The sequence below is a fragment of the Muscardinus avellanarius genome, assembly GCF_963383645.1.
Source record: "Muscardinus avellanarius genome assembly, chromosome: 4".
Lineage (NCBI taxonomy): Eukaryota > Metazoa > Chordata > Mammalia > Rodentia > Gliridae > Muscardinus > Muscardinus avellanarius.
Genome location: NC_137789.1, coordinates 143235093 through 143307181, shown reverse-complemented (window position 1 = coordinate 143307181; position 72089 = coordinate 143235093).

Below are 72089 nucleotides of genomic sequence, written 5' to 3'. Positions count from 1 at the left end.
TAAGACTAAAGTATTAACAATCCCAGCTGGTTCTTGTACCCCCTGACAGCTGCAAAGAAGTAAATGTTTGTATCCACCAAAAATTCAAATATTGAAATCAGAAACCCCAACACCTTGGGAGTAGAATAGGGCCTTTAGGAGGTAATTAGTCCATAAAGGGGGAGCCCTCATGAATGGGATTAGTGCTCCCATGAAAGGCACTCTTTCTTTTATGAGAAGTTCTCATTGGGCAACTCAGAAAAGTGTTCCCCTACCCTACATAGTGGCATACACCTGTAATCCCAGGACTTGGAAGCCTCAGACAGCATAGATTTGTAAATTAGTGAGACCCTCAGAAACTTAGTGATATCCTGTTTCAAAATAAAAGATAAAATAGGGCTGAGGAATGTAGTTCAGAGATATAATATCCCCCAGGCTCCCCAGTACTAAAAAGTGAACAAAAATTTTAAAAATAAGATAAAGGCGAGCACTTCCCCAGAACCTGACTGTGCTAGCAGCTTGATCTCAACTCCTGGTCTCCAGAACTGTGACAAATGAATTCTATTATTTATAAGCCATCCTCTAGTCTATGGTACTTCATTATAGTAGCCTATACTGACTAGGACAGCAGCATCCCAGTCTCCCTAGAAAAATTAAATTGAACTTAACTTAATTAGATAAATAATGCAATGATAATAGCTGGATTTATTGGATGCTAACCATGTTACACCATCAAAAACTTGGTCCATATTTCCTTATTTAATTCTCACTACAATGGTAGGAAGTATTGTTATCTCCATTTGACAGATGACAAAACTGAAGGTCAGAGGAGCTAAGCAATTTGTCCAGTGTTGTATAGATGGTAGAAGGCAAGGTTAGGATTCAAACCCAAGTTTTTCTAATTCCACAGCTGAGACCCTTAATGACTACATTTGTTCTCTGTTTTGGTTAGCATTCTCAGTGCTATAATCCAAAAACCCTGACCACACAACAGGGAAGGAAGATTTATTTGCTCACAGTTCTGGAAATTTTAGAGGTTCAGTCCCTGTCATACTGAGTTACATCTAACTCAGGCGTGGTGGCAGGAAGCAAAGAGTGGGAGAGGGCAAGTGCTTGGCTCTCACATCACAGAGGCCAGAGCAAAAGAGAGAGCAAGAGAGGGAATTCAAAGATACAAGCACAGTCTCTAAGGCCACATCACCAGTGACTCACCTCCTCCAGCCCACTCCACCTGCCTAGGTTACCGCCCAGTAAATCCATTACAATGGACACATCCACTGATGATATTATAGCCCTCATGATTTAATTACATCAATACAGGAGCTCTTTCAGTGGACAGGCTAAATCTAAAACCTAACATTCTCCAATCACCTTTCATCCCTTTTCATCCATCAGGAAGTATCTTTGAAAAAATTGCTCGAGGGAAATATCAACCCTCATGACTATTTTCTCCTGGTCATGAAGGACTTTTCTGAGAGGAGGGCTTCCAGAAGCCCACACCAAAAGGTGACTTTAGCATCAGCATCAACCCCACCTCAAAAAAGCTTCTTGTGACCCCAGTCCAGAACAAGCAAAGTCTCTCTTTCCTTCCAGCATGAGGAGGGTGTTCCACGATCCAGGCGAAGACCTCATCCTTAGAAATGTTTATTGTTTATGAGTTGAACCAAAGAAACGCTTTGGGAAGGTAATGTGGTTAGAGAATTAAATTACAGAATACTGAAAAGGTCAAGTTCTTAGGAAGAGGTTTGCTAAGTTAATTGGATAATGACATCCTACATAAAACAAAAAGAGGCTAAAGATGAAAAGGTGGTGTGATAGGCTGGGCAACAAGCTGCACAAACGATCGTCTCCTCTTCTGATTAGTAAAGATCGCCGAGTTCACCTTTCATTTCTAAAGCATAAGATTTCAAGGGTTATTTTTTTAATATACTTTTATTGGTGCATTATAATTATACAACATAATGAAGTTCACTGTGGTCGGTTTTAAAGCCTATAGTCTCAAAGACCAGCAACCTCTCTTGATCCCATTTTACCAAAAAAGGCAACCCCAGGGGACAGAAGGGCTGCAGTTGACGTGCAGAGAGCCCTTCTGAGATCAAGTTTGATTTATGCATTATCATAAGAAGTTAATTCAAAATGGTAATGAGAATGTAGGTTCTGCCATACTGCAGACACAGATATTTTGGGAGCCTCTCCAGGTGCAGACACAAGAATCATTGTTGAGAAGAGCTGAAGGAACCTTCACGTGCATGCTGTGTGTACAGCATACGGTGTCATCCAAAACCTGATCTTCTACGAGCTGCTGCATGCTGGGAGCTCAGACTCCTTTTCATCATCAGATGAAGAGTGAATTGTGGTTCAAGGAAGTTGCCAGCCTATTCAGCCCAGAGCTGGCTGAGAACAGGGTGGAGAGAGAGTGCTGCTGTGCCTGTGTTCATAATTAATTTAAAACTCATAGATCTTTGTTCCAATACTTTCATCCATTCTCCGTAAGAGGCAAACAAAGGGAGAAGTCATTGGCATATACTGAGCTGGTGTCCTGGAGGGCACATGACAGAAATTCAACTCAAACTAGATTAGGAAGGAAGGGACAAGATTCACTTGCTAGAGGAGGCTTCATGGGGCTGCCTCTGGGGCTCTGATCCCTTTGAGAGGCCCCAGCTCTTGTTTTTGCTTCTGTCCAGAAGTCAGTTCCAGTCTCCTCTCCCTCCACAAGGCTAGGACAATGGCCACCAATGGGTGTTGTTTCCCAATTTTTCCAGCTTCAGGAATGTGGTAGATATCTCTAGCTAGTACTGCAGTCATTCTCAACGTGTGACCTTTGCCCTGTGATTTTGATGCTCCATCAGGAGGTGGAATATATTCCCCTGTTTTAAATCTGGGCTGAGCTGGGCATGGTGGCACATGCTTGTAATCCCAGTACTTGGGAGACTGAGACAGGAGGATCTGGGGTTACAGCCAGACTCAGCTACTAAATGAGGCCCTATGTAACTTAGTGAGACCCTGTTTCAAAATAAAGAATAAAAATTAGGACTGGGGTGTAGCTTGGAGGTAGAATGCCCCTGGGTTCCATCCCCAGCACAGCTGAGAGAATAAATACATAAAATAAACCTGGGATGGACCTCTGTCTGGCTTTAGTTAGAATATAAGTAATGTCTGATGTCCAACACTCAGCATAAGAAGACTTGACCTTCCATTTTTGCTCTCCAGAATGTTCCCGCTGCCATGACAGGATGACTTACCTAGAGAGAGAGGACCAGACAACAGCCCACATAGGGTCCCTAACACGTCAGTGCAGCCATCCTAGATGCTCCATCCTCACCTGAGCCGCCAGCTGACTGCAGCGACCTGAGAGGACACAGTGGAGACCAGCACACAACCACCAGGTGACCCACAGAATTGCAACAATCCTGGCAGGGCTGCATTGCATCACTACGTTGTGGGATGGTTTGTTAGGCAGCAATAGGTAACTGCTACAGGTGAAATGCCTGTCTTTAGACCAATCACTGGGCCCAAGGAGACAGGATTATCCTCCAGGATGTCAGGTCCCCTGAGCCATGTGCAGAGTAAGTGACAAGTTAAAACGATGCCCCACCACCCAAGAAGGTTGAAGCTGTTTCCAAAGCATGGAAGCAGGTCTGCAAGGACAAAGAATTCCTGTGATCGTGCTGCAGGACTTTACAGCTGGTAAATGTCTTGGCTGAATTTTCCCAGTGCTCCAGTGTTATAAAGTCAAGGATTACTCTGCTCAGAGAGGTTTTGAGTCTTTCCCAAGGTCACAGGGGTATTCTGTGTTCAAGCCAAAGCTCAATCCAACATTTCCAACTCCACATCCACAGCTCTTCCTCTTACAGAAGGAGATAGGTACTCCGTTTAATGGCAGTCTTTCTGTCCCAGGCAGATCCTGGTGGCAGATCCAGCCTTGTAGCCAATGGGGGAGTGCGAGGCCAGCAATATGCCCCCCTCCAGCTGGCAGTAATGGATGGGATCCATCGGCCTAATGTAGTAATAGATCTATCACCTTGGGCCATGCCAAGGAGCAGGCGAGTGCAGGAAGGCAGGATAATAAATCTCAAAAATGGGGAGCTCCATTCGATTAAGGTACAAGACTGCTGCTGCATTTAAAAGAAAAACGGTCTCAATTTAGACTGAGAAAAAGCCCCTTAGGAAGAGCCACAAAGAGGAATCCCTGTTGTCCTAAACCCCCCTCCCCAGGTCCCACACACAACCAGGGCAGAGCAGACGTCCATGGGCCGTCTCTCACTGCAAGAGCCTTCCATTGTTTTTCTCCCTCTGTGAACACTAGGCTTTGAGAGTTGGAACTTTCAAATATACTACAATTACTAATTAACAATTTACTTCCTAGGTTTTTATGCATAAAAGATATCCCTGACTTCAAATCGAACAATCTAATCAGCATGGGATAAAGTGTTACCACACCGAGCGGGTATAATTTCAGTCAAAAGCAAAGAAACATTTTAGCTTGCATATATAGCCACAGTTAGATTTCAGAAACGATTTCTGTTAAGCTTCTTTTAAATGTTGAAGAGAGTTGAAGGACTCTGACTAATACCTTCTAGGATTTGTAAGGAGCTAAGCTATTACAGAGAAAAGAATAAAGTAGTACAAAGAAAAGTAGTCAACACATTTGGGTTAAAAATTTGGGGGGGGCCAAAAATTGTAAGTATTCAAAGAATTATTTATATAGACATACATATACATATGTAGATTTATATACAAATTTAAGAGTTCTAGTTAATACTTCCTTGATGATATAAACTTTGTAAGAAAAGATTATAAATTCATAATATTTAATAATAAAACTTTATTAAAATTGATACCATTTACTTCCCAAGATTATTTGAACCCACTTATAATAAAATAGTTCTGCAAAATTAAATAGAAAACAAGCCAGGCGTGGTGGCACACGCTTGTAATCCCAGCATTTGGGAGGCTGAGAAAGGAGGATCTCAGTTCATGACCAGCCTCAGCTACTTACTTAGTGAGGCCCTCTTCAATTCAGTGAGAACCTGTTTCAAAATAAGGAATAAAAAATAGGGCTGGCGGTATAGCTCAGAGGTAGAATGCCCCTGGGTTTCATCCCATTACTGCAAAAAAAAAATTAGAAAACTAAAATTAAAAGCATTAAATACACATTTTTATAGCATAATAAAGGAAGGGAGAAATAAATTAATCCAGACCATGACTAAAACAATTGCTTTCATCAAACAAGAAATTAATCTTTGAGTTTCCTAGAAGCCAAGGCAAAAAGGTAAGAATGGTAAATATATTTCTCAGGAATAGAACCTATTATCAAATTAGAAAAAAAAAAAGAAAAAACTCTACCGGGAGATTTGTTGTGTATTTTAATAGCGGGGTGTTTCTAAGGCAGCCTCCTCCATACACTGTGCGGTAAAGAGAGTCAGGCCTGTGTGCCATGCTGCAAGCTGCACAAAACATCAAGAATGTTCCCGACACACAACTGTACAACCTGGGGCCCAGTTTTCACAGCACACCTGTGTGAAACTGGGTTTCCATGCATGCCCAAATCCACGGGCATTCAGAATGCAACTTACCCGGGGCACCTCTATCAAATGCATGCTTTGTTAAGCTTCTTCCATTTACAAGATGGTGGTTGTGATGGTACACACCTATAATTCCAGTACTTGGGAAGCTGAGACAGGAGAATCATAGGTTTGAGGCCAGCCTCAGCAACTTAGCAATGCCTTCAGCACTTAGTGAGACCCTGTTTTAAAATAAAAATGTGAGCCGGGTGTGGTGGCGCACAATTTATAATCCCCACACTTGGGAGGCAGAGACAAGAGGATCGCGCAGGTTCGAAGCCAGCCACGTCTGCTGGCTTAGGAGACCCTGTTTCCAAATGAAAATGTAAAAATAGGTCTGGGAGTGTAGCCCAGAGGTAAAAGGGCTTCCAGGAGCCCCAGTACCACCAAAAATTAAATTAAATTAAATTAAATTTTAAAAAATGTGAAATAGGGCCAGGGGTTTAGCTCTCAAGTAGAACACCCCGGCTTCCATCTATTGCTCCATACATGTGCATGCACGTGCACACACACACACACACAGAAATGGTGGTATCAGTGACTGCTTAGAAAAAATATATTCTTACTAATAAAATAAAAAGTTCCTAACTCATTCAACTTCATTATTTCTTTACCCACTTGCAAAACCAAAAAGTCTAGGAAGCACTGATCCAGATACGTCTACTGTCCTTTCCAGATATAACATGATGTGGGTGGTGTTCTATTTGTGATCTGGATTTTTATTCGATGAGTTCTCTCAAGCTTCCACTTCACTTAGGAAAAGTTTCCAAGGACTTCCTTTCTTAACCAAAGCAGTCAGGCCCAAAAGGTCTGCCATTGGCAAAACATTTGTTCTTGACTTCCTAAGTTGAAGAATCAAGTCCCCTGCGACCTCAGAATGCCCAGGCCACCTCGCTCTATCCCTTCACTCGCCAGCTTTGCCACAAAGAAACAGCTTAGGAGAAGAACAAAAACTCTTTCCAACTCAGTCAGAGGATTTGAGACGCCATAAAAGTGTTGAAGTCTGAGTTCTGCCGGTTACAAAACCCGTCTCTGCTGGGAGGAGTGTCTCACCCATGTCTGTCCAGCTGAGAGTAGCATCAGACCCCACCTCATAAAAGTACGAGAAGGATTTTTAAACAAGCAATTGTGACCCAAGCACTCAAGAGGAACAGTTGGCTCGTAGTAAACACTCAAATGTTCTGCAGAAGCCAATTAACTTCAGAGGCTGCGCTGAGTCAAGCTGCAAATGTCCATGACTAATGAAGCCATCGGTTCTATACTGCAAAGGAACCACGATGCGGGCATTTTCCATTGTCTCCTTGCAGGCTGACTGCCACCATTGGTCACAGCTCTACATCCGCTCAACAGGCACAAAAGCCGGATCCAGCAGTATCTGGTGAAGGTCAACTTCAAAGACTCTGCAGGAATGAGGAGCCCTGACAGTTCTTAGCAAGCTGTTCTTTCTCCAGCCCTAAAGGGCAGGCATTCATTTCTTCCTTCCTTTCAATCACCAACCCAAGCCACAAATACAGAGTGAGTACTTACCAAGCTCCATGTTATGGTTAGATGGACTATGTCCCCTGCAGAGTTGATGCATTAAGATGTGAGGATTGCAATTTCATCAGTGTGTGAATCCATCATGATGGCCTTACTGGGTGGTCACGTAAGCTGATGGCGTGCAGCTACAGAAGGTGGATCCCTGGGACTGTAGCCTTGGGAACTGTGCTTTGGCCTTTGATATCCCTTGCTTGCTCTTTCTTGCTTTTGGCCCCCATGACACGAGCGCAAAGCTCTAGCTCTCTCTTTCTCTTTTTCCCACCACCAGGGCTCTGAGCGCCACAGATGTACCCAGCTTGACATGTTCTGAAACTTCAAGATCTTCAAAAAATCTATGAGCAAATAAATGTTTCCTCTAAATTGTGTGGTCGGTTGTCTTGGATTATAGAAGCGAGAATGTTGACTGAGACACTCCAGGAGAAGTGTTAAGTGCTGGGGAAATAGAGAACTAGACACGGCCACTGGCCAGCCTAAGAGAACCCCTCGCAGAGTGGGCAAGAGGCATCGTCAAGGCCAAGTCCCATAGTGAGTCAAGGCTGCCACAGTTTATCCCAGCCCTGGCCAACACATATTGGAGGAAAAAGACAATTTTAGAAGAAAAGTTCACATTCTGTCCTTTAAAGAAACTTCGACATGATTTCCTTTCTCAATTTTGCCTCTTGGCATCCCCAAAAGTGATGCACTGCTGATAGAAAAGACTTTTTCTCCTGGGGAACATTAATAATGGGGTAACAGGGGGCTGGCTCTGCTGGACAGTATTTATTGCTGCTGTAACTCTGTCCATGTGCAAACTTTTAGGGTTTTATTTATTCCCACTCTGGTTGCCCTAAGAGGACAGGGTCATTTTCCACCCTGATTTTTTTCTGTCAGGCATGTTTTTATTTGCAGATATAAGGCAAAGTGTGGAAATGGTTTTGTAATGGTGGGTGTACACAGCTCGTCAAACTTGGAAAGGGATCAAGGAAAGAAGGATGCTGAGTGACCATGAAAAGCAGAAATTACAGCAGCAAGATGACCACTGGCCAGGACAACAGGAACAGGACAGCCTGGTGGGATGGCCATTAAAGGGCATCCATTCCTCTGTTCTCAAGCCAGATCTGGGCAACACGAGCTGATCGCTTCTCCCCACTCCATTTTCAATCCTAGCAGTGTCTAACTGGACTACCGTGGTGACAAGCCTTGTTCCCATTCCTGCGCCACCTCCGTGGTCCTTGTGAGCCTCACTGTGGAGATGGCAGTGTTACCATTGCTATCATAGCAGCTATAGACAGCCACCAAGCAGCATGACGAAGAACTCATAGTTAGCCCAAGGACCCATCCGGCTTCTCTAAAGTTTCTGAACAAAGACAGCCTGCCACTTTCAGGGTCTTTTAGAAACAAAAAGGGCTAAGCCATGTCTATCTGGTTTTTGATTTGGGGTTTTTTGTTGTTGTTGTTCTTTTGGTTGTTATTGTTCATTTTGTTTTTGGCTCCTGGAGCGGTGTTACAAAGTGAAAGAATGCTGTGCCAAAATTACAAAATTATAGATGATTTTTTTTGTTGTACCAGGGATGGAACCCAGGGGCATTCTACTTCCGAGCTATACTCCCAGCCCTACTTTTTATTCTTTATTTTGAAATAGGGCCTCACTGAGTTGCAAAGGGCCTCACGAAGTAGCTGAGGCTGTCCAGGAACTATGATCCTCCTGTCTCAGCCTCTCAAATGCTGGGATTATAAGCATGCACCCAGCTTATAGCTGATTTTTAAATGTTTCCTATTTACAAACTGTCATCCAATAAAGGGACACAGTTTAATAGTAGATGATGATTTTTTTTCTTTCCATTCTGTGAAAAGAGGTCAGGGACTATGTGTGTAAATGTAGCAAAAAAAAAAAAAAAAATCCATGTCTAACCCAAAGCCCCAGTGAATGTGAGCCCCTTCTCACACCATCCCAAGACTCCTTGCACCATGTCTGCCCAGCAAAGGGAAGAGACCTGCTCAGAGAAAAGAAGAGGAGAAGCACCTGGAGCTGGGTCCTCAGATCTTCCGAGTCCCCTGTTATATCTTGGCTCTGCACTGCTAGCTCTGTTGGTTATGTGTCCATCTCCCCAGCCAGATGTCTTGACATTTTGTTTTGTTTTGTTTTGTGGTAATGGAGATTGAACCCAGAGGCATTCTACCACAGAGCTACCCCGCACCCCAGCCATCTTTTCTTTTTCTTTTTTTAATTTTGAAACAATCTCTCACGAAGTTGCTAAAGGTCTTACTAAATTGCTGAGGCTGGCCTCAAACCTACAATAATCCTGTCTCAGCATCCCAAGTACTGGAAGTAGGGTGCCCAGCATGGTTTGACTTCTTGATGCCCCTGGAGCCTGGTCCAGAGGAGATCTGAGAGAAACCATGGTGGTGGGAGGGGGTAGTTTGTGTTTCCTGAGGGTGAACTACTCCAGGGATCAAAGTAGAAAGTCAGGAGCTGCTATAACCAGTGTGGAGTAGAACAGAAAATAACATCAAATCTCCCTTGACTTGACAAATCCCACTCCCTGTTATGGGGGTGATTCTATTGCCCAAGGGGTCTCTAGGAAGACAGCTTGGAGCTGTTTTCCAGAAGTACATTTCAATTAGGGGTCTGACTTCCCCTGTACAGGATGTGAGCAGAGAGCAGGGAGTAAGGTCAGAGTGTGGGCCGAAAGGAGAGCGCCAAATGAGCCGCAGAAGGGCTGGGCAGCCCAGGTTCACAGGCAGGGGAACGGGGAACCATGCAGAGAGGAAAGAGGACAGGGGGCGGCCCCTTGGGCCAGAAGTCCATTCAGATCTCTGAGGGGCAGAGCGTGTGAACCACCCTCTAGACTGCCTGAGTCACACATTCCTGGGGAAATCCTCCCACCTGCCCTGTTCTTTCCCAACACTCATCCCTTTCTCTCTCTCTCGCCCACTTTCTTTTTCTGGCTCCTCCCCTCTCTCTGCCAACTGCCCCTAACTATCCAGGGAAGCTGGGACTGGTGAGGACAGAGCAGGCTGGTCTGCTCAGTGAAGGAATCCTGCCCAGCAGTCTCTATCCCCCAGAGGCCACCCCATCTGGCCCTGGGGCATGATGACCGGAGGACCAACAGGGCCAGCACGGGAGGGAGGGGACAGGGGAAGATCTCCATTGCCATCACCCTAGGCCACTTTCCTGGTCACACCCTGGCTCTAGGAAGAGAGCTTCCCAAGGAAAGTCTCCTCAACCTGCACCTATCCTCACCTTTCCTCACCCTCATCTAGCTTTCCTCCCTCTGGCTCCCCCAGAGAGAACCAGGCCCAAACATCCCTCCCTTAGCACTGTGGCACAGGCAAGGGACTCTCGACCCCACTCCAGCTGCAAAACCCTCAACAAGGAAAGAAGAGAAACCAGAGAACCCGGCTAGGACTGAAGGCGGCAGAGTCCGATCTTACAGGTAAACAATAGCAGCTGTCACCTTCAAATGCATTCATTCATTTAGGGAATAGTGGAGTTTCTACTAAGTGCTAGGTACTAGACAGGCATGTAGCCAAAGTCTTTGAAGCAGTAAAGGATGGAGTGAGGCCTCACCGTTGCCCTGAGGAGTTAAGAAATGTGAACGTGGTTCATAAGTCCTATGCCGTCTCTTCTCCTCTGACATCACTTGATCTTTGCAACACATCTGTAAAAAGGGTATTGTGACGGATAAGAGAATAAACCAAGATTAGGGAAACTTTTTTAATTTCTATCATGTAATAGTTTAACCCTCAAACTACTTCTTTTCTTTGCTAAGGCAGAGCCTAGTACAATAGTTGGCAGACCAAAGCTTCTCTGCTAAATACTGGCCAAGTCAATTGAATTAAACCAACTTCACCACACATGCCTGTCAACTCCAGGGTCTGCTTAAAGACATACTATCTCATCAAACCACTCAGGAACTGATATCTGCTCTGAAAGCCAGAAAAAATACATTTCTCCACTAGGCTTCCTAGAATTGTCAGCAATAAGGAAAATCTTAGCACACCCAATTCAGGAATGGGTTTTTATCAAGCCTTGAGTCCTCAGATGCCACACTCTATCTGCCGAGGGGACCAAAAGAGGATGGTTTCCTATTTGAGAACCACAGACTGTCAATAGTTGCTGATAATCAAAGTCATTACACTCAAATAGGACACTGAAGCCACAGTAAAAATAATAATAATAAATAAAATTTTAAATAAAGACCTACAAGGGGAAGGGTCAAACAAACAAATGCCCCAGATTCCTTATAAGGAAGATCTTGGCTAACTGTCCTGATAAAGTTCTTTCTGTTCTAGAACAAGGCCTTTGTCCACACCACTTAATGCCCCAGAAAATCTTAGTCTTCGGATGATAAACAGTCCCTCTCACCCATCAGCAAAGGGTTTCCTGCTGAGCCCACCATTCACCCACCGCCTACTCCCCAGAGCCACATGGAATCTGGAGTAAAAAGCAGCATTCGGCCTCTCCTGGTCTTTGCCTGAAATAGGGAGACTGGCTACTTTCCTGCCATGCTCTGCAGGGCTGGGTCTCTTTGCCCACACCTGGGCCTCCATCTGGGATGATTCCAATAGTCAGAAGCATCTGGAATGGCTGGAGCTACGACAGTGGGAGCAGGCACTTCCTTCCATGATGGCGTTGTCATTCACAGGGTTGGGACGTGGGCTGGGAGGGGGCAGGACCGGCTCAGCTGGGACTGTGGACCAGATCACTGCTGTGTGACCTTGCAAATGTGGCCAGCCATCTCAGGGTAATTGGAACTTTATCAGAAGCCAAGGGCTCCAAGAGCAAGTGTCTTCAGCATGAGAAGGAAAAGGGTGAGTATGTATGGCCTGGCCCCGAATGCCATTACTTCTGCTGTACTCTGTCAAAGATCTCCAGAGTCCATCCAGAGTCAGGAGAGGACAAAGACATTACCTCTGGGCAGAAAAAGTAACATATAATGTGCAGCCATTTTTAAGCCATTGCGGTCTTTGCTCTGACCACAAGTCATTCACCTTCTTCTGAGCTGAGATAACTCAGCCCCTTCCCTGGATCCCCAAAGAGTTTGTCCTGCTACATCAGGCTCAAAGTCCTGAATGTCATTTCCTAAGTCAGGGCCAGATGCAAATGAGACTCTTTGAGTTCAGTGCCTTTTCTATAGAGTCTTTTCATCTGAAATATCCCTGACTAGGATGCATGAGGTCTAGCACTGCAAAGATATAAAAAGATTCATTATCTGTATTCCCCTACACCCAACAGAAACACACACACACACACACACACACACACACACACACACACACACAAATGCACATACATACACATGTATAACTCCTAATGGAGAAACAGGCAAAAAGCACATTGAGTGTAGACACACAGAAGTTCCCTGTCTGGCAATCTTGAAAACCCTCTAGCCAAAATGGCCAGCTCCCTATTTAGAGCTCCATCCTGTTCATTGGGAGTGATCTCCCAGGACACGTGGCCCTGCCTGCAAGTCATATTCATTCCCTTCAAAGCAGCCCATGTCCTACTTACCTCCTGAGCACAGAACTTTGGGAGCCAAAGCCTTCTTTTCATTTTGTTATTTTTTCAGTCCTGTTAGTCTGACCTGGTATAAATCCTTTAAAAACTTTGTGGGTCTCTTGGGAACAATTTGAAATCTACTCCATTAGATAGAACCTAGACCCACAATCATCCTCAGGATAAACCACTCTCTTCTAAATCTTTCTGAGGTTCAAAGCAAGGCACACCCTTGGTGTCATCAGAATACTTCTGCCTATTTCGAGTGTCTGAGAGGCATCCTCTCAAGCCTTCTGAGGTCTTACCCCAAAATGAGGGAGGGAGTGGGTTACCGTCAGACCATTGTCTTTCCATTACCCATTTTTCTGACAGCAGCCTGAGTAAGTTTCCCACTTGGGCTCTTTGTTAGTTGGAACATTTTGCTATGTGAAAGACCCTCCAGGGCCCTTTGTTTCACATTCCATTTAAAAATTGAGCAGTTCATTGTTTAATACATCTGTCTCCACCCACGTCTAATCAGAACATGATAAAGAAGCCAAGCAGCCACTTCAACACTAGCTGAAATTCTCCTCAGTTGTACCACTGGTTCCATTAAGCACATTCTCGATTTCCATATTGCCACAGGTCACCGCACTGGCCACCTTCCCAGTGCCGCAAAGCAAAACTCCATTTTTCTTCAGCTTCCAATACATTGTACTGATTTTTCTTCAAGTGCTCACAAGTCTCTGCAAGGCCTTTCCAGCACCCAGAGTCAATAGGATTTGCTTTGGGTTTTTGTTATGGTGACAGTCCACTTCCAGGTACCAAATTATATTCTGATTACTGTTCCGTACAAACCACCCAAAGCTTAGTGTTGTAACACTAACATGTTTAGGCTCATGGCTGGTGTGGGTCAGAAATTAGGAAATAACTCCAAGGTGGCTCCCTCTGCCTTCTAAAAAACCTACTTGTGTCTTAAGTAGTGGTACACATGGTAATGTGGTACTTGGGTGGCTGAGACAGGAAGATTGAAGGTTCAAAACCAGCCTCAGCAATTTAGTGAGACCCTGTTCCAAATTAAAAATAAAGAGGTCTGGGGTATAGCCTGGAGATAGAATGCCCCTGGGTTCAATCCCCAGTATCAAGAAGAAGAAAAGGAAGAAGAAGAGGAAAAGAAGGAGGAAGAAGAGGAAAAGAGAAAGAGGAGGAGGGGGCCTACTTGCAGTCTCTCCAGCATGACAGTCTCAGAGCTGTTGGACCTTTTCATGGCAGCCCAGAACTACAAGAAGTAGAGTCCCCAGCAGCCTAGAGCCATTTATGACCTAGCGTTGGAATTCCCATCGCTGCTTTTCCAGTATATTCTCTTGTCAAAGCAGGCACAAGCATGCCCAGGCTGAAAAGAAGGAGCGTCAACCCCAATTCTCAGTGAGAGCCATGTTGGAGAATGTGCAGCCATGCACATCCAACCACATTTATTGCCAATTGTGTAGCCAGCAACAAAGAGAAGGAATCCAAAATTAAAAGGCTCCTTGAATAGTTTATGAAAACTGAAAAGTCCATTAACATCCATCTGAAGAGATATATAACCCAATCCAGGGAATCTAAAGGGTAAAATAAATCTTCATTCTGTAGAAGCAGAAATGAAAAAAAAGAAGCCATAAGGGAAAAAATCAGAAAGGGAAGATAGATTTAAAAAGAAATAAGACTACCTCTTGGCCAAAGAAGTGCCACCGACAGAGAAAGAAGAGAGAGCCAGGAAGAGAGGGCGGCCAGGAAGGGGAGGGAGAAACATACCACGATGTGTTCTCCTTGAGTCTGCGTTTTCTTAAACAGAGCAAGGTCACCAGGAAAAGTTTATTTGGCTTATTTGTTTATGTGTAAGGCTGTATGTGAGGGAGATTTTATCCAGTAATAATAGAAGAACAAATAAGGAAATATTTGCTAAGACTTAAGTGATTAACTGAGAGAAACTAGAACCTGCTTATCAGGAAGAAAGGGAGGTACAGGGAGCTGGGGCATGCTCTGAGATTAGGAACTACACTGGGAAATGGGGGATCTGGCTCCCACTGCACCCTGATATGGATGAGAACACCAGGGCCCAGAAATAAGAAGTGAATTGCTAAAGTAATCCCAAATTTCTCAAGGACCCATGAAACACCAGTATTTCACAGTACATAGTACTTCCCCCAATAGTGTTCTACATCACACAAGAATAAATCAATATATGATCATTTCTATATTAACAAGCTTTTCCCCATAAATATTTATTAAGCCATGGGTATGTTTTACCACTTTACTAATCTTGCATATTAGACTGAATACATCACGAAATAATGTATTTTATGATTTCCCAAAGAACATCATGAATTCTTAAAGGATTCACTGCTGAATCAAGCTTAAGAATAATCTCAGCTGCATGCATTGACACCCACCTGTAATCCCAATACTTGGGAGGCTGAGAAAAGAAAGTCACAGGTTCGAGGCCAGCCTCAGGAACTTAGAGAGATGAAATCTTTTCAAACTTAGAGAGACCCTGTTCCAAAATAAAAAATACGAAGGGCTGGGGATATATCCAGGAGGTGAAATGTCCCTGGCTTCAATCACCAGTAACACACACACACACACACACACACACACACACACACACACACAGAGTAATCTCAGCACTGACTTTCTGTATTTGGGAGTAGGATGTGTTCTCATTCTTTTACTTCTTCAGAATTGTGTGTGACCTGCCACAACCCCTCACAAACTGGTCCTGGTGTGGGAATAATACATGGAGCAGAGACTCAACGTGCAGGCCAGGGAAGAGCCTGCCAGATGGCTCAGGGAACACACTAGATACTTGAAAAATTTTGCAATGATATGAAATTTCAGATATTTCTTCACCTCTCCCCCTTTATGTTGGCTTATCCAGGTTTTCTCATTTTTCTGCAACAAACATTTATTTTCTCTTTGTTGTTCACAGATAGAGAGAAGCACACCTGATCGATGGCTCTTTTCCTGCAGTCCCTCTTTTAAACATTTGTGCAGCCCCAGAGGGACAGCAGCAGGACAAGCATGAGCAGTAGGCCACCTGGGTGAGCAGTGAGGGCTCCGAAAGGCTCGGAAGCTGGGCAAGAGGACAAAGCTCCCCAGATGAGCCAGCTGGAGAGCTTCCCTTTTCTATTTTCTGATTCTGGTTTTCTCTAAGCACCTGGCTGCCTTTGTGAGGAGACCCATGTCCCCTGCTGCTCTGGCCTTATGGGAATATTTGCCCTGCAAGCCTGCAGGGATTTTAATGTGCTGGGGAAGCAGATTTAGAGGTGTCAAGCAAGAGCCCCACACCCACCTCCATAGCTTCAGCAAAAAACAGCACGACTGTGCTCTCAGACTCAAAGCCAGCTCTGCCTACACATCAAGATTGCGATCATCAACATATGAAAATATTTAGAATATGGTTCAAACACTCCAAATTGATACAGATGAGGCAAAGACATAGACTACCAAGGTATATCAGTGTGGGTCTATAGTGGTACGGCTCCTGATGCTCAAGTATGGGAACACACTAACTTGAGTCATAAGACTTGGATTTGAGCTGACGCTGTTATTTACTGGCTATTGGTGCTTGGGTAAATCAATAAAGTATTCAACTCAATACTTTGTACTTCCAAGAAAAGGGAATACTATGAAATCACTAGCCAAAGACCAAACATACCCTCAGTATATCCTGAGGCATATTTAAACCTTTGTTAGGCTCAAACAACTTCATTTCTGAGGGACCTCTGCAATGTGGAATCAAACATTAAATCATAGCATATTCTACTGTAAATAAAAATGTAAATGTGAATGTAAGTGAGTATTCATCACAGAAATATTTTGAAGCTAGTTTTTATAATTTGGTCTTCGAAATCTGGATACAAGTCATTTTATAATGACTACAGTTTTTTTATGATTATCATACATATTCAGGAATTCTCATGAAGTGAGAAAAAATGTTTGAAAGTGTTTTTAAATATAATGAAATTTTTATGAGTACTAAATTTGGTAGTGAACAGAATTGATGTGGTATATTTGGTAGACAATGTTGCTTTGGTAGTTGCCTTTAAGACTCAAATTTCTGTCAGTCCCAGAAAAACACTTTGATACTGTGCTCAGCATGCCTAATAGACAAGATACCGGATGCTGCAAGAGTGCCTCCAGACATACAGTGGAGCAGTGCCCACCAGGGAGGCTGGATAAAATGCAGACATTCAGGCCTCACCCCACACCTGGCACTGCAGCCCAGAAATCCACACGTTTAACAATCTCATGTACTGGCAATGCAAAAATGTTCAGAAGTGAAATACTTGAATCGAGAGGGTTCTAATCTCATCAGTGGATAAATCCGCTGATAGATAAATAATTTGAATGGATTTATTGGGTGGTAACAGAGGTAGGCAGGACGTGGCTGGAGGAAGTGTATTACTGGGGGTGTGCCTTGGGGACTATATGTCCCTCTCCTCCTTCCCTTCCCTTGCTTTCTCTCTCTGCTTCCTGTTGCCATGCCCTGAGATCCGCAGATGTGACCTGGCCTAACATGGACCAAAACCTCTAGAACTGTAAGCCCCTAATAGATATTTCTTCCTCTAGGTTGTGCTGTCGGGTATTTGGATCATAGTGGTGAGAATACTGACTGACTAAAACACATGCCCACATCTGGAACAGCCATCTGAGGCCCACATATAGAGAAGGTAGGAAAGGCTGAAAGATGTTGATGGGAATCTGGGTTGCCAGTCTCCTACATCACAGCCCGTCTGCAGGCATTCAGGAGGACAGGGTGACCTGCAAGGTAAGCCAATGGCAGCAGTGTGTGCACCTAGATGGAATCTGAATTTATTTTTGTAGAAACAACATTAGCAATCTGCATGTGCCTTCAGTGCCCAGATGTTGAGTTCCTTTTTTCAACTGGGAATGAATAATTTATAATCCCATTGTGTTAAAACCAAAATAATATGCCTTTCTGCTGAAGCAGAGCCACAGTCCATGCTTTGAGGACATACTCATAAATCCTTAAGCACTTTTCTAACAAGTTGAAGGCAATTTATGAAGTGGCTTTTGAGAAACACCAAGCTGAAAGTTCTGCAAAGGTGTTATCTGAAGAGTATTTGCAACAGAATCACCCAATGCTTGACAAAAATGCAAATTCCCAGGTACTGTTTTCAACCTAACCAAAATGTGAGCAAACAGGGCCTAGGAAGCTGCATTTTTAGTGAGGGCCCCAGCTAACTCTTGTGCACGTGCAATTTTGAGAACTGCTGCTTCTGAGTGACCCATAGCTTCATCTTCTCTGACTGTGAGCTGATCCCTGCAGACTTATTTCAACCCTGACTTGGTTCTGTCTTCTAGATAGAATTGTAGCCTCCACCCAGGGTCAAAGCCATCCCCATGAATACAAGCAGAACTGCAAAAGAAGAGGCCATTTTCATCCCTTCCCAAAAATCTCTGCAGGTATAGAAACTGTCAGCAAGCCCCCCTCTCCTCAAGAGATAGAGAAAATGCCCTAGGATCCTCTGGGGCACTCCACCCTGGTCCTAGGAGATCCTCCCCAGGTCTTTCCAAGACAGAAGCCACCGTTCGTCCTTTCGTTTAGACAGCCTACATTTGGGTCCTCAATTGAGCCAACTTCACCTCATTTGTCTTAGATCACCTCCAGGCAGGTGAAGCCGTTTTCATCTCGTTGGTCAAAATTGTGACTTCTCAAGTGGAATTGGTCAGAAAATTACTCAGAAGCTCACACCCTCCCAAGAGGGAGCTTCAAGAACCCAGTTCAGGGATTTATTTTTGAAAGATTAGTTGCTACAATTACAGGGTAGGTGCCTTGGGCACAAAAGCAATAATCCTATCCATGCAGGAAGAATGTTTTGGTACAGAATCCAGCCGACATTCTTTGGCCATCTATATCGGCTTCACCTATGAGGGCCAAGTGCTTTGGCGCAGGGATGCAGATAACGGGGGCGTGTCTAATGAGAGGAGAGAGAAGAGCCAGCTAGCCACAATAATGAAGTATCTGTCTGCAGGTTCTTTGCTGGAGCTGAGTCATGATCAAAAGAGAGATAATGGCATTTCTTTCAAGAAGTTCCTCCCAAAGAGGAAGGAAATGAAAGAGTGCTTCAGAAAGGGACTGTCTCACCACAAACCTATTTGCAAACACAGAAAACAAAGTGCTCACTCTGAGCCAAGAAAGCCACCAAGCACCCTCCCTTCTCAAAGCCAGGCTAGCAAAGTCAGATGCCCACAGCAGCCAGGCAAGAACACTCTACCCCCACCCTGGATAACACTCACATCTACTTTTGTAATCAAGTACCCCTTCTAACTATATTTTAGCCTGTATTTTGATTAAATGATTGATTTTTTGTGAGGAAGTGTGGGTGTGTGGGTATGGGGGGGTACTAGGGATTGTTCCCAGAAGTATTCTACCACTGAGTTATACCCCCCTCCCTTTTTATTTTTTTATATTGAAACAGGGTCTCACAAAGTTGCTAAGCGTCTGGTGAAATTCCTAAATTTGGCCTTAAACCTGAAAGCTTCCTGTCTTTGTCTCACAAGTACTAGGATTACATGTGTATACCATCATGCCTGGTCCTTTTGAGACATGGACACTGAGAAGTATTTATTTCCTGGTTGTAGAGCAGGAAGCCCGAGCCTCTATGTCAAGGGGTAGCAGGAGGTGGACCAGGAACAAGCAGGAACATGCTGGTCCTGCCTGAGAAAGCAGAGCGGCTCTGCCAGGCTCCAGGTGAGGGTGGGCATAGAGGAATTCTGACTGCTTTGCTGGATCTTCCCAGTTTGCAAAGGAATCTAAAATTCAGATTTGCAAGTGAATGCTCCCAATTTTTAAACATCAGCTCTACTTTTATTCTTTTGTTTTGGGGGTGGGGGGTTTGCAGTACCAGGGATAGAACCCAGCAGCATTATACCTCTGAGCTACACCCCCAGCCTATTTTTAAATCTTTTTACTTTTGAAACAGGATCTCACTGAATTGAGAAGGGCCTCACTAAGTAGCTGAGGGTGTCCTTGAACCGGGATCCTCTGGTCTCAGCCTCCCGAATGCTGGGATTATAAGCGTGCGCCACCACACTTGGCTAGTTCTACTTTTCTATTTTATTGGGGCCCCAGGTATTTCCCAGGCCTCAGAGCTGAGGCGCAAAGGGGCTGCCAGTCTCCAGCCCTCTCAGCACTCACTGGAAGACTGTGGACTTTGTCCTATCAGAGGCACCAAAGCTCAGCTGGATTTGAACCATCTGATGCCACACAGGGTTAGTGCTAGGGAGTTAATGTGGGCACAACGCCCAGCCTCCTTAATCAGATCCCATTAGTGGGACTTCCTGCATTCCTTCACCTCCAGCCAGGTAAATTGCAATACCAGAACCATGCCTGAAGAGGCTGCCCTTCCTCGCTTCTTCTCAGTGGAGCCCTAATCCCCCCATAAGGCCACCTCAGATGTCACCTCTGGGACACCTTGCCCGATATTTCCAGTGACAGCTAATCCCTCCCACACTCCCTCCTGTGCCCCACACGGTCCAGGCAGAGCCACCAACTAGAGAGCAAGGTGGCAGGTGGTGCAACATAGGGGGCTGGGGGGACTGGGGTGGAGGGCTGGGTGGGGACACTATTCCTGAGCAATTACCACGGGCCACTCGCGTCACAGCCGCGGCCTCATTTGTATCTCATAGACTCAGGCCACAGTGCTTGAGCCCTCCCAGTTTACAGAGAGGAACTTGGGCTGAGGGACCCCAGGCAGCCGGTCCAAGGCCAAGGCCTTGCAGCTGGGGTGAGACAGCTGAGCCCGAATCCAGGCCTTGCTCACTCAAATAGGTGATTTTCAATGCCCTAGGCATAGACTCCCAAGCTTATATGGCTTACTGTATTGTTCTTGGGGGTGGGGGGAATTGCTCCGTGCCCCCTACTCCATGTGGCAGACTACATCAGCTCTACCTTCTTTAAGCAAATCAGCAGAAAGATGCAGTGACAAATTTGTTTTCCTTTATGTATCTATATTTTATCCCAGTCCTTCCCCCAAAAGGGTAGTAGCACCCATTTTGTGGACATATACTACGGCCTCATCTAGTGCTGTAAAAAAAAAATTTTTATTGGTGCATTATAGTCATACATCTTAATGGGGTACAAGATGGTGGAGGCATACATGCACGCATCACTCATCTAGCCCTTCCCCAATTCCTCCTCATTCCTTCTCCCCTCCCCACTTCTCATGTTTGGCTTAGTGATTGGCTTTGATATGTTTGTTAATGTACATCATGTACATTAAGGAATTCTCTTTTTGATGCAATAAATTTTTTTAAAAAAGAAATTCTGCTCTATAAGACTTGTTTGGAAAACTGAAATGTAAAAATCTGCCAAGGGTTAAGCGTGTGTGTACTGTACAAGGTCACTAGAAGGAAACGCACACACACAGTGGCAGAAAGGACCTCCATGGCCTACTGTGAACTGCAGAGCAGAGGGCGCAGATGGAGGAAGGGCTCCTGTGGATGGCTCTGTGGGCTTAAGCCTGCATTCTCCCCAAACCTCACTCAGACACAAGGACTGGGGAGCCAGTAGGTAACTTTGAAGGAAATTCCTGGCAATCCCATTAGAGATGAAGAGAAAAAAAAAAGAGATGAGCCAGAAAGGAGAAAAGAGCTCATGCAGCCATAACTGTAAGCAGGTTTCCACTGTGGGAAACAGAGACGCGGCCCTCGGCCCCCTCTGGGAGAAGGCTCTGTGCTTTGTCTCCTGCAGCACAAGAGGTGAAAGAGGGAGGAACTGAAAGAAGAGGAATATAGTGGAGGAGCACCGCCTAGCTACCCAGGCGCATAAGCCCTAGAAACCACTCCAAAGGAGGCTGACTGTAGAAAATCCATAGCATGAGCTGGTCAAGGCTTTAATCCCATGTGAAACCCAACTCTCGCATCCCCACAACAGCCACACACGCCACTTATGTCATCGAAGAAAAGTTCGTGCCTATTTTTAAGCACACAGAGTGGTTTGCTGCTCCATCTTTCAGGCACATCTTTTCAGCACCTCTGAGATTTCTGGCCCAAAGACTCCCATGGCCATCCATGGGGAAAGTCATTGTATGGGGGTGCTATAAGCATAAGTTTACCCACCAGGCCATTGTCCTTTAGCTATGGAGTTCCCACACAGCCAGTTAGTGCCAAAGCCAAGATCAAAAGGCACAGAGACCAGTGCCCCTGGCAGTGGTTAAGGCCCATTTGAGCAGCTGAGACAGTAATGTCTTTTTTAGTCTCTGTCCTTAGACACTCAGAGGAGTCTGTTTAAAAAAGCAACACTGAGAGCCAGGCATGGTGATGCATGCTTGTAATTCCAGTACTTGGGAGGCTGAGACAGAAGGATTGCAAGATCGCGTCCAGCCTCAGCAATTTCTTAAAGCCCTCTGCAACTTAGTAAGGCCCTGTTACCAAATAAAATAATAAAATAGGGCTGGGGCATAGTTCAAAGGTAGAATGCCCCTGTGCTCCATCCTTAGAACCACAAAATAAATAAACAAACAAATAAGTAAATAAATAAATAAATAAATAGCAGCACTGATTCAGCAAAAGCTGAGGATAATTTTGCCTGACTTGTGCTTTCGCTTGTTTATTTTCAAGAAAAATCTGTAATAATGCAGTATCATTAGCCATTGCTCAGCTCATCCCTCTGCCTGGACTCGCTCTCTCTTGTGGCTAAATAGTTGCTCCTGCTACAAATCTCTCAGGTCACAGTGAAAAAGAGAGCTTTGGAGCAGCATGATTACCTTGGTCCCCGCTGCGGAGCATCCCAGGCAATATGGTCAAGGTATCAGGAATGATACAAGAAATTGTAAAGTCGCTAAAGGATAACAGAATGGCGAGGGGCTTATAGCACCTCACACAATGACTCCGTGAGAGCCAAGGCCTTGTTTCACTCCCAACTGCCTGCCAGTACCTAGAATAACAACAGCACATAGTAGGTCTTCACAGTGTTTATTGTCTGAACAACCTGAAGCAGGAGCTTGCCCTTCCCCAGTGAACTTGAAGTCCAAGTAAAAAGAGTGAACTTGGCCGGGCGTGGTGGCGCACGCTTGTAATCCCCGCGCTTGGGAGGCAGAGACAGGAGGATCACGCAGGTTCGAAGCCAGCCACACACACTGGCTTAGGAGACCCTGTTTCCAAATAAAAATGTAAAAATAGGTCTGGGAGTGTAGCCCGGAGGTCGAAGGGCTTCCAGGAACCCCAGTACCACCAAAAAAAAAAAAAAAAAGAGTGAACTTGTTGGGGAAACACAGGTAGAGAGAAGAACCCAGATGCCCAAGGCCTTTCTCAGATCACTCCCCCTGATACACAAACATTCCAGGGGGAGTCAAACACATGCCACAACTGCCCAGGCATCTCCACCTCCTAGCCACACACACACACACACACACACACACACACACACACACACGTGTGCATGCACACCCTTGAGCTGGACACCCAGTGTGAACTGAACGGCAGAGGTTTTGGCAATGTCTACACTGTTGAATTCCTGTCGCTTGTATTCTTGGGCCTGTTTGTCCTTTCTTCTATCTTACAGGTCAAAAGACCCATGCTCACACACGAAGGACCCTTATATCAACCTGACCTAGAGCCTGATGTGCTACAGTAAGCAAAATCACGTATGAAAACAAGAGAGTGTCCCCACCCTGCAGAAATACACACATTTCCAAAGGTTCAACACTTAATATTCTAGAACAAAAACAAATGTTTAAGTCAGTTTAGACTAAGAATCTGAAGTGCCTGGACACTGATGACTCCTTGTCTTTCATGCTTTGCAAAGCTCTGTGACACCAGAGACTACTATGTGGAAGGGGCTTACTCCAGTTTCTACGCAAAGACAATAATAAAATCAAGGCCAAGAGGCACTGAAAATAGGAGAAAACAAATTAGTTTTAAACTCTACCTTGCTGCTTCAGGCCGAACTAGTCAAGAGAGATAGAAGTTTCACTGTATTTTTACTCAAAACAGTTCACTGTATGCGCCACTATGTTTAATCTATGAATCAAATTCCAGAAAGCAGGGACCACATCTGATTTGTCATTGCATCTCCAGGGCCCCACTCACTGCTCAGCTTACAGCAGATGCTCAGTAAGTGAGGAGGGGGGGAGAGAACAAAGGACACTAGCTGGGGGCCTGCTGGGGGCCTGCTGGCGACCAGGGGCCATGCGACTTGATTCATATATGCCACCACCCAGTCTTTGCCTCAGTTCTCTACGGAGCATTAACCACCTTTTGCAGATGAGAAAAATGGATTCAACAAAAATGCTAAGTGGAAAAGACAGGACTCAAATCCAGATGTGAAGGACAGCAAAGATGATGCCTCTTCCAAATATTTTTAAATGTTCTCTTTTTTTGCAGTACTGGGGATGAAACCCAGGGACATTCTTCCTTCGAGCTATACCCCGACCCCCGGTCTTATTTTTTATTCCTTATTTTGAACAGGGTCTCACTGAGTCTCAAAGGACCTCACTAAGTAGCTGAGGCTGTCCGCGAACCGCGATCCTCCTGTCCCAGTCTCCCAAATGCTGGGATTGCAAGTGTGCGCCACCCTGCCCGGCCATGGAGCACTACCTCCTCTAAAGCACTTCTAGTCCCACAAGCATTGGTGCTTTATGTCATTTGGTATATTTAAATAGTTAGAAGTTGTGTTGGTCCATCAAAATGCGAGGGCACCTGGACCAAAGAATGATGGAGAGAATATTCGGCTGGCTCTCACTCAAGTGACAGATGGGTGGTTCGGCCATGGGGCCCAAGGTGGGAGAGCGCTGTCATGCACACTTGCTCTTTGACTAAGGATCCTAGCACAGGGCTGGACACCCCTGCACATGAATTATGACTCAAGCAAGAAACACAACAAAGCAATTTGCCTCCGTAACTAATTCCTCTTGTCTGCAGGGCTGAAGGAGCAATACTTTAGCAGGCAGTGAGTTGGATAATTGGAAATAAGGGCAACTCTTGGAGCAGGTTGAGGAAGGCTGAGGAAGGCTGTTTTTTATCAACCTCAGAGCTATTTTTTATAATCAGTGTCTATGTGCAAAGCATAAAATAAATAAATACAGAAGGGGAAATAAGCAAGCCGTTTTCTTCATCCACCGGTACAGGAGAATTCTTTTCTTCTTTTTAATACTACCTTGAAACTCTATTAAATAATAGTGAAACTTGATTCCTTGGCTTTGGAAGGAGTCTTGCAGGTAGATTATTGAACTAATATTTCTGCAGATGGAGCAAAATTTCACCAGAAGCGATTTTCTTTCTGAGATAAGCACAGAGGTGATAAGAGCGGGACTTTTCTGTAAGGTCTTTTGTCTTCTGGTTGCTAAGCAAGACCCAAGCTCCTGTTTGCTTTTGCTGTCACTCTTTTTAACTGGAAATCCTAGCAGATCTATGTACTCAGAGATCCAAAAGATCTTCTATAAATACACACACACACACACACACTCACACTCACACCCACCAAACTCAGCCTCCTTCTACACAGCTGCCCCACATTAAAGTGGGGACAACAACCAACTCATAGCTGTAAACAACGTCCTGCCTGTGGTTTAGAAGACATCCTGCAGACCCACCATAAGAATCTGCATCAATACCCAAGGCAGTTTCCCATTTCACCAAGTTGTCTCTGATTTCTGTGGCCAAAACTTTTAAGTATATTTTAGTGGCACTGTTATAGGCTGAAATCTTTCCTTAGGCAAATGATGAAGAAAATCAGTCCAGGATTAAGGATCTTTTTTTCCTGGTAGAGATTTTATAAATAACAGGATAGTTTAGGCACAACCTTTGGGTCTGCCTATAATATAAAAAGATGGGGAATATTCATTCATCAAGTATTTGTGCAGCAAACATGCTATTTACTCAGAGAAAATTACTTACGAAATTGCCAAGGATGAGGAGGAAGACTCCAAGAGCAAACTCAAGACACGAATATGACTAGAAAGTCACTCTGCATAATGAAGGAGCAAGAAAACTGCAAGAAATCTGGGAGAAATTCTGGAGACGGAGAAGAATGGAGAAGTTCAGGCTGCCTAGGAGAAAGGAAGGGGGTAAAGGAAAACTCAGAAGGACAAGCTAACCACTCAGTAGGTTTAAAGCAGAAAAATGTTTAAAAATTTTTTGATCGATTGATACTTATTTGTGTGTGCGTGTGTGTGTGTGTGTGTGTGTGTGTGTGTGTGCGTGTTACTAGGGATAGAACCCAGGTCTACCTCCAAGCTACACCTTTATACCTTCAGCCCTTTTTATTTTTAAGGCAGGAACTCCCTAAGTTGCCGAGGCTGGCCTAAGATCTGCAATTCTCCTGTCTCAGCCTCCCAACTGCTGGGATTACAGGCGCGTGCCTCCACACCCAGGGACTGCCACTTTTTCTTAATGCAGCATCAATATTACAACATGGGACCCGGCTTAGAAACCTCCAGTGGCATCCTGATGCTTAAAGGATGCGAATCTAGAGCCTCAGCCCGCTAGCCAATGCCTCGCCTCTCCAGGCTGGCTCCACAACTAGGTGCCAGCTCCATGGCGAACAGTCCATGGATGAGAAAATGGCAGGATGTGGCATCAGGGCAGAAGGGTCCAGACAGGTGCAGACCCCCGCTCTGCTCCCTCCTGGCACCTCAGCTTCCTCCTGGCAGCTGACCTCCAGGCCCTCCTTGCCAGCCTTTATTCCTACCCAGCTCCTTCCTTGCCACAAAATCTGCACATTTGCTCCTTCAAATGACATTTTTTTTCTGCTTGCTCTTCCTCTCCTTGAAACATACCCGTTCTTGGAGTCGCAGCCAGAATCCTACCCATGCATAACCCCTCAATGTCACGGCGCTCGGTCTCCGGGCCCTCCCCAGTGCTGCCACGACGCTCACCACCCATTTCATCTGCTGCCTCCTCTGCCTGCCGCTCAGTACCGTGGCTCAACTCTTATATATGGGAATATCCTGCACCCCATCTGGATCACGCGTTCTCTGATGCCTGAAACCATTTTTATTTTTATTATCGCTACCATGTTGGTAGCACCAACAAACTCTGGTACAGTTCTGAGCACCAAATAAACGCTGAACAAACAATGAGAAAGGAAATGAGCTGGCATCTCTTGACCAGGCTCTCAGAGTTTCGGGCTCAGAGCCACCAGCTCCCTTTAACTTGGAGACCAAAAGTTTTCAGGAACTCCACCTGCTGGAGAAAGACTTCGTTGCTTTTCCACTGCACCTGTTTATCCCAGATCAGAACAGCAAGAAGACTTGTGTGCCAGCCCAGGGTGTGAGTTTGTATCTAGGTGTACAAAGCTGAGAAGCCTGTGTTTGGGTACAGGCTACCGAACCGAAGGCACCATGAGAGGTGAACGGTGCTGGTTACCACAGCTGGAACCTGAAGCTTTGCCGACTTTGAGAATCAGGGAAAACATGGGGTGGGGGTACCTTCAGTCCACCTCCTCATGTGGGAAGCCATTGTTGGCCATGTGAACTCCTCAGGAAGGGAGCTGTGGGTCTGCCTCATTTACTCCTGTGTCTCCTGAACCAGCAAGAGATTCGGGCACAGATGGGAACTAAGTGTGAGAAGTGAGGGCCTAAATAAGTGAACAAATAAGAGGACAATGAGAACCCCGGGAGGCATCCACCACCACTTTCAGGAGAGCCCCTGGGAAAGGGACAAGAGTCCCGGGAGGGGGCTCACGTACTTCCCCCGTTTTCTCATTACCAACACTGTTCTGTGATTCTCACTGCACAGAATAGATATAGGCACTGTGTCCTGCATGGCCCAGGCCAAGCTGCAGCTCCCAGTATTCAAAGGATGCCAGGTGACCTTACAGCTCTCCTGAGACTCAAGTAGGGTCTCAGGAAACCCCAGATCTGGGGATGAGATACAGTTTCCTTCACATCTGGAAAGGATCTTCCAGGTCCATCATGGCCCTTAGGCTATAAGAAGGACACGCTCTTCCAGACACTTTCTGGGTAGACTGGCCATTGGTGGGGATACTCACTCATAGCTGACCCTCCTCTGCTGTGCAACACAGTACCCATGAGACCACTAGTCAGAGTGAGCAGGCAAAGTGTGGCTTGGCTCCTGCCAAACCTGAGACCAGGGCTCAGCTCTAAGCCTCTGACTCAGGCCACAGATGGTATGGGCACACGGGAAGCACTGGGGAGAATTGTGGGTAGTGTGGGACAGTGGTTCCAAGCAAGGACACTGGGATTAAAACCCACCCGCCTCCACCACAACAAGTGCTGTGACTCCAGGCAAATGACCACAGTCTGGGATTGCTTTCCTCATCTGTAATGCCCTCGGATTTCTGAATGCTAGACCTGGCAAAGTGAAAAGCAGATTGACTATACTTTGCCAGTGAGGCTGGATACTAAAAGAGTTGTCATGAGAACTCAGTAAGAGCGTACTTACCATGCACATCCCGGGTATCTACGCCCATATAACAAACTACCCCAAAGGTCGGTGGCTTAAAGTAAGTTACTTATTTGCTTGTGATTTTACAGTCAGGTGAGAACATGATGTGGATGGTGTTTCATCATCCTGTGTCATGTCAGAGGTGTCTCGTTGGGGCCAGAGAATCAAAGACATCTTCAGCCACAGGTCTGATGCCCAGACTGGGAAGGTCTGTCTGAGTCTGTCTTCACAGTCTCTCACCCTTCTGAGTAGTCAGACTCCTTCCCATGGCTTCCAAGAAGGCAGACATAGAAGCTGCTAGGTCTCTCAGTCTGGAAACTGGCACAGAGTTCAGCACATTCTATTGGTCAAAGCAAGTTCCAAGGATGGCCCAGATTCAAGGCCAGGGGAACAGGCTCCACCCCTCAATGAGGGGGTAACTACAGCCTCTAGGGAGGGCTGAAATTGTGGAACACTTTACTTGCAGGCCATCTACCACAGTGCTATGTGCTCATTAGCATGAGGCAAACCTCAGAGTCTAAACACTTTGATGAGGCAGAATAACAGCACTGCTATTGACCTGAGCTATCTCAAGAAATTTCAGGCTAAACATAAAATATAAGGCTATACCACAAGCCAAATTGCAAGCCCCAGCACACAGCACCATCACTTACAATCTGTGTCTTGTTGAGCTCGTCTCCTTATGCTTAAAATACCCAAATGTTTCCCTGCTCTCATATGGAGAGAAACTTCACACCCAACAGACAGCCTCACTGTTCATAGACACTCAGCACTTCTGGAATGAATAAATTATAATATGATGTATTGAGTGTATGAACAAAGGACTTAGGTAAGGGAGTTAATGAGTTGAGAAAAAAATAATAACTAACTTTTCTCCAGGGCTAATGAACATCAGAGGAACAATTTATACTAAAGACTTTAGTGGCTAAAACTGAATGTCTCTTAGTCCTAAGACCACTCTACCAGCTGTGTGACCTTGAGCAAGGTAAGCACCTTGCACAGTGGATATTCAGTAAACACTTGTGAAATTCATGAATTCTAAAACATATGTTGAACAGTTGAATAAATGAATCCATGAATGAATTAAAGACTACACCAATCACACACGCACGCACGCACGCACGCACGCATGTGCACATTTGATAGAAATTTCGCCCATGCTCCTCCTGCTTCTCCTGTAATACTGCAGATCTTGCCAGCCCCACCAGGTAAAGGCACTTTTTACTTTTTTTGCTGATACAAAACATGTCCTAACTGATGTTTCATTTTTCAACATGTCCTGGCCTGGGGTCCATTAAAACTAAAGGGCTTCCAGGCGAGGTGACGCATGCTTGTAATCTCCACACTTGGGAGGCGGAGACAGGAGGATCGCGCAGGTTTGAAGCCAGCCGCACTGGCTTAAGAGACCCTGCTTCCAAATAAAAATATATAAAATAGGTCTGGGAGTGTAGCCCGGAGGTAGAAGGGCTTCCAAGAAACCTAGTATCACCAAAAAACAAAAACAAAAACAAAAAACTTAAGTTCTGAGCTTTGCATGGGGCCACCTAGGTCCCCATGGCTGCAGGTAGGTGAGTATTCTGCTTCTACCCAGCTAAGCACCCTCTGCCCCCTCGAGCTGCCTTTACCAGCAGCAGGAACAGCCACAAAGTCAGCAATCACACACTTCCTCTAACACTCAATGAATCTGCCGCCTCCCGCCTCTCTCAGAGCTCTGTGCATTTAGAGCAACACTTACCTAACACTATCACACCTACTCCTACAACTGCCAGGACTTCTACTGCTAACAATAACATTACGAAGTCTTCAGTTATGTTATTATTATGGTTACCATATGTCAAAAATGTATGCCTGCTATTTTCTTTAATCCTCTCAAGAACTCTATGAAAGAGAAAAATTATAATCCTAACTTTATAGATTAGATTCCAAAGCCCACAGAAGCCAGGTGAGCTGCCCTGGTCCCCCCGTTTCCAGGCATCAGATCCGAGTTTCCCATCCAGGCAGTCTATGTCGCCAAATAAGAACCACAAAGGTACCGTCTCATGGTTTTTCTTGTCTTACCCACTACACCGGGGCCTCCTGGAGGGCTGGGTATGCTTCCTGTGCATTCCTGAGACCTCAGTGCTCAGCGGGAGGCCCAGCGAGGAGACTGTGTTCAGAAGAAGATGGTTACTGGACAAAATGGGCCGAGGGACCCCATATGGGGACACTCAGCCAACGGCATGAACCGCTGACAGAACGTCCAATGCATGGGTCAGGGCCTGTTGATCTGGTGGAAGAGGTATTGTAAATTTTAGCCTTGAGACAAAATTACCCTTTAGCTAGAGAGGATATTTAATTCATCATTTTTCGGGATCACAAGTTGAGTTGAGAAGCAACAAAAGTTTAACTCCAGCTCTACCGTTTATTTTTTAAGGTTCTATCTACCTATCTATCTATCTCATACACATATTTTATTTTCTGCTTTTGTCTGGCCCTATTTTTGCATGATGCTAAAGCTTACCTGGCTGGGATAAGGATGCCCGCTTCAACTTAACACCTCTCCACCTTTCTGCAGGGAGTATTTCCTGGAGGGAAATCTTCCCAGCTTTCCACATCCTCCTCCTTAACCTGCTGCCTGGGCACAGGTCAAGGCCTCAACAAGGCTGGGAGGACTCCCCTTTCCTCAATGAACCTCAGCTACCCAGGAGAAAGCAGCCTGTGGACAGGTCACAGAAGACAACTGGGACAGGTGCTGGACACCCAGAGCATGTCAGGAAGCCCCTCTAAGTCCCTGTGGAGGCGCTGGAGATCTGCACATTCTTTCTCTTAAGCCCACCACCAGCCAGGGAATTAGCAATGAGGGTGAACGCTGAGGCCAAAGCAACTGGCACCTAAGGGACTCTAAGGGACTCCTCATTTCCCAGGCTCTTGCCTCTTCATCTTGGCGAGGATAAGACTAAGCAATCATACCTGCAAATGTAGAAATAAAGATAGAACTAGGCCAAGGTAATGAAGAATACAAGCAAGTTAGTCACCTTGGGAACTTGACCTTATTTCCGATCTTATTTCTGACACAACTGGTTCATATGGAGAAAAAAGGAATTTTTTTTTCTTCCATGTGGGAAATCTTTTCAGAAGTCTCAAAATTTAACCTGTCAAACACCTAAGGAGGTGGTTAAAATCCTGAGTCCTGGGTCCTGGATCAGATCAATCCAATCAGATTCACTAGGGTCTAGAAATCTGCTTTGTTATTTTTAAGATTTTCTACGTCTAGGGGTCTGGATATACCTTCAAGCTAGAAAACGTCTATCCTATAGGCAAAGGATAATATTTGCTTCACTGGAAGATACTATGCCCTGGGGTGGAGTTGGGGGAGAACTACCATAAACCTAACAATGCAGGTGTTTCCCAGCTGCTGCAGAAGGCCCTGGGAAATTGGCCCAGAGAGCTTTATTCCGATTCACACCTGGCTGCTGTCTGTGGGGAATGCCCACTTGACCTTTGCTCAGTTGGGCATGTGTACCTACTACTTTCAGACACATGAGGCTGAAGATTAAAATCCCAGAAAATCAACCTACTTTTTTAATGCTAAAAAATACTGCTTACAAGAAGAAAATTCTACTTCAGAAGAAAATTCTTCTTGTTGTAAGAGGAATTTTCTAGCACATCTCTACACATTCTGCTTACTATACTTGGGGACTAATTGGAAAAGGGGAAATCTCACTGTGTGGACTAATGTTTTGAGTTTCAGGCATATATAGTCTTGCCCCTTCTGCCAGGGAGGTATCTCCACAAGTCTCAGAGCCTATATAGCAGCACAGAGTAGAGAGAAAATAAACTAAAATTCTGGCAAACCAGAGAGCAATTGCCTAAGGAATCATTCTTTAACTCAAATATTCGATTCTCCATTTAGTCCTAATCTACTGGTGGTTTATTTAAATTCTTCCAGTCCCTGCCATCTGGGCTATTCGTCTGCCCACCTTATATTAAACCCAGGCAGAAAATCTATTGGTCAAAAGTGGCTTTTTTTTTCTTCCTTTGTCAGGAGGATATAAAGGCTCAGCTTTAAAAATCTTCCCCAAGTTGAAAAATGGGACACATAAACTCAGTGCCCAGGGAAATGAAATTTGCCTTTGTGTAGATTTAGCCATTTTTTACAATTTGTGGGAAGGGTGAAAAAAACATATTGAATTTCATACAATTTTTATCATGTCATAAAGTGAAAAGCCATTTCCTATCTCTAAAAGAAACTCTGATGGCCTCTGAGCCCCTGGAACAAGGTAGATACCAAAGAGCTAAGAACAGGGCTGGGCCTTTCCGGGTCACCTGTCCCTCGGATTCTCCACTTCTTAAAAAAAAGAGAATGGTGATAAAATGTCCTCCCTCACAAAGCAGACTGCCATGTGGTATTTTAAAAAGCCAGGCCTCTTACTTCCTTTGAAAATCATGTCTTACAGGTGATCAACCAACCTGAGATGGTGATGTTTAGATCTCCCCCCCCCCTCAACGCCCTGTCATGTGATGATCTCTTAGGTGAACTGAAGCGTGGTAGAATTTCTTTGCCTAGCCTCTGACCTGGGTCAGGGCTCCTCTGGCTTCACAAAGTGAGCTGAGTCACCTCTTTGCCAAGTGCCAGGGGAGAAAGACCGACTCTCTCAGATCTGGAACCATGCTCTGTTGGCACGGGCTAGAAGCTTTGAAAAATGAACTCATGCTGTGCGTATGTGCTGGTTTCCATGGCAATGGTAATCAAGGTTTAGCCCAGGGTTATCAGATGTGTCAGGTCCCTATGGGGAGTAAAGTCAGCTCTCTGCCTGGTGAATCCTAAGAATTAGTTCTCTCTTACCCCTACATGGCTTCTGAGAGTCACTGCCGACTTAGTTTAATAAGCATGTTTCTACTCCTTGAGTACCTCCCACAAAGTCAGGTTTCTATCAAGCTACCTTTGTTCGCAACCGAGACAAAGTCACAGCATCGCAAGATGCAGAGACAACACGTTTCACCTAACTCATGACTTTCTTGGAATAGAGGGTTATTCCTGCCTGTTACTGTCATTAGCCACATTGAGTGTGTATCTATGATGCCAAGAACAGATGTGGACATTCAACATATACATCCTTATCCTTCAAAATGGCTTCATGCTGGGAGGCAGAGACCGGAGGATCGCAGTTCACGGAGAGCCTCAGCTACTTAGCGAGGCCCTTTGCAACTCAGTGAGACGCTGTTTCAAAATATAAAAAGACTATAAAATAGGGTTGGGGGTGTAGCTCAGAGGTACACTGCCCCTGGGTTCCATCCCCAGTACCGCAAAAAAGAAAAAAAAAAAAGAAAGAAAATGGCTTTATGAATCAGTGTTATAGTCCCCATTGTCTAGAACATGAAACTGAGGGTAATAGAAGTCAAGTAGCAAGCCAGATGTTCCACAGCTGTAGGTGGTGAATCCAAGATGCCACCAGCGCCACTCTGTCTTCCATCATACGCTGCTGCTCCCCTTGCCCAACGGGTTACCTTTATCTTTCTTCTTAGCTAACAATCATTTTTCAAAACTCTTGCTGTTTTGAAGCATCTCCTTCATATTAGATCTCCTTGAGACCTTTCTATTGAATTCCTCACTTAGTTCTTTCTCCGTTCACCCCTTTGTGAACCAACTTAACTTTTTCCACTTTTCTCAGTAAAGCCGAAATTGGAAATATTGTCTTCTCAAAAGCAATAGCAGTTTTCAAACTTTATGCTTTTCAAAGCCATAACGTACCCGGACCGTGGCCTTTGAGGTACTTCACGCAGCCTTCTTGGGTCACATTTACTCCGACAGTGATCTTTGGGTCTCCAACTCCTGGGAAAAGCAGGAATGAGGGAAAACAGCAGAAATGTGAGCAAATGAACAGAGATAAATTGTCTGGAATAATTAAACAATCTGATGTATCCAGATGTAGTGGAAATAATAGGACTCCATCTTATAAATTGCTTTAAAGCAAAGGATGAAGAATTTTCGCTGAATATTCTAATTCGGTGCTAATGTATCGATCGGGATGAAGGCTTGCATCTTTATCTGCTTGCAAGATTTTCCTAAGTGCCACCATCCCAAGCTAATGATCACAGCAAGGCTGCCTCCTAAGGACATTTCACATCTGCAAACATGATTGCTGCATTCTTCAGGCATTAACGTGCAAAATGCCTGGGAGATATTGCAACCATCTCTCAGCACAGAGGTTGAAGTGACAGGGCTGGAGCTAGTTTCAAGGTTTTCCCTATCTCCCGATGCTTTTATAAAGTTTGCCTTTCTCTAGGCTGTGGGTTTATTTATTGGTCCGTCTTCCTTTTATTGGGCTCTGTGGGTGTTTTGCTTTTGCTTAATGCTTGGCCTTTGTTTCTTGGGCCTCAGCAAATGTCCCTGAAGATTAAGGCAGTGATCACGTCCCCAATCCCTCAGAGAAGTAACACACTGCTAGACACAAAAGCAGGAACACAGGAATCATCTGGTGGCTTGGGACATGCATGGGCTTCCTACACGGAGCCCGCTTTTCAATTCATGATAACCAAGGCATGAAACCAAATCAGCAGCAATTTAATCCTAAGAACCCTTATTATCTTGTCATAGGCATTAAATGTTAACGTACAATTCAGAACCCTCACTCCGCTTTCAAGGCACAGAGCATTCTGATCCCATCCCACCTCCCTCCCCGGCGCCTCTTCCACAAACTATGAGAGAAAAGACAACTAATTTTTATTTAACATCGTTGTGTGCCAGACACTGCGTACAAAGTCTAAAGGACCTTGATTATCTTGAGTTACACCCAATTGTAAATGAGAAAGCTAAGGCACAAAGAGGCTTGCCCAGCAACCCAGGGCTTCTTGGTGGTAGTCAGATCTCTTAACTGGGAAACGTCTGATGTGAGAAGCTGAGCTTTTGAGTGGAGGGGTGGAGAGGGTGGAGGGTTGTTTGTTTGTTAAGTACTGGAGATCGAACCCAGGGGCATTCTACCTCTGAGCTATAACCCAGCCCTTTTTATTTTATTTTATTGAAACAAGCTCTCTTGCTAAGTTACTAAGGGTCTTGTTAAGTTGCTGAGGCTGGCCTTGAACCTGTGATCCTCCTGTCTCAGCCTCCTAAGTACTGTGTGCACCATGCTGGATGAGCTCTTTACTATGACACACCGATATCCCCTATAGTCACCCAAAGTTTGATTGACCTTCAAAGACCTGCTCACCCTCTCTGTCCACCTCTCATTTCACTGTCCTAGCTTCTCCTGCCTCCTGCCATGTGACCAGCGGCTCACGGGGAAGAACGGTGACTCCAAACCCGCCCTTAACTGTGTGATTGTTCAAACAATCTCTCTGCACCCCGTGTGTGATGGGCTCTGGGGTCTCTGTGGTGAGTGCATCACAGGCCAGCTCCTCACCCTCTTGGAACTCATGTGGGTCTTGGACCAATAACCTCATCTCTTTGAGATTTAGTTTTTTCATCTGTAAAATGGGAATAATATTACTAATCTCATGTGTTCAACTCAGAATAGCCAAAAAGTATAAAATGCCCTATAGGGGCCTGGGACATAATAGGTACTCAACAGATCGGGCTACTAACACTGCTATTATAAAAATTAACTTTTCTTACTTCACTAGCTACATTATGAAAATCCCTGTACTGAGTATTAGCAACTCAGCTAGAATCTGAGTAGTAGCAACTCAACTAGAATCCAAAGGGCACTGAAGCAGGGCCAGGAGCCACGGCTCCACCAGGAACTTGCTGAATGGATGAGCTCATGGCCTCCCCTCGTCTCTCAACGGCAGAACCAGGGCCTGGTGGGCAGGAACAGACTCTCCTCATGGCACCCACAGTGGTGGGGCTTCTGTGGCTCCCACTAAGCAGAGCTGACTACATGCCATCAGGGGTTTCCACACCCAGACTGGGGCTGCTGCTCCTTATGGTCAAGGTGGCCCAGAAGGCCGAGTCCTGAGCTGGTCCAACCCCACTGCCATTTCTCTGCAGCTTCCCGTGGGCACTCCCCAAACTGAGGTTGATGTCAGTTCAAAGGTATTCTGAAAAAGTTTCAAAAAATTATAAAACAGGGCCAGAGGTGTAGCTCAGAGGTACAATGAATGCCCCTGGGTTCAATCCCTGTGCCATAAAAATTAAATAAATAAGTAAATGACAAGAACAAAGTTACTCTAAAGGGAGATGGCTTTTATAGCCCCAAACAGTAACCAATTCTAACAAACTCTGGGCCCTTTGAAGTTGGTCTTCCATGATGCCACAGCCCTTCTCAGCCCTGGCTAAATAGCTTCAAGGGTAAGAGCATGGCTTCCCAGGCCCTGGCTCAAACTCCAGATCAGCACTGCTCCCTCCACTCTAGAACTGAAGAACCCCCGAACACCCGGGGGGCTGGCTATCTCACAGCACATGTGACTGCTTCCTAAAGTGACGGGAGGGAGCTGGGCACAGTGGCAGGCACCTGCAATCCCAGTACTTGGGAAGCTGAGACAGGAGGATTGCAGGGTTAAAGCCAGCTTCAGCAACTTAGTGAGGCCCTGTTTAAAATTAAAAAATAAAATAGGACTGGGGGTATAGCTCAGGGGTAGAACACCCCTGGGTTCAATGGAAGGAGGAAAGGAGAGAAGAAGAGGGAGGGAGGGGGAGAGGAAGGAAGGAAAGGAGGAAGGAAGGAAGGAAGGAAGGAAGGAAGGAAGGAAGGAAGGAGTAGAGGAGGAGAGAAGGCATTCATTCTCATACCCATTACCAGCCAACATGATCTACTGGTAGTGCCTTGCTTGGCCCAAAGCTCCCCGCCATGGGGAGAGTGAGGCCCCACTCCTTCACACCAGCTCTGCCCTTCCCCAACAGCCCCACCTTCCTTTCCAGGACTGATCTCTGCCAACTTCCTCCCAACACAGTCCACATCCAGTCGTACCCAACCTCTGGCCCCTTCTCATGCACTCTGCCATTCCTCTATCACTCTTCCTCCTCTTCATCTAACCCACCTGGTGAACTCCTTTTCATGTAACCTGACCTCACTGCCCTTCTTCATCCACACGGTCCTCATCCTCCCCATCTACAGCAGCTCCTACCACCCTGCAAGATATTTAGGTGGGAGGTGAAAGGGTGCACCCAAAGCCATCAGCTCTCTACCTTGTCTCTAACACAGCAACAGGCACTATGTCAAAGCTGGCTCTGCTAGTAGGTGCATTGCTTTAAATAAGAAAAACAAAGGCACAAATATCTTCTTCTTTCAATACAGAATCCCTGGTGCCTGGAACTTTACAGCTGCCCCAGGACCGTTTATAAATTTAAATTCAACTCACAAACAGTTGACAGCTGAATGACTAATGACTGTTATAAAAGCGTCCAAGTAGTTAAGGTTTCATGTAGCAGGACCAGCAACAGAGAAGCTTCCGTGGCTTCCTCATTAAACAGAGCCCAGGAGAACTGCTTTTAAGGTTGTCTTTCAGGGCGAGAAGTAATAGGAAGAAAGAAGGCAAGGACAAGTATAAGGAGGAGATGATGTCACTTACTGAAATAAACATCCACTGCTAAACGAAGGCAAGAGATAGGGAAGGGCTATAAAGATTATAGTAATGCTCCAGAGAAGTCCATCCAGGAAACCTTGCAACCACACTCTCCTGGTCTCATGGGCAGACACATCATTTATATGCCTATATTTCTTTATCCTGAGTTTTGTAAAAGGTGATAAGTTGTTTTAATCAACCTGCCTTATTCTTTTTTCTTCCCCATGTCTGATACAGTCATAAGTGAGACGGCAGTTTCGTTCAATTCCTCCTTCTATTTGGTTGATAGATTATGCTCTCTCCCAAGTTTTTCTCTTGAGAGCATCCCTCTTTTATTACTTTTCCTCTTGGTTCTGATAATGAAAGTTTTTGCAAAGCATGACTACTGTTTTTATTCCTGATATAAAAAGGGAGATGGTACAAAATAGGAAGAATATTGAGGATAGCTCATTCTTTTAGCAAAACATCATGCTCTTTAAGGAAGAATATCACCCAAAATATGGGGGGTCTATGTGGTTATGTGATGCGCTGCTATGGATTACAGTAAAAGGCTCTATCAATTGAAAGCAGATCCTAGAGAGAAATAAAATGAAGCCAGGAGGCAGCATGCCCTTCCTCCCTTGGATGATCTGTCTTGGGCTGCTTTATGGATGACTGTTTTTTTTTTTTATGAAAGCTGTACCCATATCCATGCCTGGCACTCTGCTCACTACACTGTCAGCACATGGTAAGGTTTTATCATGATTAATAGTAATAATAATCATGCAGGGCAAGCAAGTTTCAATTAATTTTATATAGACTTACCAGCTTCTTTGCATCTTCCTTAAAGTTACTAAAAAAGGGGGGGGGCTTTATTTGCACATATGCCCTGTGCCTCAATCAGCCAATTTTTTTTTTACATGCCAGATAAATAGCATGGGAATGCAAGGTGCCAGGAGGGAGGTGAGGCTGTCATAAACACTTCTGTGATTCTGCTGTGTGTCCTTGAGAAAGTTACTAAGGTCCCTAAGATGGCTCTGCCTCGCTGTTGGCCAACATTGGGGACCCACCTCTGCTGTCAGCCATATCAGACAGTATTGCCTTGGGACCAGTCACACTGACTGGTGAAATAACACTGCCCCATACAACCAATCCAAGGGCTTCTTCTATTTGTCATCTCTCTTGCAGGAAGGAGCTTTGAAGTAGGATGTGGGTTGTGTTTTCTGACTGAATGAGCCAAACTGTACTGACCATCTGCAGATTATCTGTTCCTGATTCCTAAAGCCTAAGCTCCACCCTCACCTTTTCATAAGACGACCCTCTATCACACAAATGAACAACAGATGCCTTCTGTGCCCCCATGATCCAGGGTTGATACCTCAGTTTAACACACCCATCTGTCTGTTTTTTCCTTGATGGCAGAAACCATGCTGTATTCACTCTTGGATGCCTGACAACCGTAACACCCAGTGGGGATGCAGAACAATCCTCCAGGAGGGTAGGTACAAAGGCACAACCAGAGACCAACTAAAGGAGCCAAGCTGTTTGTACACAGAGTGCCCAATTTGGGGTTAAGGTGGTACCAGTCAAGGGAATTACCTCAATCATGATGTGGAACAGAACTCAGAAAGACAACATAAGACCAGAGAGAACCAGCAGACTGAGAAGTGGGTTGCTATTTTCTGTGGTTCCCCGATTCTCTGGCTCTTGAAGCAAAAGTATGCCAATGTCCAGGGTCCATAGGCAAGGAGAGACCTGGAGGCTGTCCATAATTGGTCTATGTCTATCCCCAAGATAATCATCCACGACAATGGTCCATGAGTGTCCTCCACAAATAATGGGGGAATATCACAGTGGGATGATGGAGGCAAGAAGGCCAGCGTGGAGTAAGGTCACCAGGATTCGAAAAATTGCTCAATGCCAAGAAAGCCCCATAAGCAACATGGAGAAGGCAGCCCTAGTGCCCCTGTCTGGGTCTGCTATACAGGCAATAGTAAAGTGCTCCCACAGATTGACATGGCCCATAAATTCTAGTCATAGTGAATATAATTATTACTTGATTCATAAGGACTTGTTTAGTTATAAGGAATGGAAAAATCCAACTCAGGATGCTTTAAATCAAAAGAAAAGATACTTGTTGCTCATGCAAAGTGCTTTAGATAGTTTAAATCTGGGTGTTCAAGTGGCGAATCCAAAACCTGTCTCCCATTTCCCCTCCATAATAGCTTTCTCCAAAATAAAGCAAGGATAGTCATGGAAAACACCACATTCAGAAGCAAAATAACTAAAGAGACACAAGAAAAGGAGAGGAAGCTTTCTATTTCCTTCAGTGAGAATTGTAAGAATGAGCCTCATTGGCCCAGCTTAGGTCACATGCCAATCCCTGAACCAATCACTGCAGTAACATTTGTAGAGCACCCTCCTGGGACAGATCCCCATCAGATGTCAGAGGAAGGAAGTAAAATGGTGACCAGGTTAGAAGGATGAACAGGCAAACCTACGTGCATGCCCACCTCACCAGTACTTAGCATTTATGAGGCACCCCCAGTGTCCTAAGCAGAGTCGAGAATCAACAGTCAGCACTGTGCCAGCTGTTTCTAAGCACTCAGCAAGAAGGATCATAAAGAATATAATTTCCCTACCCATCACTATCCCTCTTCCCAGTGTCGCTCCAAGAGTGGAAAACAATCTATGCCAAGAGTGATGCGACTAGTCATTGCACATGAGACAATTTAAGAACCAAGGTCAAAATATTAACCGTACAAATTGTACATAAAGAAATAAACCAGTATCTCTGTTTGCAGATGATGCAGTCATGATCCCCCCAAAGAAACATGGATAAAACTGCCACAAACAAGTAATTTAGAATAATAGCTGTAAATAAAATTAACCACTATGCTGGCTATTAAGCTCTTGTCTTTCAGTGTTCTCCATTTGGTGTGTCTTAGAGAGCTGGGTCCCTGGAGTCTGCAGGTGGAGGGACAGGAGGGACCTGTTTCTTCTTGTTGGTCACCTCCTTGCTTCCAGATCTGTGACTATCTCCAAGCACCAAGTCCTTACTCCAGTAGCAGCAGCAAAATCTAGTCTCTAATTTCTCTAAGAATAATAAAGCCAACCTCAATGCATTCCTTCCAGGGACCCCAACTTGCCACAGCCCCCCCCCACCGAGAAGCTGTTCCCTATGGGCCCTTCATCTGAGCTTGAAGACGCCAGTACCAGCCAAGCAGCCCCCTCCTCAAAATGTGATCTCCATCTCCTCTGAGCCCTTCCTCATACTTCTAGATTTAACAATGAAATCCACTACTGTACAATTCATATGAATCAATTTATAAAGAAAAAGAGTTTAGGCTGGGTGTGGTGGCACACACTTGTAATCCCCGCGCTTGGGAGGCAGAGACAGGAGGATCACGCTGGTTCGAAGCCAGCCTCACTGGCTTAAGAGACTCTCTTTCGAAATAAAAATATAAAATAGGTCTGAGAGTGTAGCCTGGAGGTAGAATGGTTTCCAGAAACCCTAGTACCACCAAAAAAAAAAAAAAAGAAAAAGAGTTTAAAAAACCAAAACAGTGGCTCACATATCCAAACACACAAGGCTCTTTTTCTTTTTCTTATTCTTCTCTAATTTTATAGTATTATGGCCAGATAGTATGATCTTTGTGATATTATTTACTACTTGCTAACACATCCTGTCTAGGCCAGAATATGAACAAGTTTGGTAAATATGCCCTATGTCTTTTAAAAGGAATTCTATTATCCAGCTATTGAGTAGAAAATTCTACATATTAAACAGAGAGAGAGAAGCCTTCTGGATTTAATAACTCCCTCATTGTCTCTGTGTCACCAGCCCTGGGGTGGCAGCTGCGTCCTGCAAGCTTTTCCTCTGTGACACATTAGTGCCTTTGAGTCACCACTTCACACCTGCATGCCAGTTGACAATTCTTTCAACTATTAAGTAATCTTTGTTGAAGTAAATGGCACTATTTCTAGTGCCATCTCCTGACTGGACCCTGATCGATTCACATGCAAAAAGCAAGAGACTTCACGTATACAAAATCATCAATTACAAAATCACTATAAATGACCAATTATAATAGATGAAGATGATGTAGGATAGAAGAAATAAATAGGTAGAAAGGAGACAGATCGGAAGGAAAGGTAAAAATGTAACTTTAATATAAGAACTTAGTGCTAAAGTCCCTCAACCTTTTCTCCCCAAACCAGTTGTTTCCTAGGACTGTATCTCCCAAATTCCTGAGAAATCTGTAGATCCTACGGTTAACAGGGTGGGGGGGAGGACTAATATTGTCCTATGCAATGTTAACAAGTCAGATATCTTGAGAAACTTATAATTTAGGGGACTCTACATCTTATCTATTGATCAGGTAATACTGACCTCAGTCAGCCTGAGGACCCTAAGGATGACCAGATCTACACACTCCCAAACTGCCCCAAGACCACAGGACTGAGGACATCCTCACCGGCCTGCCCATACCCACCCTTCCCCATGCTTCCTTTAGAAGAGCCAGGAACCTCCAAAACGCGTCTCCATCTTGAAATAGCCCGCATTCTCCCTTGAATGTGCGTTTCCTACTTTCCTAAATAAACCTCTTTTTATGTCTCTGACTGGTACATGCTGAAATTCTTTTTACCACCTAAACCCAGGGCCCTGTGGGTCCTGAGGTAGATTTCCCACTTAGAGAAAAATGTAACAATACTAGGACGGTGTAATCTTTCTGGATGCTAAAATATATTAAAGCCTCTGAGAACAAAACATTGTTATGTTCTGTCACTGCTCAGCAGGCTTAGCAGTGGTCCAGAACCTGAAAACAGACCTGCTCAGGTAGAGCGGTAGAAAGCACTGAGGGAATTATATCTCAAATGCATGAGAGGAGATTAAGTTTTAATAAATTATGTTGGCACTACTGGAAGACCATATGGAAAAACCCCAGCGTAGATTCATTCCTCATATCTTATATCAGGATAAGTTCCAAATGGATTAGAAATTGAAAAGCTTAAATATCAGCCAGGCGTGGTGGCGCACGCTTGTAATCTCAGCATTCAGGAGGCTGAGACCAGAGGATTGCACTTCATGGACAGCCTCCGCAACTTAGTGAGACCCTGTTTCAAAATAAAGAATAAAACAGGACAGGAGGTGTCGCTCAGAGGTTGAATGTCCCTGGGTTCCATCTCCAGACCCAAAAAGAAAGAAAGAAAGAGAAAGAAAAGAAAGAAAGAAAGAAAGAAAGAAAGAAAGAAAGAAAGAAAGAAAGAAAGAAAGAAAGAAAGAAGGAAAGAAAGAAAGAGAGAGAAAGAAGGGAGGGAGGGAGGGAGGGAGGGAGGGAGGGAGGAAGGGAGGGAGGGAGGAAAGCTTAAATATCAATGATTGAAGACAATTTATCACAAAATCTAAAGGCAACAAAAGTAATTTATACTTATGTATATAACATATATATGTGTGTATATATATATATATATATATATATGTGTGTGTGTGTGTGTGTGTATGTATGTGTGTGTGTTTGAGGACATTTAAAAACCTTTGCACAGCAAAAAGAAAAAGTCATAAAGTCAGAAGAAAATGACAAGCAGGAAAAACTATTGCAATGAATATCATAGACAAAGGACTAACCTCCCAACTACATGGAGATCTCCTAATTGGGGAAAAAGACTAACAACCAACTCTAAGTAAGAACTGACAGTTCAAAAGATTCAATGACCCTTTAATTAAATAAAAACATACTTGGCCTTGTTCAAAAGCAAAGCAAATTAAAACTACATGTGATAAATGATTCAAATTGAGAATATAAAAAGAATTCCTAAAACCATCAAGAAAGAAGCTGCTTGGGCATGGTTGCTCACACCTATAGCACTTGGAAGCCTAAGACAGGAGTAATCACAGGTTTGAGGACAGCCTCAGCAAGTAGTGAGACGCTCATCAACCTAGGGATACCCTATTTCAAAAGTAAAAATTAAAAATAGAGCCGGGCACACTTGTATTCCCTGTGCTTGGGAGGCAGAGACAGGAGGATCGCGCTGGTTTGAAGCCAGGTTTGCTGGCTTAAGAGACCCTGTTTTCAAATAAAAAATATATTTTAAAAAATAGGTCTGGGAGTGTAGCCCGGAGGTATAAGTGTTTCCAGGAACCCCAGTGCCACCAAAAAATATAAATAAATAAAAATAGGACTAGAGGTGTAGCTCAGAGGTAGAATGCCCCTGGGTTCAACCCCCAGTGCCAAGGAAGGAAGGAAGGAAAGAAAGAAGGAAGGAAGGAAGAGAGGGAGGGAGGCAGGCAGGCATTTTATTTTGCAATGATTATGAAAAAGGGCTTAATGTCATTAGGCACTAAGAAAATGCAGATATAAATCCTAATGAGACATCATTACAATCCCACCAGAATGAGTAGTACTTTAAAAGAATAAGTGTTGGCAAGAAGATGGATCAATAAAAACTCGGGCTTCTAGTGACATGTAAATTCGTATGAATATTATGAAAAACTGTTTAGCAGTGCCCTCTAAAGCTAAACACATGCCTATTATGATCCTGAAGTTCCACTCTGAATATATACCCACGAGAAATAAAAGCATATGTCCAAAAATAATCTGAACAAAAAAGTTTCATACTGGTATTAGTCAAAGGATCCCCCCACACAAATTGGAAACAACCCACCAAGAGAATTAATGTGTCATCATTTATTTATCCATAGAGTGGAATACTACACAGGAATGAAAAAATAAACCAGTGTGCTATACATAACCAACACAGATCAATCTTAAAAATATCATTTTGAATGAAAGAATTCAGAAACAAGATGGGATGCACTGTGATTCATTTGTATGAGATAAAGATATCGATAGTGCTAAAATCAGACTACTGCTACTTTTGGCCATAAACTTGGCTGAGAAGGCACATGCGGAAAAGAGACTGTTGAGTTCTGGAAATATTTTCTATCTTGACAAGGATGGTAGTTACACAGATGTACAGATATAGATATCAGATGTTTGCAAAATGTCTAACTATATCCAACTTTACACTTAAATTAGTTCACTAAACACATTTGCGTGTTAGACCACAATTGAAAAAGTAGAAAATAAGCTGAAATATAATTTATTATTCATTAAGTTTGTAAGAATCCAAAAGAGTGTCAACATTTGTTGGTGAGGTCATGGTGAAACAGGCCTTCACACATTGCTGATACTACTTATATGAGAGGGAATTTGATGATGTCTAGCAAAAGTAGATATTCTGCTGACCTTTCATCAGCAAATACAGTTCTAGGACTCTTAACTGTTCAGAAAAAAAAAAGATTTACAATGGTGTATGTACAGGCATGGTGTCACATGCCTGTAGTCCCAGCCAGAAGCTGAGATGGGAGGGTATGGGTTCGATGGCAGCCTCAGCAACTTAGCAAGACCCTGTTTCTGAATAAAAAATAAAATATGGCTGGGGGTATATGGAGGGAGAATGCCTCTGGGTCCAATCTCAGCATCACACACACAAAAGAATGGTATTTGGCCGGGTGTGGTGGCGCACGTTTGTAATCCCCAATTTGGGAGGCGGAGACAGGAGGATCACGCAGGTTCAAAGCCAGCCTCACTGGCTTAAGAGACCCTGTTTCCAAATAAAATATAAAATATGTCTGGGAGTGTAGCCCCGAGGTAGAAGGGTTCCATTTCCAGTACCACCAAAATAAAAAAAAAAAGAATGGCATATATACAAAGATATTTATTGGAAAAAAATATATAAAAATTAGAGACTTGAAACAAAGTCAAAGTCATTAACTGGAAGTTTGTTGAAGAAACAATGGAAACTGCATTTGATGGAGGTTCCTGCCATGTTAACAAAAATAAATAGTACTGTCCTGGTGATATCTCTCAGCAACCAAAGGTACCATATAAAATATCCTTCACAGTGTGCAACTTGAAATAGAGAATAAAAGAAGGGTGTGGTTTAAAGATAGGTGTGAAGTTTTTGATACTCTTTACATCCATAATTGAGATCTATTTTCTTTCACCTTGAATATGGGCTAGACCATAACTGCTTTGACTAATGGGATATAATAAAAATGAGTCTAGGGTGCTACAGCCCAGCCTTAGAAAAGACTGGCAGCTTACACCCCATTCTTTTAGAACCCTGAACCACCATGAAAGAACCTCCCACCTGCTAGTGAGGCCACCGCATGGAATGTCCCCAAGGCCACCTGGAGGAGAAGTACCCTGCTGGGGCCAGATGCCCAGCCGTCCCTGTAAGGCACCAGGCTCCTGAGCAGCCCTGGACCCTCCTGATGCCCAGACAAGCCTAGCCACCACTTGAGTACCATTGGCACGATGCAGAGCAGAGCATTGTGCACAGTAGTGATATGGGTGTTGCTATTTTTAACTTATGTTTTATTGCAAGTGATTTGTTTCTTGGCATTAGGAACCTAAACATTGCATTTAAAAGAGTGTAAGTCAAAGAAATTAAAGAATGGCCCTGTAAATAGGTTTGAATAGGAAATATCAGTATTTCCTCCTACTTTATTGTTTCTAAAAATATGTATTTTCTAGTTGAGCCTGCAGAGAAGGCTTAGAGGCAATGACAACCCTGAAGCAGCGAGAGACCTGGTGCCAGACTGTGCTCTCTGACATCAGTCTCCACAGAGAGGCACCAGGACCCAACAGACAACCGATTCCACGAGTCAATCACGAGTTAATCAGGACCCAACAGAGAACCGTCCATGAGTTAATTCCATTGTTTTTGCTACTACTAAGAATAATAAATCTCTCTCATCCCCACTGGAGGTTTCTGAGGTACCAACTTATTACTCCATAACTTGACACCATGCAAAAAAATCAAACATTTATCCTACCTCTCCCACATAGATTCTATTTTAGAGGATACCATACAAAGTTAAATAAGCCAACCATAGAAAAAACAAATACTGCCTGGTCTTATTTTATTTTAATTGGTGGATTGTAGCCATACATCTTAATGGAGTTCAAGATGATAGAGGCATACCTGCACACATTCCTCATTTAGTCCTTCCCCATGGTCTCATTTTAATTGGTAATATAAAAAAATCTTGAATCCATAAAAGTAGAGAATATAATGATGGTTACCACAGGCTGGGTGGGGTTAAGGGAAGGAGAGAGGAAATTAAGAGTTACTAGTTGAGGGATACAAAGAGTTGGCCACACAGAACAAGTTTTGAGATCTGTTGAACATCAGGCTGACTATAATCAATAATAATGTATTCTATATTTCAAAATAACTAAGTAACTTTCAAAGGTATCACCAAAAAAGTCAAATTATTAAGGGGAAAGTTATGTTAATTTACTTGAAGATATCGAAACATCATATTGCCAGGCCTGATTGGTGCACATCTATAATCCCAGCAATTTGGGAGACTCAGGCAAGAGGATCTAAATTGCAAGTGAAAGGCCTGTCTCAGCAACTTAGCAAATCCCTATCTTAAAACCCTATCTTTAAAAAAAAATGAAAGGGGTAGGAATGTAGCTCAGTGCACCCTTGGGTTCAATTCCCAGCACTACAAAAAAAAAATCCACTTTGCACTCCATAAATGTAACATATTTATGATTTGTCAATTAATATATATATTAATTTTAAGGCAGGATACTGATAAAGACATAAAAGCTGAATACAATATGTAGACCTTGTTTAAATCCTATACAGCTAACTGTAAAACCATTTGGAAAACAAAAGGTTCTTTGAGTCTATCAGTTTCTTAGCTAACAAAGTAAAAGTTAAACATTTACCTACCCTGTGACCCAGAAATTCACCCCCCCAGATATTTACACAAAAGATATGAAAACAGACCCACACAAAAGACTTGAACAGAAAGCTATTTTACTCATAATAGCCAAAAGTAGGGGAAAAAACAAATGCCCATTAATGGTGGAAGGAATAAGCAAATTGTGGTATTTCTCCACATGGAATACTAGTTTTTAATAAGAAGGAATAAATGACTCAACTCAATAAGAATGGATCTCACAGATAAGTAAAAGAATCAGAATACAGAACGGTATTGTATGGTTGTAAAATAGACAAAAGTAACCCATTACCAAGAAGAAAAAAAAAACAGTTCTGGAAGGGAGGTAGACTGGGAAAGGGTATAAGGATTTTCCAAGACTATGCAAATGTGGATTACAAACTAGCATTCATTTGTCAAAACTCATGGTAATGTACATTTGACATTTGCACATACTACTCTGAGTAAATTTCACCTTAAATAAGAATATAAACAAATACTGAAACTCTTGTCAGCTGGTTCTCTCTTCACAGTGACATGGGTTAACTACTCTGAAGCCACCTTCTGTGTACTCTAGGCTTGAGCAATTAGGTGGACATGTTGACATGTTGACTGTGGCAGAGGCAACTCCCCAACATGGGAAGGGGAACAGCTACAACACACTGGTGAGACCTGAAATGACAGCAGCCGTGAGCATACCCGGCACTCGGAGCTTGGTTTCTAAATACTATTCTCCATAAGAAAGAATAAGAACTTCTTGGAAAAGCTGAAAAATGACAAACAAGGGACATCCTGGAATACTTTGTTGAAGCAAAAATTAAGGAAGTACTCCAAAACAGTGGAGCATAGAAAATGGTCAGCAGAGCTGGCTGAATAAGGATCTCTCCTGGCCAAGTCTGGGAAAACCTGAGCATCAGAAATAAATAATAATTGATGGTAATACATTAAGTAAAACAAAAATCCACAAGTCCATGCTGGTATTAAAAAAATGATGAATAAGCTGGGCATGGTGGTGCACATCTATAAACCATTGGGTTTATAAACTTGGGAGTTTATAAACTTGGGAGGCCGAGATAGGAATATTGCAGGTTCAAGACCAGTGCCAGAGGTTTAGAAAGGACCTCAGCAATTTAACAAGACCCTGTTTCAAAATGAAAAATATATAAACTGCTGGAGTGTAGCATGGAAGTAGAATGCCTCTAGGTTCAATCCCCAATACCTCCCAAACACATACACACTGATAGGTAAATGAACAGGAAGAAAAGATTCTTGCTTACTCTAGAATGTCTACAAATCAGTCTAGATAATAAAGTTAGAAATCACAATGAATACTAAAACTTGTGAACAAATTAATTTGATTCTTTTACTGGTATATTATACCAATACACCAACATAAATGCATTGGTGTATTATCACATCAAAATGGAGTTCATAGTTAGAGTGACATACATGCACACAGCACTTGGCAGGAATTTCCCCTGACTCCCACCCCTCTTCCCCAAACAGGATATCAGGGTTGGCTTGGTGTTCTTGCATTTACATTTATATAATGTCAATAGAAGTGATTCCTCCGATGATTCTCCCTCCCCCCCTGACCAACTCCCTGGCTCCACTGGAGTTTCTCTTCCTTACCTAAGGTCCCTCTGGTCTCCTGATTACCTCCTAGCTTCTACATATGAGAGAAAACATAAGACCCTTCACTTTCTGTGACTGGCTAATTTCACGTAACATAATATTCTGTGGGTGCATCCATTTTCCTATAAGTGATATGATTTTGTTCTTTATTACTGAGTAGAATTCAATAGTATATATATATTTCATAATTTTGTGATCCATTCATCTGTTGATGGACACCTAGGTTGGTTCCATAATTTTTGGTGAATTATGCTGCTATAAACATGGATGTGCATATATTACTATAATTTTCAGATTTCAGTCCCTTTAGAAAGATACCCAGGAGTGGTACAGCTGGATCATATGGCAGATCCATTCCCAGTTTTCTGAGAAATCTCCGCACTGATCAAGAATTAATAAATGGAATAGATGGAATAGCATTAAACTAAAAAGTTACTGTTTACCAAAGAAAAACATCAAGAGTCTAATGAGAGAGGCTACAGAATGGGAGAAACTCTTTGCCAGCTATCCCTCTGATGGAGGACTAACATCTAGAATATACAAAGTACTTAATATAATAGAAAAGACTTAACACTAAAAAGAAAAACTAACGCCAATCAAGACTTGGGCAATTGAACTAAATAGACACTTCACAAAAGAAGAAATACAAATGGCCAATAAACACATGAAAAAAATGTTCAACATCATTAGTTATCAGGGAAAGGCAAGTCAAAACTACACTGAGATTTCATCTAACTCCAATCAAAATGGCAATCATCAAGAAGTCAAACAATAAATGTTGGTGAGAATATGGAGAAATTGGAATTTTTTTACACTGCTGGTGGGACTGAAAATTACTACAGTTGCTGGGAATGAAATTTTGATAAGAACCAGGGTATTTAGATAGTGTATAAGAGCTCCTGACTAATTGCTAATAATTAATGATACAATGGAGAGACCTGCGTGTGACCAAAAGACTAAAGTCGGCATTACCAATGTCACCTCTGGGTAGGATGTATTGAGAACAACACTATTTCTGTCAAAAGTCATGACTTAAAGTATGAGGAAACTTCAGACAAACTGAATTAAGAGGCATTCTGCAAAACAACTAGCTAGCCTGTACCTTTGAAAAATGACAAGGTCAAGAGTGACAAAAGCTGAGAAAATGTTCCACATGAGAAAAAAAAGACATGACAACAAAATGCATGATCTTGCATTGGATCAGTACTAGGGAAAAATACCCAACTATAAAAAAAAAGTGTCAGAAAAATTGTCAATGTGGAACATGGATGAGGATAAATAATATTTTACCAGTACTAAATTTCTAGCTGTGGATAATTATACTATGGTTATATATAAGAATACCTTTGCCTTCAGGAAATACACACTGAAATGTTTACACGTAATTGGATAGAATGTCCCCAATGTACTCTTACATAATTGAAGAAAAACATATATAAAAATAATAAATCTACACACTGGTAACCCCAGTACTTGGGAGGCTGAGACAGGGGAATTGCAGATTGAAGGCCAGCCTCAGCAACTTAGTGAGGCCATCAGCAACTTACCGAGAACCTGCTTCAAAATTAAAAAAAAAATAGGGCTAGGGGTATATAGCACAGAGGTAAAACACCTCTGGGTTCAATCCCCAGTACCACAAAATAATAATAATAATAATAATAATAATAATAATAATAATAATAATAATAAAAATAAATAATAATAATAGGAGGAGGAGGAGGAGGAAGAAGAAGAAGGAGGAGGAGGAGGAGGAGGAGGAGGAGGAGGAGGAGGAGGAGGAGGAAACATAAAATCAAATACAACAAAATGTAAGCAATTGGCAAATTCAGGAAAAGCATATATGAGTCCCTTGTGCTATTCTTGCAACTTGATTTGCTTTCAATAAAATTTTTTAAGTAACAGTTTAAAAAAACAAGTCTTTAATAAATCAGGGATATGAAAACAGATGGCATTAGATGATATTTAGCAATTCCTGTTAATGGCATGGTGGTTATGGTTGTTGTCTTTGCTAGAGATACTTGCTGAATTATTTGTGGATGCTATGACATACTGTCTGGAATTTGCTTTAAAATATCACATGTTATGGTTGAGATCTTCAATGTCCCCTAAGGGCCTGTGGCACTGGAGGAGGTGGTAGAGTCTTTAGAAGGAGGGACTGAACTGGGGGAATTTAGGTCACTGGTCCCCAGCCCTTTCCTGTCTCTCGTTCTGTGCTCTCCCCAGCCACCATGAGGTGAGCAGTTCTCTCCACCATGGGCTTATGCCAGGATGGTCCACCCTGCCACAGGTCCCAAAGTAATTCAGCCAAGTGACGATGAACCTGAACCTCTGAAACTAGGTACCAAAATAAGTCTTTCCTCTCTTGCATTGTTTATCTCAGGTATTCTGTCTCAACAATGGAAAGCTGACTAACACATCCAGTGAGAACAAGAAGAGAGAGAACAGATCCAAGTAGAACGGCTAAATGCTAATAACTGAAAGAGCCCAGTGCCGGGTACCGGAGGCTTCAATGAACTATTCTCTTTAGGTTGCAGAGAATTGACATTTTTCATTTAAAAATAAAAGGAGCCATACACATGAGAAATGAATTCTCCAAGAGTCATGCAGAGGGAACTTGGGGTTTAGGTCCCAGTTTACCCTTTCCTGTGGTCTCAGTACACGGCCTAGAAATGAGACCAGCTCCAGACTCCACATGGCCATTGGCAAAACAGACCAAGGAAACTGCCTCTGTCTGTCTCATAGTTGAGGATATTGAGAGATGTGATGGCGGAGGTCATTTCACTGAGCAAGCAAGGCCTGGCTGCGCCTGCACAAGTGTTCAGGGAAGGCTGGCCCTGTGCCCCGCCAGCTGGCCTAGTGGCCCATTGAGCTACCAGTCTCATGGTCGCCTGCAGGAGGACCGCACCCTGCACCCATGCCTCTTGCTTTTCCAAGTACCTTTGGCTACAGCAAATGCCAGGGTGAGTAAATGGAGGGGGAGCTGGGATAAACCTTCCTCATTGCAGAGAAATAACGGGGAAATTTCTTCCCTCAGGAAGAAATTACTTTCCAAACGCAATCATGAGTTTCCTAAGAGCCATTTGCAGGCTCAGGACCTCGGAGCTGGTCCCTCTACTCAGCTGCTCCATGGGCTGATTAACTTTCTCTGCTGTGTCTGTGGATTCCTGCCTCTGCCCCTGGCAGACCTCACCCTGGCAGTGTGCAAGGCCCTTCTCAGTCATCCTCTGAATAGGATAATGAGACATCCAATTAGAGGAGGTTGTGTGAGCCCAGCTCTGGCAGATACCGCCCAGCTGGCAGGAAGGCCTTCCACTGGCTTGGCTGGGGGTAAGGACAGCTCACCTCAGGGACGCCCGCCTCTTGGGTTCCCAAGATGGCTGTGCCCAGGAGCTCCGCCCATGCGCAGCTGCGAGGCAAACAAAATTGCCTCTGGCTGGCAAAGAAGGGAACCAGGAGCCTCCTTGGAGCACTGATGACTGCTGCTTTGCTGCTATAAGTCCTGTGTCATTACTTACCTGCAGATGGATGCTTGCCTAGCCAAGAAGAACAAGAGGGATGGGGAGGTTGGCTCTCAACCTGGACAGAATGAGTCTCTATTCCCTCTCCAAAAACACTGTAGAGATTCAGAATAATAATAATAATAATGACTGTTTATCATTCATCAGGGGCTAAAAGTTCAGAATGCATTATTTATTTAATTCCTTTAAATATGCCGTGTTGTGTACTTTTATTACCCCTCCTCTTATTGCAATATACTATTATTATACTATATTACCCTATATTATCCTGTATATTGTATGTTACAGATTATATTATAGATATATTTATATTCTTTTATTATCTCCATGTAAGAAACAAGAAGCTGAGCATCAAGGCTTCCTGGAGCCACAGAATACAGGTGGGAAGTGGATTTTGAACCTAGAACAAGTTGGAGCCCTGAATCCCTGTTCTTAACCTTGAGGCTGCACAGCCACCGGCTGGCAGGGACCATGCCCAAACCTGAATAGCAGTGGCCCAGGCAACCTCCGACTCGGGAACAGAGGCCTCAGTCCAAGAAAGTCTGGAATTCACAAAGAAAAAATGCAGAGCTGGGGCCTGGGTACAAACTGACCACACTGGTAGCCTTAGAAAACCACCAGGTAGCCAGGCGTGGTGGCGCATGCTTGTAATCCCCATGCTTGGGAGGCAGAGACAGGAGGATCCTGCATGTTCGAAGCCAGCCGCGCTGGCTAAGGAGACCCTGTTTCCAAACAAAGATATGAAAAATAGGTCTGGGAGTATAGCCCGGATGTAGAAGGGCTTCCAGGAACCCCAGTACTACCAAAAGAAAGAAAGAAGAAAGAAAAAGAAAGAAAGAAAGAAAGAAAGAAAGAAAGAAAGAAAGAAAGAAAGAAAGAAAGAAAGAGAGAGAAAAAGAAAATTACCAGGCAAAGAACCTGGGAGGTAGACGTGAGGACATCAAACCTCTGAAGACAGATGTCCAGGGCAGCCACTGAACCAGAAAGCAGTGCTTGCTAATTCTGGGGAGAAAAAAAAAACTTGATTGTAATCCATTAAAATTTAATTAAAAAAATTAATTAGAGTCCAGTGTGGGGATCCTGTAATCTCAGTATTTGGGAGGCTGAGGATTGTAGATCTGAGGCCAGCCTCAGCAATTCAGTGAGAACCTTTAATAAAAAAAAAAAAAAAAAAAGGACTGGAGTGTAGCTCAGAGGTAAAATGGTCCAGGTTCAATCCCCAGTATCACACACACACACACACACACACACACACACACACACACATGCACGCATGCACACACACACACACACACACACACACAAATTAATAAGAAGAAGAGAAATAACAAACACCTAATGTTCTATAACACAGTAGGATAAATAAGTCTGACAATAATTAACTGCATATTGCAAAACAGCTAGCAAAGAGGATTTCAAATGTTCCCAGCACAATGCAATGATGAATGTCTGTGGTTATGCTACAAACATATGCCAATTCATCCCTGACTTGACCATTATACTCTGTGTACACATACTGAAATGTCACACTGTACCCCATAAATACATGCAATTACTGTATGTCATTTTAAAATAAAACAACATATATGAAAGAAAGGTTAATTAAGAGCCAGTCTGGGCAGAGCTAGCTGAGGTGACAGTTGGGGTGAGGCGCAATCTCTATGGAATGGCAGTCACCGCAGGCCTCCTGGGGGAGAGGGCCCTCTGCTGAGCCCTATTGGTGGGGAGGTTAGAACAGGAAGAGAGAGGAAGCCCTTCAGTGGGTCACCAGGATGAACAGAACAAAACTGAATTTGTCGTTTCCTCCTCTAGTGCCAAGTGAGTTGCTGGTTTTCCTTCTCTCTTGAGATAAAACCTCTACTACAGGGGCCCTTTTCTGGGTGCAGGATTTTACGAGGTGCCCAGCACATGATCCCACATGACCCTGTCACTCCCTGTGAGAACGAGCAAGTGCTCTCACCACTTTACAGAGGAGGGACCTCGGAAAGAGCGCTGTGAGCTCAGCGCTTGGCTCCAGAAAGCCAAAATCAGTTTCAAATCCAGGTCTTCAGTGACCGCAACCTGTGCCCACTGGTGCATGATCTTGAACTTCCCAGCCTCTGAGCTGGAATAAAATACGTTTCTATTCTTTATAAATGACCCAGGGCAGAGCAGCGCAAAACGGACTAAGAGTGGGGAGTTGTAACAAGGGTCCTGACCTAGCCTGGGAATCAACAAAAGGCATTGTGAAGAAGTGACAGGTAAGCGAAGTTCTGAAAGAAAACTAGAAACTAACAAGGGTGGCTTACAGCCTTCCGGGGAGAGCAGCCCAGGGTCAAGGGCTGGAGGCAGGAGGGGGCTGGGAGAGGCCGGAGGAGCAGGGACAGCAGCCAAAGTGCTAGGGCAGAGGAGTGGCGCAGATGGAGGGCCGGGAAGGGAGACTTACACAGGGGCACAGGAAGCTACTGTTGGGTGTTACGCTCGGAGATGCTTCATGAGAACTGTGTTGTAAGTGCCAAGGGGCCTGCTATGTACATCTAGAATCAGATGAGAAATAAAAGTAGAAACCAAATAGTTAGAAAATTAGTGCAGCAGAATTGGTGGAAAGTTAAAGTGATTTCTGCTTGGATGTGTCTCTGGACATAGATGCTGGTGGATTCTAATGGAAGAAAGGAGACATTATCAAGAGGATCACATTTCCCAGCAAGGAAGATATTTGCTATCTTGACCATCTATAGGCATATGGTTCATGGCCACATTGCTATGCAACCATCACCACCTGGAATTTTTATCATTTTTCCAAACCGAAGCACTGTAAAACAATAGTCTTATTAAGCAATAAAGCTTAATAAAAAGTTAAAGTTTTATTAAATAATAGTTTTATTAGACACATTAAACAGTAACTCTCCATTCCTTTCTCCTCCAGCCTGGGTCAAATGCCGTTCTACTTTCTATCTCTGTGAGTTTGGCTACATTGATCAGTACCTCATGTTAAGTGAAATCACACAGTATTTGTCATTCTGTAACTGGCTTATTTCATTTAACATAATGTCTCCAAGGTTCATCCATGTTGTAGGATGTGTCAGAATTTCTTTCCTTCTTAAACCTGAATAATAGTTCATTCTATGCCTATACCATACCTTGTCTACCCATTCACTCACTTATGGATGCTTGGGTTCCTTCCGTGTTTTGCTATTAGCAGTAAATAGTGCTGTTGTGAACATGGGCATACAGATATCTGTTCACGTCCCTCATTTCAGTTCTGTGGGGTGCAAGCTCATAAGTGAACTTGCTAGATCATACATTAATTTTATTTTTAACTTTTGAGGAATCTCAATAGGTTTTTGTAAAGACTATACTACTTTATATGTCCACTAGCAAAGTACACATGTTCTAATTTCTCTGCATCTAGGCCAACATCTGTTATTATCTGAGGGTTTTATACATATATATATATAACATATATTTACATATAATTGCCAACCCAGGGTATGAAGCACTATCTCACTGAAGTTTTGATTTGCAATTTCTGAATGATTGGTGATAGTTGAGTGTCTTTTATTAGTGCTTATTAGTTATTTGTCTTCTTTGGAAAAACATCAAATCCTTTGCCCATTTTTTATTGGATTAGTTTACTTTTGGTGTTGAGTTATAAGAGTTCTCTACATATTCTGGATATTAACCTTTTATCAGAGATACGATAACCCCTTTTTGCATGTCTGATATGATATATGATATGATATGCAAATATTTTCTCTCATTCCACAAGCTGCCTTTTCACTCTGTTAATAGCATCCTTTGGCATTCAAAAGTTAACTTTAATGTCGTCCACTTTAACTATTTTATCCTTGTTGCCTGGACCTTTGGTTCCCATAGCCAAGAAATTATTGCCAAATGCAGTGTCATGAAGTTTTCCTCCTATTGTATACTTCCAACAGTTTTATCATTTTAGTTCCTATTTTTACATCATTTTATCCATTATGAGTTAAATTTTGTATACAGTGTAAAGGTCTAGCTTCATTCTTCTGAACATCAATATCTATTTTTCCCAAAACTAATTGTTGAAAAAATTGCCCTTTCCCAAGTGAATGATCTTGGCACCCTGGTCAACAATCATTTGCCCATTTGTATAAGGTTTTATTTTGGGGCTCTCCATTTTCTTCCATTATGATCAGCAGCACCATTTTTAATGGCCCAAAAATAGAAACTACCCAAACACCAATCAATAACAGAATGGGTCCATAAATAGTGAGAGAGTAGCACCATGGAACATGGAACAGCAATGGGAGTAAAAGGTTTACAACTAAGAACGACAATATGGATGAACCTCACAAGCATATGTTGAACAAAAGAAGAGGGAAATTGCTTAATGTGCATGATGTACATCTACAAGCGTATCAAAGTCAATCACTAAGCCAAACGTGAGAAGGAGGGAGACGGAGGGAGGGGGTGGGAAGTGAGGAAGGGCTAAACAAATGATGTGTGCACGTATGCCTCTACCATCCTGCACCCCATTAAGATGTATGGCTCTAATGCACCAATAAAAATAAATAAATATAAAAATATGCCAGACCAAAAAAAATACTACTTTATTATTTTATTTGCATAAAAGAGGAAAGCAGGCAAATTGAATTTGTGTTTCTGGAAGTCAAGAGGGGAAGAAAGTAGCGGCTGGGTCTGGCAGGGGCAGGACGGGCTTCTGAGGTAGTGATGTCCTATTTTTTATTAATAGCGATGGCCTCCAAACTGAGTTCAATTAGTAAAATTCAAACAACACACATGTGACTCGTGCTTTTTTATAGGTGTATATTATGTGGCAATAAAAAGCTTTTTAAAAATAAGAATTCCATAGACATAAAGCAGTGGGAACATCATTTCATTGCAGGAACCATTATCACAGGTTGTCACTGTCAGCTGAACAGTATGAGAGCTCAGCCAATCATGACTCAACAATGTCCAGGCTCTGCCAATCACACACAGGGAGCCACTGTCACCTGGAAATAGCTCATAAAGTTCCCAGCAAATGGCCACTGCAGCTGCAGCATGCATTCTGAATCCATAAAGCTGATGTAAACCAAGTGCATGATCCATGGTGAGTGACTAATAATAAAATAATAAGGTTATACCTGTTGCTAATATGTCTCCAACTGGGAGACAGCATGACAAGGGCAGACAATTAAATCAGGATATGCAATAAGTTAATCCTGGGAGACTCTGGAAGAATGAAACATGGCCTCATCCATGACAGTCGCCAGGAGCCCCGGGGGTTGCTGCAAAGCACCGCTGGCTGCAGGGGCCTCGGGAGAGATGCCTTTCAACTGCTTTGCCACTTGGTCTGGCTCCTCCTGGGCTGCGTCTCCTTGCTGCCCTCACACTGCCCAAATGGTCCCTTCTGCCGTGTGTGTGTGAGACCTCACCAGGTGCCAGCATCGTGCTGAGCCCCTCTGCAACATCTGCACAGTGACCCTCCCAGGTGGGCTCTAGTCCCACTGTCACTCAAGAGGAGGAAAGCCAGGTCTGAATGTGTCATCGTGCTCAAGTATGACCAGTAAGCAACAGATCAAACTGGGTTTTCAGACACCACAAACTGACATCATAAGTCCTGTCACATGGTGCCTGAGTTTTATACTCATGATTCTCCAGAGAGACAGAATCAATAGGACACATAGGAATATATATAGGAGGAGATCTATTATAGAAATTGGTTCACCAGACTATGAAGTCCCAGAAGTCCATGATCTGCTGCCTACAAGCTGGAGAAGGAGGACAGCCTGTGGTGTAACTCAGTCCCGGTCCAAGAGCCTGAACCAGAAGAACCAAGCCCTGGAGTCCAAAGGCCCCAAAACCAGGAGCTCCAATGTCTGAGGGCAGAAGATGGATGGTCCAGCTCAATGAGGGAGAAAGGAAGGGAGAGAGGGAGAGGAAGAGGGAGGAGGAGAAGGAGAAGTAGTAAGAGAAGAAGGGGGAGGGAAAAGGGGAGAGGGGATATTTGTTCTTCTACCTTTCTTTTTATTCTCACTTTCAATAGTTGGGCAATGCCTACCACATTGGTGAGATCAGATTTTGGTTTGGTCTACTTATGCAAATGCTCGTTGCTTCCAAAAACACTCTCATAGACACATCCAGAAAATGTTTTACCAGCTCTCTGGGCATCTCTTAGCCCAGTCAAGCTGATACACAAAAAACATCATACTGAACATCCCATGTGTCCCCAGTCACAAAGAACCTGGCGCCATGTTGAGAAAATAAGACATCAAAATTTTAAAAAAGAGAAAAGGAGGACCCCTTGGCACTCTGCTGCCACCCTGAAGCTCACTCAGTGATCACAAGTTGACCAGTCTCGCTCAACTAGACAGGGACGGTGTCCTGCTGATCTGAGTGTCTGCAGTAAAGAGGAACAGAGCTCACAGTGAACATCACAGAGTGGCTGCCCCAGAAATGTTGGTTGGCAGAGGAAGCAAGAAAGAAATGATCCTCTTGACAGACGTCCATGGACGAGTCCAGAAACCATCAGTAGTACTCAGGCTCTTCCACAGGGTTGGAGAGTCACAGTCTCCTGTTGCCTAGAGAGAGAACCTCGACAGCTGGGTTGAGAGGTGTGCTATTCAGATCCTCTCTTTATTTCAAGGTCAGCTATTTTGTCCATGATGGATTTTTCTTTCATTAATTTTTCAGGACCCTATCTTGATGCCTGAGTCTTTGGCACATCCTTAGGTTTCCCTCCCGCGGGCCGTGGCCCACTCTGCCCACCCAGCCTAGTGCCGCGCTTTCACACTTGCGGCACGGTCACACTCAGACACCACAAGGTTATGAGTGCCAAGCGACGTGCTCTGCATTAGCTCACAACCACAGAGTTCATGCCCAGAACACCGAGCTCTGACATCCCGGCAGTGGAAACACATTCGCTGGCAACTCCTCGCCAGAGTTGAACAATGTTTCGGTGCCTAATTAAATTCCAAGAACACCTGTTTCATCCGCTTATAAATTCCAACTGAATTTTAAGCGGCTTCTGTTTGGCATGCAGAGTCTTTATTTTGCCGGCTGTAACCACAGCAACATTGCCCCTGAATATCCGTCCCGCGCTCCTGCCGCATGCACCTCACGCCTTCCCCGGCCTTTTGCGGGCACAGCGAGCTCTGCGCCCCAGCTCTCACCTCCCCACTCAGCTCTCTGGCTGCCAAAGGAGCAGCAGCATCACATGCCCTGCTGCTGTGTTTACTCTTCTTGGGGGTTTGCCCAAAGTTTGCACATTTCAACAAAAGAGCGCAGTATGATGAATTGAACTTCCTTTACAACCTAACACCTAATAACTGAAATAGCTGCCTTTTTAAAAGCTTCTCTAGCCCAGGCCGGCGCATGCCAGTAATCTCAGTACTTGGGAGGCTGAGATAAGAGAATTGCAGGTTCAAGGCCAGCCTCAGCAACTTATCGAGCCCCTCGGCTACTTAGTGAAATCCTGTTTCAAAATAAAAGATTAAAAAAAGAGCTAAGGGTATAGCTCAGAGATAGAATGCACCTGGGTCCAATCCCCAGTCTCAAAACAGAAAAAAAATAAACGCATCTTTAGCCCATATACCAAACCTGAGGCTGGGCACCTCATACACATTTACCCTTTCTGAGCCCTGGCTCCCTGCTGTGAGAACCAGCAGACTGACCCTCACCCCACAGCACTGCTGTAGAAATTAAACAACTGTCCCTGAGGCCCCATAGGTAGGACCAGGGGAATAGGGATTGGAAGCCAGGCCCTTCAGACTCCAAAACCTGCCTGCCTCACCAACTTAGCATCTAAGACTCCAAAATGACCCAACAAGGATCACCTATGGAACAGTGATGGCTAAATGTCAAAGATGGAAGTGGTTCGGGTCACTAGATGCCGTCACCTGTGTAAAGGCCCAAATGGGTGGGCAGGGGGGCTGTGATTACACCGTCCCCATCTGAAATAAGAGGAAACCCAAACTGGAGTGAGGGAGAGTAGCATCAGAGACAAACTGAGATAGCGACGCCCCCAGGCAGGCTCCCTCCGCACAGCTGAGCTAGCTTCTCTGAGCCTCCGTTCTCTCGTTGAGAAAATGGGGATAGTAGTTTCTAACTTACAGACTTGAAGTTTGAGTGGGAAGGATTAACTAAGGTAAAAAAAAAAGTCTAGGATGAACGTAATGCCTAATAAATATTAACTCATTATGATGACACACATTTAGAATGTTTTTGCCACGCCATCCCCAGTAACTCTCCGCCACCTCCAAGATCAGGGTCCAGCTCCTGAGGTGTGGGCAGCAGGCAGCCGCTCCTCGTGCCCTCTGTGTGCCTTCTCGGGGGCTTCAGATGGCCTTTCCCCCCATCAGGTCAGGTGGCATGCTCTCTCCTACCTACTGGCATCTTGAAACTGTGTCCTCTGTCCAGCCTTCCTGTGACTCCCCTTCCCACTGACCTCCCTCTTCTGCCTTCCAGTCCCATGCCCGCTGCCTCATTTTCCTGTTCACAAGACACATCTGAAAGTCCCCTGGCCTTGGTGTCCCTCTGGAGATAGAGACGCCGTGGTTCATCCATGGATGGTGTGCAAAACCCAACGCTCGCTCATTCATCCATTTCTCCCCACCTATCTGATGTGTGCTTTGTGCAAGACCCTCGGGAGAGAACCTGAGCGCAGCAGACACAGACACCTCTCCTCCTTGCAGGGCTGAGAGTCCAGCAGAGAAGATAATAATATGCAGGTTACCAGAAAAACAACTGCAAACCACAACAAATGCAATATGATTTAAAGGACCATCCGGGGACTCAGTATCCATCCTCACAGCATCAGCTTTAAGTGGAGAACGCAGCCCTCTGTCTAATGGTCACTTTACTTGGCACATCACAAGCTGCTGACTCTAAGAACAAAATCCTTCTTTGCATAGAGGTAGGAAAAGGCCACACGGGCCTTCCTTGCTTTTCTTTTCCTTGGCAGAGGGATGGCTGGCAGCACAGCCCAGAAGTTCCCGGGCCCGGGCTTCCTGCCCCATGTCTTTGGCTCTCACCTCCGGTTGCCTGAGGCTCAGAAAAGGACAGGGCTCGGCAGACAACAGCCCTCCGAGTCTATTTGACTCATTTCTTTTTCCCAAACACAAACAGTGGTGGAGTTTTCCAAAACTACAAAACTCAGGGGTTGTAAAAATTAAGATACTGTTGGCTGAAAATGATAGCTCAGGGGGTGCCTGGGGTCCGCCTGGGAAACAACGCATGGATTTCCAGTCCTGAAAGGAGATGCCCAGCTTGCAGGGGATCCTGCAATTCTGCTTTTCTATTCCAGTCAGAGCCCTCAGAAGGGATCTGAGGTGAGCCTGGCGACTCCCCCTTCCTCCTTGGGATGGCAGGCAGCCCAGTTCCCCTCACCTCCAGTCTAACTTGCCTGCTGTTGCTTGCTCAGTCTGGCTGCTCCCCTGGGGACTGCGGCTGCTTTGTGTGCAGAGGCCATGGCTGACCCTCCTCCAGCAGGCCAGCGCTGCTGATTATAGAGAGGACTCCTCCCTCATCAGCCCTGAGGTGAGTCCTGCTGAGACAGACTCCAGCTGCAGACCCTGATCTGCTCCTACTCCTCCCCTCCTGGGAATGCCTGGGCCCCAGCAGCATTATCAACTGAAGCATGGCCCTGCTCACTCTGCGGAGGCCTGAGTTCCAGAACCACCTCCTAGCTCTATTACACCTGCGGCTTCCCTGCCTTTGCCCAGTCTCTCGGGCGTCATTTTGTCTATTCTGGTTTGTACAGTGCTGTGCAGTTTGCCAGGCAAGTCAAACTCCTGGCCACAGCTGTAGGGTACACCTGACAGGATCCAATCTCTGGAAACAGACAGACCTGCATTCCAGGCCCCAGGGAGCCTCTCATCAGCTGAACTTCACCTCAACCATCTGCAAATAGTGGGCCCTTAAAAGTTATAGAGACAAAATAGTATTTGACACATTAAAGACATCATTAGAGACCTTATAGTCATATTAATCAGGTCTTCTGGGCTTGATGAGCATCCTGCAGGGTTAGCACCAGGCCCACATGGTTATCTTGAAGATTCAAGGGATTTACATCTGCCAAAATCTTCACAGATGGCAGCACCAGGCTCCAGAGAGGAGGGGAACTCATAACGGAGCTCAGAACAAGAGAGGAGATAAGCCGGCCTCACGCCCGAGGACACGGCAGCAGCGCCTTACTGCCGGCGGCAGCGGCGAGATCACCAGACGGCTACAGACCAACGCACTCAACAGCCCACCAGGCTCCAGAGAGGAGCGGCGGACAGCGAGCCGAGGTGAGCTGCTGTGGATCAGCCGGGAAAATTTTGCAGATTTCTCGGCGCAGGGAGCATCTAAAGCTCCCAGTGGCTGAGCTCAGCACACCCTGCAGGGACTCAGAGCAGAGCTCAAAAACAGAAAAGAAATACGCCAGCCTCACGGCTGAGGGTGTGGCAGGGGCGCCATATTGCCACAGGCAGCAGCAGCAGCGGTGCCAGAGAGATATCAAACCATAGGAGAACGCCCAACCTGGCACCCCCCATAGTCTAAAGCAGCTTAAATCGACTCCCTGGGTCTGAGACTCTGTGATACAACCTAGTAAAGGAGTAGTGGGGTCTGAGATACCACAGACTCGAGATCCAGAGCACCTTAAGTGAAGTCATAGTGACCCAAGGGAAGAACCCAGAGAAGGCACAAACTTCCGAAATCATGGGAAAGAGAAATAACAATGGAGCAATGAATGCCCACAACCCCACAACATCAGAACCTGATAAAACAGAAAATCAGAGATTTCTAGATCAAATCAGGAAAATAACTGTAGAAATAATAGAGGTGTTTCGAAAAGAATTCAGAGAGAGCCAAAGAGAGATAAAGGATGCAATTAATGAAGTAAAGGCCTCAATTCAAAGTAAAAACAACCGATTAGACCACATGGAGAATAGAATCTCGCTCCTAGAAGATGATCACTCCAAAAATGAACTCATGGTTTCTAATGTAGAAAAAAAAAATCCGAAAGCAGGAATCTGACATTGAAGAAATATGGGCCCATTTTAAGAGAGCTAACCTAAGAATAATTGGAATAGAGGAGGGAAAAGAAGGTGAAACCAAAGGGATCAACAATCTCTTCAAGGAAGTAATAGCAGAAAATTTTCCAAACATAGAGCAAGAGGTCGATACACAGGTCCAGGAAACTTATAGAACTCCCTTTAGACAGGATCAGAGAAGAGGATCCCCACGCCACATAATTGTCAAAATGACCAATGTGGAAGCCAAGCAGAGAATCTTAAAGGCAACAAAAACAAAGGGCCAAGTGACATTCAGAGGCAAACCAATTAGAATCACTCCAGACTTCCCAAAACAAGTCATGAGAGCCAGAAGGGCTTGGAGTAACATATTCCAAACTCTGAAAGAAAACAACTTCCAGCCAAAAATTTCCTACCCAGCAAAACTTTCTATCAAATTAGATGGGGAAATAAGAAGCTTCCACCACTAACAGAAACTGAAGGAATTTATGTCTTCATAACCAGCGCTAGAGAAAATACTCAGAGATTAACTACAAAGAATTAGGTAACACACACCAGAACCAGAGAAACAAGATTTTCCATCCAACAGACAACTAAGATTGGTTATCTGTGGAGATTCATTATTTATGCTAGTCTTTTACCTATCTCTAAATTGTATTGTTTGCTTTTATTGTTGCTAATTTTTAGGATATCTAGTATATTAATATACTATTATTAATATACCTTCAGATATAGCATTTGGAAATATTTTATCCCATTCTATCAGTAACTTTTAACTCTGTTTACATTATCTTTGGATATACAATATTTTTTTATTTTTTAGGGAGTTTGTTGCCTGTGCCATTGAAATCATATCCAAGAAATCACTGCCAATTTCAATGTTGTGAGATTTAATGACCCAGATTTTCTTCTAAAAGTTTATAGTCAAGATTTATATTTAGGTCTTTTCTCTATTTTGAGTTAATACTTGTATATGGTGTTAGGTAAGGGTCCAATTTTATTCTTTTTCATGTAATTATTATTTTTCAACAATATTTAGTTAAAAGATTAGTATTTCCTCCACCAAATGTTCGTGGAAACCTTGTCAAAAATAACTTGACAATATATGAAAGAATTTATCTCTAGGCTTTTATTTAACTCCAATGGTTTATATATCTGCCTTTATAACAGTACTACACTGTTTCAATTATTGTAGCTTTATATGGTTTGAAATCAGAAAATACACATCTTCTAGCTTTGTTCTTCTTCAAGATTGTTTTGGGTACCTAGAGTCCATATTCCATATCAGGATAGATTTTTTTAAATAAATAAATAAATAAATTATGATAGTTTCACCTAAAAAAAAGAAAAAAATTATTCTCTGGTAAGAAAGAAAGCAAAAAGAAATATTGAAATGTTATCTCTAAGTCATCAAAAGCTTGGTATCAGACAAATGAAACTGTTATGTGAGATTATCATCGTTAATATTGGATAAATTACTATAAAACTAGATGTCAACCACTGAGCCAAGCATGGGAAGGAGGGATGGGGAGGGAACGGGGTGGGGATCGGGTAGGGGCTAACTGGGCGATGTGTGCATGTATGTCTACAAAAGTATTTTCTTTATACCATTATGATGTATGAATACAGTGTACCAATAAAAAATAGATGAAACAAAAAAAATCTTCACAGATATTGGATCTCCTCCCTCTATAGTCCAACTGGTCCTCTTCCTACTGTTTCTAAGACAGTCTGTCAAGCACAATGCATCGTTCATGCCCTTTTGCCCCCACACGAGATCATCTTGATTGTAGCATTCTCTGTCCCTCCATGCAGCAATCCATCTGAAATATTCATATGCTTGAGGGTGCATGGGAACAGGCTGCCTATTGTTTTCATCCTATCTCCCACGGAGCTTAGCATTTTTACAAAAGCCAGGCTTGGCAGTTCCAACTATCTCCTTTTAAAATTAAGAAGTCAAGATGCTTATTTCATAGAAACCCCAAAATTCCTGGCAACAACACGTACCTTGTCTATTAGGAGAAATGAGTGGGTCTCTATATGACCTGGAGCCCCTGCGGAGGCTTGGGTTAGATTGTCTCTGACAACATGAGCAGGTGCATTTGCCAAGCCCCAGAATTTACCAGCATCACCTACATCCATAAACCTGTCATTTATGTATCCTGTACATTACTTTAAAAATAATAGCTCTGCTTTGTAACTAGAATTTTGCCTTTGCTTGATCGGGGGCTGTGGGCTGCATTCATATGACAAAGGGGGCCCTTGGAGAAAGCGTATATAAAAGCGTGTGATAATTGCCTTCCACAGGAAGTAAGTAAATACATTCCAGTCTTGTTACAGAGTTCCACGTCTGATGAAATATATATGTGATGTCAATGGGAAAGCAGTTCCAACTTGCCTAGGTTTTAAAACAACTTATTAGCTTCCCCAACCCCATAATAAAAAGCTCGTGGACTATTTCAGTGTTTTTCTTCCCAGGATGCATATACATCTGTGCATAAGTTGGACGACATCAACATGTACTGCCCACACTGTTCCATTTTAAACTTCTAATTTTCTCTGCTTGTGACCAAGATAAACCACCAGGTGATGGTTTCTAAGCCCAGAGATGGGGGCATGGCACTTACTTCATAGATATCAATAAGACCCCAGAAAGCTTCCTTTCAGCTGAGCTGCCTGCCAGAAAATCTTCTCTCCACACCTTGTAAATCTAACCTTTTAGGCCCAAGAGAAACACAGCAAATAGCAAAGACCCCGATAATTCTGCCCCTGGCACTTCCACCAAAATTCTACCACTATCTTCCACAAGGGAGAATAGATACACCAGCATTTCCCAGATTGTTCATCCCAGGTCCCCTCCCCTCTTTTTCTGCGGAACCAGGGATGGAACCCAGGGGCATTGTACCTCCGGACTACACCCCCAGCCCTATTTTTTTAGTCTTTTTTATTTTTTCAAACAAGGTCTCACCAAGTTGCAAAGGGCCTCACTAAGTAGCTGAGGCTGTCCACAAACTGCAATCCTCTAGTCTCTGCCTCCCAAAGCTGGGATTGCAAGCGTGCACCACCATGCCCAGCCCCCAAGTCCCTTTTTGATGGACCATTTTATATAATTAATACTTTGTGTGCCACAGTGTGGAAATCATTGCTTCGAGGAAGCCTTATCTAAGAGGAGAAGGAGAGTCATCCCAGCGTATTCTTAGTGTTCATTCTTTGGTAGCCTTGATTGGCTCCGGGTTTTGATTAGAGAGCAGAGACATCAAGGTATTATAGGACTTAAGCAAGCTCTCCTCTGAATTTGAATTCTCCAGGAAATAACTCTAGGATCTAATGGCCTCCCAGAATTAGAGGTTAGAATGCACCTTCATAGCTAGAACACACCACGATACAACAGTAGGTACCCATGTATGTACTGGAATCCTTGAGAGAGATAACTAACTTATATATTTTTTATTTTGAAACAGGGTCTCACTAAGTTGCTGAAAGTCTTGCCAAATTGCCAAGGCTGGCCTCAAACCTGTGATCCTCCTATCTCAGCCTCTCAGGTACTGGGATTACGGACATACATCAGTGTGCCCAGCTGATAACTCACTTATAACAGGAATCACAGTGTCCATTCTCTTTCTCCAATGGGGCTCAGATAGGCACTTATCTCTAGACCTGGGGAATCAGCACCAACTTCCCTTTTGTTGCCAAATGTGACCCAGGACAAGCCAAGAGGAATCACAAAGCCTGCATCCCTAACACTTTCTGAAGGGCAGCCTGGGCAGGGATGCCTGTGACAAAAAAAAAAACCAACACCTTTGTTACCTTTGGAAGTCAAGAGTGAAGCACCAAGTACAAGGCTGGCCACCCTCCATGGAGATCTGCTAGAACAGCTCCTCTAAGCTCCAGCTCCTCTGGCTTTTGCACCAGTTCTTAAATTCCACGTCCACACTTCCCTGGGTTCAGAACTCCAGAAACAATAAGTAAAGGCTAGTACTGCCCAGCACATACACCAGTAAAATACATGCATTCTCTCCTGACTTCTCCAGGGACGGACTCCAGGCTCAATGTAGCAAACAGGCATTTGCCATTCAGTCAGAACCTAAGTGGTCAAACTAGCTGGCCCGCCCTAATAAAGCTAGCTGGGTTAGCAAAGAAACTTAACAGAAGAAACGCTTGCCAAATTTGGAGCCTAGAAAAGGTTTCTGTTAAAGTGGTAGTGAAGTTTTGAAATAGAAGATAACACATCAACTGGGGGGAGAAATATCCTGGTAGCAAATGTACTCGATTAACTGGTACATGTATAGCACAGATTCCCTCTTTATGTTAGGCTACTCTAACCCAGGACATAGCCATTTAACTAATAATTACAAAACAATAATATTACAAGTTTAAGCTTGAGCGCCCTTCCCTTGGCTCTCAGCAAAAGAAGCATTCTGCGAAGCCCTCTCTATGGATTCTTTAACTCTCACTACAATTCATCCATGTTCATAGTATTTTATCCCATTCTACAGATGAAAATTTGAGGCTTAGAAAGTTTAAGAGATCTAGCCCAGGATCATCTTGTTACTAAGTGGTGTGGATGGGATTTGAGTCCAAATATGTTTGAATGCAGAACCAACATTTCCAATCAGTACAGTCAAGGCATAGGTTGTAACTTCCTCCCTGGGGATCCTGCATTTAGGAGAGGCCAAGCCAAAATTCTAGTCTTCTTTTCATGTAAGGTAGTCGTCATCATGTGCCTGCCATGTACCAAGAACTATCTTGAGTATTCTACATCCATCATCATTGATTACCTACAGTAGTATACCATATCTCAATTTCATATACAAATAACTGAGACTCAGAGATGTTAAATGCCCTGTGTCACTCCTGTTGGGTAATGGCAAAGCCAGTACTCAGCCCTAAATCGTATCTTACTCCAAAGCCCACCCTTTCACCTCCATGGTAGAAATCACCTGCCAGAATATAAAAATTTTTCTTTTACAAACTTGGAAAAACTCAAGATGGGTTGGGATATCAGAATATGATGAAAATCATGATAAAATTACTTCTATAAATTTTTGGTCATCTCTTGGCCTCCTCAGATATTGAAAAGCAAGCAGCTGGCCCCAAACAATCAGCATTGGCTCAATATATAGACCGTCATGCTGAAATTTTACAAGAGAACATTGGTGGTAAATGTTCCTCAAGTTATAAAAATTCCCACTAGCAGCACCATGGAATGCGGAGGTTTTTATATGAGTCTGGGCCTCCCTCCAGCTCTTCCTAGGGTTTTTCCTTGGACTCCTTCATTTATGGGTTGTCAGCTTTTAAAGCAGAGCTAGGGGAGCCCTGGAGGAAGCTCTGATATCAGGTGCCAGTCGTCTTAGCAACTAACAGATGTGCGCCCTCCCTCTCCCCCTCTCCTCACCAGCCAATGCACCATGAGTTCAAAACTCTTTTTTCTTATTCCTCCTCTTAATAGCACAAGGTAGATCATGTTCCAGGCTTACGGCCCAAGCAAATGCCTTGCAAAAACTTGGGCTAGTTTCCTAAAACTTTCTTCTCCTTTCCAAGGCTGGCTTCATCTGCCTGCCAGAGAAGTACCCACAACTTCCATCACTGCATTCCCCAAGCTTTCATCTCAGAGCACAGCTTTGAGATAACGTTGACCCTGCCCACTTTCCATCCAGTGCACCTGCCATTTTCAAATCCAGCTGGAACTGATGAATGTCTTTTACTTCCCTTGAACATAAAGAGTACCGAAGAAATCAAACAATCACCACAGCCGTCAGACTTAATGGAATTAGCCTAGTCTTTAAGAAAATGAATTTTTTATTTCTACCCTCCAGTTTCTCATGCCCATTTAAAAGGATAATAATATCTTCACCATTATCATGCCAGCAAGAAAAAAAATGTTTTTTCCCCAGGAGGCAGACCCAGGTGGGGAGAAAAAATGCTAAAATTTGTTTTCTTTCTTTAGAATATCTTTAAAATATCTGGGAGCTGTCCCTGAGTTCTACGCAGTCAGCATTTTCCTCCTATTTGCTCATTTATCTTTCATGCCGACTAGGAATAGAGTTTTGATTTTTCCCCAGTCCCAATTCCATCTCCCTTGAAAACTTCTAGAGGAGAGAATCGGATATCTAGAAGAAGAAACTGTGGAAGGGCTGGCCATTGAATGGAAAGAAAGCCCAGAAAGGTTTCCTGAAGAGAGCAGACTTGGAGAGCACATCCCAATGATTTTTCTCAATTTCCTTTCCTGAAGTTCCCCAGATGGAGCAAATCCCTGAGCGGGTTGTGGAGAGTTCTAAGCAACTGCTGGCAAAGCTTCATAAGCACCATTGCCTAAATGTGCCAGGAAGAAGCCCAGCGTGGTGCAGGATGGAGCTGACACGCATTTTGGAGTCAAGAGGAGGTGAGTCTGCCATCAAAAGCAGCTAATAGCCAGGCATGGTGGCGCACACTTGTCATCCCAGCATTTGAGAGGCTGAGAGAGGAGGATCGTGGTTCGCCAATAGCCTCAGCTACTTAGTGAGGCCCTTTGTAACTCAGTGACACCCAGTTTCAAAATAAAGAATAAAAAAAGGCTTGGGGGTGTGGCTCGGAAGTGTGGCTTCAGAGGCCCTAGGTTCTATCCCCAGTACGGAGAAAAAAATAAAAAGGAACTAATAGCCACATCCAGGCTCCAGTTAAAGGCCTAACCTTCACACCTATACAAGTGTTAGAGTCCTAACCCCAAATGATTTTGGCAAAATGGACAATAAATACAAGAAGGAAACATTCCTCAGACCCCTTTGCCCAAGCCCTAAACCACCAACCCAGAATGATGGGTTGCCTTCTCTCAACCCTTGTTCAGTTCTGCAAAGACTAGCACTCAGTCTCCTTGAGGATCAGACTTACTCTACCAGTCAGTTTCATCCTTCCATCTATCCAAGTATCAAAGAGCCCAAACAGGTAAATAAAGTCTGAAACTGCTCACACGTAAAGGGAGGGAAGCAGTTGCCTCAACCAAACTGAAGCAGTGGAGCTATCTCAGGTGCTGTCCCAAAGGCCACTTCCACCCAGACACCCATGCCCATCTCCAACTCCAAAATATTGCTATTTCAGTTATATAATCCCAGTTTATGCCTTTGCAACCACATCCAGCCTCAATCCCTGCACGTTCTGCAGTACTCCCCAACCTCAATGGGCCAAATTCCATCTCTTGATTGAGATCCCCTGCCCACGATTCATCTGCCATCCTTGGATCACTAAGGGCAACCTGAACATATTTTCATGCCATCCTGGGAAGAATGTGAAGCCCCCAAAGGGTTTAAGTGCAGAAGTATATTACTATATGCACTGCCATACTGCACATACTCTATGTACAATAAGCACATTAGACCTTTAGAAAGATCATGCTGCCCTTCCTGCCAGGAGTGGAGGAGGAAACAGGAAACCAATTAGAAACTGATAACTTAACCCAAACAAAATATAAGGGGCTAAAGAAGGATTGTGAAAGAAGGGCCATAGAAAATTGTGGTTGCAAAAAATATTGAGGTCCTGGAATAAACAAGGTACAACTGAGGAAGATATGGTTTATAAGGAGAAAAAAAAGAAACATCAGAGATAACTCCAGTGTTTCTGGTTGCACAATCAGAAGGACGGTGCTACCAATGACAGAGTTGGGAACACCAAGAGAATAAGTACGTTTGAAGGGGAGAAGTGTCAAATTAAATTTTGTATGAGCAGATTTCAGGAAATTTGTGGGAAATCCACAAGGGAAATGGTAAATGGGCAATTGAATATGGATCTGGAGCTCAAGAGACACATCTGCACTCAAAGTAGAGACTTGAGAGTCACCAGACACAGGTGGTAATCAAAGGCATGTGACCAGGTGTGAGTGTTCCACGTCTGAAGGGACCCAAGGAAAGACTCCAATCAGTCCCATATTTGATACGTAGGATATGGGTGTGCATAGTTATTAATGCATAGTGCGGAGATCAGAAGTGCCAAGAGGAGACTATGTGTCAGAAAAAGCCAAATGAAAAGAATGTTTCCTTAAAGAGTGGCCTGTGGGGTCACATAATACTGAGATCACAAAATAAAAGGCTTGACAACATCCCCAGCATTTAATGACAAAAGGAGCTCTGTGACGCCAGCTTTTCTGTGCAGGGAGTGGGTGAGAGAGGCACCATTTGGGGGCGATTGTGGAGGGACTGGAAGGTGAGGAATTGGAAGAGTGAACGGATGCAACTCTTCCCAAAGTTTGGCTGTGAAGAGAGAGAAAAAGCCAGAGGAGTGGGCTGGAGACTCTGTGGAGAGTTTTATTTTTGTTGTGAGGATGAAAATACTTAAATATATTTAAATGCTGAGTGCATTAAGCTGATTGAGAAGGAGATGTTAAAGATGAGAAAGGAGATAACTGGTAGACAGAGATCCTGGAGGAAAGCTGGAGGGGAGGTGGGACCCAGGGCTTGAGCCTCTCTTCCTTCCAGAGAGAGGTACAGAGGTACACATTGTGTTGACCTGTCCTTGGGCACAGTGCTGGTGAGAAAACAAGGGTTTTCTTCATCAGATGCCAGCAACAACACACTCTTACCCTACCACTTTACCATCCAAAAAAAAAAAAATAGATTTGTTCTATCAAGAAAACTGGAACATACTGGTGGGTGTTCGGAGGAGGCAGATTTTTACTCAAGAGAAGAATTTTCCTACAGCTGTAGCTGTCCAACAAATGGAATGGCAGCTGTCGTGAGCCCTGTCCAAAGCAGAATGTCCCAGCCTTCCCAGCCAAATCAATGGCTCTTATGCTAGAAAGAAGTTTGAGCTAGAGGTGACCAAAAGGTCATCTCA